Consider the following 72,089-nt stretch of genomic DNA (forward strand, 5'->3'; position numbering starts at 1 on the left):
GGTTTTGGCACCCTGTTCATGAGATGTCGTGGCCGTCGGAGGAGCGCTGGAGCCTGGCGGAAGGACAGCTGTCGGGGTTGTCGAGTCCTTGCTGACGTCTCCTTGCTTCCGTAAGCGGCCGAGAGCCGTCGTCGTCATGGAGCACGCGGGGCGCCATCATTACTTGTTTACCGGGGCGAGCCAGATGGGACGCCGGTCTTGTTCCCCGTAGCCTGAGCTAGCTAGGGGTAGGGTAATGATGGCCCCCCTGTGACGTGGTCGGACCGAGCCCTGGGTCGGGTGAGGCGGAGGCTCCTCCGAGGTCGAGGTCGAGTCTGTCTTCCGTGGTCGAGGTCGAGTCCGAGCCCTGGGGTCGGGCGAGGCGGAGTTCGTTGTCTTCCGGGGCCGAGGCCGAGTCCGAGCCCTGGGGTCGGGCGAGGCGGAGTTCGTCGTCTTCCGGGGCCGAGTCCGAGCCCTGGGGTCGGACGAGGCGGAGTTCGTCGTCTTCCGGAGCCGAGGCCGAGTCCGAGCCCTGGGGTCGGGCGAGGCGGAGTTCGTCGTCTTCCGGGGCCGAGGCCGAGTCCGAGCCCTGGGGTCGGGCGAGGCGGAGTTCATCGTCTTCCGGGGCCGAGGCCGAGTCCGAGCCCTGGGGTCGGGCGAGGCGGAGCTTCCTATGGCGCCCGAGGCCGGACTTGGCTGCTGTCAGCCTCACTCTGTCGAGTGGCACAGCAGTCGGAGCGGCGCATGCGGCGCTGTCCTCTCGTCAGGCCGGTCAGTGGAGCGGCGAAGTGACTGTGGTCACTTCGGCTCTGTCGACTGGAGGGCGCGCGTCAGGATAAGGTGTCAGGCCGTCCTCGCATTAAATGCTTCTGCGGTGCGGTCGGTCGGTGTGGCGATCTGGCCAAGGTTGCTTCTTGGCGAAGACTAGGCCTCGGGCGAGCCGAAGATGTGTCAGTTGCTTGAGGGGGCCCTCGGGCGAGACGTGAATCCTCCGGGGTCGGCTGCCCTTGCCCGAGGCTGGGCTCGGACGAGGCGAGATCGTGTCCCTTGAGTGGACCGAACCTTGACTTAATCGCACCCATCAGTCCTTTGCAGCTTTGTGCTGATGGGGGTTACCAGCTGAGATTAGGAGTCTTTGGGGTACCCCTAATTATGGTCCCCGACAATACTGTATGGATATAAAGACCGACCAAAATAATGTAGTTGATCATGAATAGGCCAAACATCCCACACATGACATGTACACAATAGTTCAGTCATATGCATAAATATGTTCAAAATATGCCAACTATTATGTAGTTTTATTATTTTTTTCACTTCTATAATATTTTTAAACATACTTCTAGGCACAGTCATGCTATCAATTATGACTAAGCATATTTAATCGTAAATAAATAAATAAATAAATAAGTCTATTTAAAAAATATTACATGATAAATGCGTCGATCTACCTCACCTATCTTTGTCTCTACTATATTAAGGCATCAGTTTCAACGATCGTCATGCGTCATTTTTTTGCAAAAAAGTCACTTACATCTTTTGTAATAAACTTGTAGTTCTGTCGTCCACACATCTGCACCGTCCGTTCTATCGCCCCACGCCATCCAACCGCGCATGCCCTCTCCCATTATATCGCGCCCGCCCCTACCCACGCGCGGCGTAACCGCCCTAGCTAGCCACAGGTTCTGCGACCGCCACTGCTTTAGCAGAAAATATTTATCTTTACTATTATATAATACAGGAGTTTCGTCGGTTTCTTCGTGCGTCAATGCGCTCCCGCGCGAGCATCCCAGGCCTCCTCGCGCATGTTTGTGTCTGCATCAAAATTCAAGGCATGTAGCAAAAAAATTAAGTGAGAGTAGGGATCGAACCAATACCCTATACCACAACAACACTTGTATAATTGCATTAAAATTAAGATAAATTGATATCGTTAATATATGAACTAATAATTAGAAAATTTAAAATATAATCACACATGATATATAGAAGATGACATATCTGGTGCACATGGAAGCTTAGTGCACATGGTGCACATATTAAATCATCACTATCCATCTTAGATCTAACGTCTTTGGTTGATCATTGTTTTACAAATAACACCTTCCACCACTACACCCCACCACGTCGGAGGGTGTCCTTAGTAAAATATACCAAACAACTAAAGACATTAGATCTAAAATGAGTGGTGCTGATTTAATATGTGTCATGTGCACTAGATATGTTCTCTATATAGAAACCATCGTAGCCATATACCGACAATATGGATAAATTCTCGGACTCATCTACAGTTTTCCATACGGATGTGGGGTTTAAATGGTAAAAATAAGAAAAATTATGCACAATTGTTAGCTCTAAACCCACGTTCACATCCATGTAGCCACTAGAACACATGCTTTTATGTTTTATACTCTATATTAAGTATATTATAGAGATTTTATAGAAAAACAACAAAATAATAAAATAGGGCCAAGTCATGTCGTGCTCGAGATGACCAAAACCTTGTCGGGCCATAGGCCACTCATCAGACCTGGTTTATTTGGACATGTATACTCGTACACCAATGTTGTACCCACGTAGTCAGATAATATTAATTCCATTTGAGTAAGATCTACAATGACAGGATGGGACGGGATAGGACGATCTCTTAAATAAGGTTGTTTGGTTCAGAGTCAGGGTTGGACAGAATTATCCCAATGTTGTCCCTAGTTGTCCTTCAAAATTGGAGGGACGAGAGAGGATGCCAGAGGACGTCCCTGTCTTGACTGTCCCGTAACCAAACACACCCTAAATGTACAGATTAAGTAATATTAATTTCATTTGAGTAAGATCTACTTTAAATGTATAGATATCGTCACAACGTACGAGCACTTAGCTAGTTGGGTCATATGTTCTGGTTTTACTAACCCATTTCAAACTTTGATGTCAACCCCTAGGATCATTTATCTTAACTAGGTTCGTGCCCGTGCGTTGCCACGGAAGTAAAAAATTAGTACGAAACATAGATACAGAACAACAAATATTATCATAATAAGTCAGTGCCCGTGCGTTGCAACGAGGGCATATAATATCTTGATAACTTATATAATTCATACTGTTACATTGGCTCACATAGTTCTATATAATTCATACTGTTAAGCCGATCACATCTGGAATACTCTACCGATGAACAAAACATTTTACACCTACCATGTTCAAGCCATATAATTCATACTGTTACATTAGCTCACGATCAGTCGCTCAGATCAAGTTTTGTGTTTCAGAAATAATACGCCTATAGGAACCAAAACTTTTTTTCTCTACTTGGTTTCTTGGTATTTTCTCCGGCTTCAACTTTTCGTGTGGCTTGCTTGAACCATCTTCTAGGCTCTATCAGTATATTGAAGTGCTACAACAGTGTGGGTCTAGGGCTAATGCCTCATCCTCTTCTTGCTGTTCTTCACGTGCTTCTTTCAGTTTCCGCTTTTGCCATGCGACTTTCTTGAACCGCCATCATCTTCCTTGTCTCCTCCCAACAGCATGTTCATCCCAAGGCCAAAACCGTCAGTTAAGCCTCCTAGCCTGTTGTCGGGATCAGATATCATATGGTGGTGTACGTTGGATATTAAGACAAGCTGAAAATCCCAATGGGCAAACCAAGTGCTATCAAAGGCGATTGTGTATTTACACAGTCAATAAGCAACAAAAGATAAACTATCTGAACATACCCATGAAGTTGTCTCCTTATGCGCTTCTCGATCTGCTTATCATGTTTGGTTACAAGAGCCCGAGTGAACAACTCCGCTTCCTGCTTCTCTTGCTCTTCTCTCTGTCGCATGTACCTCCCAAATTCCTTGCTTTCATCGCCCACTGTTTCCTTCTACTGTAAGTTCCAGAAAGATCATTTAGCATGAAAATAAACAGCACATAACTTGCTTACTCTATATCCAAGACATCCTACTAATAAATTCATAGCAAAAGTTGAGCAAACATCTTTAGGTCTGTTCGCATCATCATCGATTATCTCTTTAATATAAGGGTTTTCTATTGCCACTGGGCAAACATCATTTGACAGATTATAAGAGATCATGAAGAAATATTTGATTTCATAACAACAAAAGAACATGTCATCTCAGAGCAGAGAGGTTAGTACCAGGAAATATTTGAAGTTCGTACATGTATATTTGTCATTTGCTTTATAAAATTCCTATAACCGAGCCTGCACACTTTGTACAGAGATAACATTTAATTTGGAAACTTCAACATTGGAAGCATATATTTCAGTAATACTCCACGAAAGAGAAACAAAAATCGAATACAGTTGTCCCCCATGTATTCTTGGTTTCGATATTGGACAATCTCATATAAACGCATTGTCATGAATTTTCCTTTTTGTCAACACCTACGTAGAGACTTGGCCTATGAAGACTCTTGAAGGGTGCATTTACAGCTTCTAGCCTTCAGCTCGCCCTTGTCCTAGTCCCAGCTTCACGACCGACCTCCACATATAGGCTCGACAAAGCTCACTTCACTCACGTCCCGCCACCGCGGCCTTGACCCTCCTCACCACCTCCTTCCTGCACCGGTCGAGACAAAGAATCAGATCACAGTTCATACCAATGGAAGATTGATTTACATATTGTACAACAGATGAAACGCCTGATGGTCGTACCGCAGCAGCTGCCTGTCGAAGGAGGAGGCGGAGAGGAGGTCCCTGTTCTCCTCGGCGCGCCTCATGATATCTTATTGCAATCATCTAGTTATAATTAAAGTAAGAACATAAAACTTCAGAAAATTAGTTAAGCTGGTACCAAAACCCTGCTTCTAAGATCAAGATCATAAAAAAACAAAATGTAAAAGCAAAAGAAGACTTCTAATATCAAACTTGACTGGAAGCTCTAGCTTCTTTATAATCAACTGCAATCAGACAAACATACTTCTAATATCAGACTTCTAATATCAGCTCTAGCTTCTTTATAATCAACTACAATCAGACAAACAGACTTCTAATATCAAATGCAGTCTAGCTTCATTCTCCAGTACCAAAAGTATCATCAACTTATTTGATATAGCATACTTTCTATTTGAAATGCTGGAACTGTTAGCCCATAAATTCAAATCAGTAGTTCCTAAGCATGTATGAGATTCAAATGTCAAAATACATCATAACAAAACAAACTTGCGAACTATGGAGCACTCAAACAAGTACCAAACATGGCTATAAAAAGAACGGTACAATTCTGGGTCAGATTTGTGGATGACTTAGCATATGTACTAGTACAGGTCCAGGAAACCAACACCAACATCACAAAAGGATTTTCTGAGAAGGTGCATGGACATTGATATGAATAATCCTTTTATTCATTGATCTGGCAAAATGGAAGATACGTTTTCAAGCATCATCGCACTAAGTTATTTAGATAAACATGAAGTCAAGCCTATCATAGTATAATAGGTTATTAATTTTCAAAATACGATAAATACTAAATGCATATCGTAACTGAGGGAAACTGATAATTTTTGCGATGTAAAGCTCTATGTATAACAATGTACATCATAAATGCTTTACTAACTGGTATGCATTACCAAATCTAACATAGATCATAAGGAAGCTAGAATCGACTTGTCAAAACATCCAACAAATGAGCCAGCATAATTGGTCCAACTTGACCAACAACCACATGATCCTATAGTTACCGAATACCGACAAAATCTTCCGGTTCAATGGCCTATGTATGAAGGAATAGGCCATTGAAATCTTAGCTTGCTTAGCAGTCCCGTTCTTGCAATCTGTAGGCGTCAAAATCAAACAGAAAGAAAGTGAGCGAAGATGAAATCAAAGGGAACAAAGGGATCAAGAACACGGGAAGACTTGAGATCTGAGGATGAAGTAGTGGCCGGTACATCACATTTACATTTACCTCATTGTAGAGCTAGAAGATCAGTGAGCTCCGCATTGTACAGCTCAAGAAAAGAAACCTTCATGTTGTACTCTGCACTCTGTGCCTCGAGGATGTCAAATATGCGCTTAACAGCACTTGGAATGACACCGACATCAGTCGGGAGGTCATCATTCTACAGGAATGGAGTAGAGTTATGGCGTCAGTTGAAGCAGCAAACTAACTGCATCAGAATTCAGAAACATGTGTAGCATGTGAATATATATAATAAAAACTGCACTAGTGCTTTGCCCCCTCCTCCTTCCATTGTGTATGTTTTGCCAGTTCCAGTCTGGCCATATGCAAATATTGTGCAATTATAACCGTCCAAAACCTCACTGACAAGTGGCACAACAGCATGGTTGAAGACGTCCTGCTGTTGAGACTTTGGACCTAGCACCTGCGTGTTCGGTTGGTTACCAAGTGATGAATCAATCAAGTGAATGCCTGGGGTGTGGCAGTGGCCAACAAGTGGAGTAAAATAGCTACCTTGTCGAATGCAACAGTGCGGTTAATTTCCTTGTTAGCGATGTTCTGGGCAACGGAGACCTCCCGTCTCTGGTCATTGCAAGTGACCACCACGGGAGTGCTGACGCGGAGTGCCTCGTCGCTCAATGGCCTATGTATGAAGGAATATGCCATTGAAATCTTAGCTTGCTTAGCAGTCCCGTTCTTGCAATCTGCAGGCGTCAAAATCGAACAGAAAGAAAGTGAGCGGAGATGAAATCAAAGGGAACAAAGGGATCAAGAACACAGGAAGAGCCAGAGAAGCTGTACCAAACGGGGATGCGAAAAACGCAGTTGCAGGATTGGAAGAACATGTGGAGCCAGTTTTGTGTACAAAAGTAGAGCCACGGTTTATAGCTCCACCCTATAGCTCTGGCTCTGGTGTGTTTGTGTTTGTTTGTGTAATGTATGAGTTACATATATCCACATGTTTATATACAAAAGGCAATAAAGCACCAATGGTACGTGAAAAGCACATTACAAAATGCCAACGCGAAGATACTTATTTCAGACATTAACAGGGCCGAATGCCTATCTGAATTGTAAGGTTATACGTAACAATGGCATCAACGATGGGACACCCATCGTGTCGAGATCATATTGCTCTGAGCTTAAGCTGCGCACCGTGCATAGGATGCAAGGTTATCACGGTATGCGGCGCATGAGCGTAGGATGGCGCGAGCCCGAACTCGAACCACTGGAGGATCATGCAGAGCGCCATCTTGGCCTCCAACAGCGCGAAGTTCTGGCCGATGCAGATGCGCGGGCCCTAGCCGAACGGGAGGAACGCGCCGGGGTCCTTGGAGGCCCTAGACACGCCCTCGGAGAACCTGTCAGGCCTGAACTCGCGCGCCTCCCCAGATGTCCGGGTCGTGGTGGATGAGCAGCACGGGCAGCTCCAGGATCACGCCGGCGGGGTAGGTGACGCCTCCGACCTCCATCTCCTTGTACGTTTGCCGGACGACGGAGGTGGCCGACGGGTACAGCCGGAGCACCTCGTAGAGCACCATGGTCACCTACAGCATATATATACATGACACGCATGCGTTGCCGTTTCACTCATCCATCGGTCATTCTGCACGCACGCGCACGGACGACGACACAAAAGGAACAAGAGTAATCTGAATGAACGGTCGTAAGAAGTAGTCAGCAGTACTCACGACTTTGAGGCGGCTTAGACCGTCGTACTCGGGCTTGCCGTCCCTGCCGAACAGAGCCGTCACCTCCTCCCTCGCGCGGTCCTGCCACTCCGGGTGCATGCTGAGCACCACCATCGTCCACGTAGCAGCACCGACATGGTCTCCATCCCGGCGAAGTAGAACACCTTGCACTCCTCGATCACGTCTTCGATCGTCATCCCCATGTCGTCTCTCATGTTTGTCTCCAACAGTAGACCCACCAGGTCGTCTTTGGTGCCCTCGCCTCGTTCCATCGCCTGGATCCTCTTCCCGATTATCTCTCGCAGGATTGACTCCACCTCCCTGTTGTTCCTGCGCATCTTCCTGTTGTTCACGGTAGGCAAGTACCTGATCAAGGCAAGGCATGGCCCCGTACGTTCCGTGAAACATTTTGTTTTAGGATACTGTTTAATCAGTACTGAACACACTGCTAACTGTTTAATCGTCAGTACTGAGCACACAACAACCAAGGTAGTACTAACTACTAACTCACATGTAGTCGGGGATCATGATCTTCCGAATGTTGGTCATGACAAGCGAAGCTTGCTCGGCCTGTAGCTGGAAGATCCTTCTCCCTTCGCTGTAGCTGCTGCTGAACGCGGTGCGAGAAATGACGTCTCCCGTCAGGTTCTGCAGCTCCGGCCAGACGTCCAGCTCGCATGAGCCGTCGGAGCCAAGGGACTCCGCCGCCCACCTGCTCACCAGCTCCTCGCAGCACGTAGAAAACGCCGGCAGCATGCGCTGCACATTGCCAGATAATTCCAAGGATCAATTAATTATATGCAATTAATTATATGTAGTAGTTAGTAGTACCTTGAGCTTCTCAAGATGGAACGCAGGGTTGAGGATCCTCCGGTGCTTGACCCACTTCTCGCCCTCGTGGCTGGCCACGCCGGAGCCCAGCATCTTGGACAGCACCGGGACCTTGAGCTTCTCGAAGTGGCCGAACTTGTTGGACAGCACGTCCTTGGCCAGGTCCGGGTCGACGATGGTCACCTTGGGGTTGGGGCCGAACCAGGACATGCTCGTCCTCCCGTGCTCCAGGACCAGCTGGTGCAGGAACAACGCGACTCGCGGCGCGGTGGAGGCTGGCAAGCGGCGGGGGCCGCAGGGCGGTGGTTGCCGCGGGTGGAGGCGAGCAAGGAGCGGGAGCGCTGGAGGCCGCCGGGGTGCTGGAGATTAGGGTTTTCATTTGTCGTGGGAGATGGGCCTCGTACAAATTGGCAGATGGGCCTCATATGGCGCATGTGTCTTTGTCTTCATGGTTTGCAAGTTAAAATTAGTACCACATTGCCCACCGGTTGGTGTTTAAATCTGCTTATATGCCTACCTATGCGCGTAGTAGTACTGTTGTGGTCACCGGATGCGTTGTGGGATGTATTTTTTTGGCTGAACCAGGAGCATGCACGGGGAACCTGTCAGAGACCGGGATCATACGCAGAGACGGGTTATGTGGGCCCTACCTGTCAGAGACCGAACCGGCAGAACACAAAAAGGCAGGCTACTATTGCAGCCTGAATAAGTAGTAGAGATTTTGGGATTGGATCAGCTATCCAATGGATCCACCTGATCCATTCCCACCCGAAGGCCCAAATATGCATGGATACGATTTTCATTGCTTCATAGGCCCTGTTTGGACTCGCTTTTTCTGAAACTCGATTATCTGACAATCATGTTTTTTTTTTGAAAAACCGCTGTTTGGAGAATCTGTTGTGAGAGGTGTTTGGGTGGGATTTTCGATTTTTTTTCACCCATAAGCGACTCCGCCATTCTCTCCAGTATGCAGTGAAACTTGTAGACAACCAAAAGATAACGAGATCACCCATATATAATACTTTCTGTCTCAATTTATAATTCGTTTGACTTTTGTATGCTAAATTTGATCGACTCGTCTTATTCAATATTTTTTTCGAAAAAATGAAAAATTCAAAACCATACTTAAAGTATACTATAATGTAGACGATATTATAGTAAAAATTAACAATAATTATGAATTTTTTTTAATAATACGAGTCGGTTAAACTTGAAGTAAAAAGTCAAAGAATTATAAATTGGAACAAAGGGAGTAACTAGTACCAATACTCGTACGTACGTTGCGACGACACACACCCATATCTTATATACCTATAAAAGATAAATATAATATCAAAGTAAATATATGATCCATATATCATATATTAAACTGACAAGAACAAATATGACATTTTGTCTTAGTCAAAAGACCGAGAAAGATATGAGTTGAAAAGAAGCTCAACCTCTTTTTTTTATAGCTTGTTCGATCGCTCGTCCTCTTTTAGCTAGCGGGATAGTATTATGTGGGGTGTTAAATTGCGTGTGACTTACTGTTTTGTTGGACTTGAGTGATTTATTACGACTCATCTGTAGTGTAATGGAGCATTGATAGACGTAAGTGAAACGGGGGAGAGGAACAGAGTTAACGCGCGAAGCATGACGCATGAAACTAGGTGATTCGATATAGTAGAAATAAAGATTAGATCCAGTGTTTAATTACCTTTTGTGGTCAGGTTCTGGCATTCTGTTCAGAGTGGAACTAGTAAACGACGACCTGCATTAGGTCAGAACTTCATGCTTGAAGATCAACACAGGCATCCGCTGACTACACGAACAATTCTTTCCTCTTGCAGTGGTTGACGTTGCAGAGGTGACCTCGAAGTTTTCGAAGCAGGCATGGACCTCCACGCGGTGACCTCGAGAACAGTTGACTACTACTCTTGCAGTAGTGTGCAATAATGCATGACGCAGTGTTAGGTGTAGCCCTCACATAGTATTGCGAAGAAAATGCTTTGTAACGCCCCAGAGTTACGTTTAAACAAAATGCATGCTTTGTAACGTCCCAAAGTCTAAACAGCTTAGATCTGTTCTATACTTTGAGCGGACCATATCTATACTATTGTCTGTCTCACTTGCTTTTTGTCCTTGCTCCACATAACCCCCCCCCCCCCCCCCCCCCCGGAGATATGATAGACTGGTGTGTGTCATGCCATGCACCACCACGCAGGGCCTATACCTGCGGCTCAGAGATACTCTACACGCTGAGTAAACCACACCTACCATTAGCCTAATTATACTTTAATTCCCTCTTGGCGTAAAAGGATTAACCTAAAAATAATGCAATAGACTCTAGAAGTCTTATATATTGGTCTACTCGCTTTCTTTAACAACTAAAGTCAGACTAAACCCTTTGTAATAATGTACATGGTCCAGCATGAACTAAATTTCAATCTAAACCGGATGTGACGTGCTTGTCCCATAAGGCCAGAGTCACAGACTCACAGTGGTAGATTTCATATTTGTGTTTCGCCAAGATGCCACATAATTAAGAAAGAAATGAAATCTTGGTTGAAATAGTCTTTTTACAGTCAGTAGTAAGGGTTTCATTCAGCACGGTTTTATAGGTAACGTACAAGAGACAATGTGTCTATTTAATTGTGTAGACATGAAACTCATTTAATCCTTTTTCTTCATTAATAATTGCTTGCCACATCATCTAAATTGTTGATATGGCACATCATTTAATGTGAATGAACCTCTATCAAATTGCCATTGAAAAATGACCTAATAATACTAGTCGTCCTAGTAGTAGGATTGAGCTACTAACCTTTTTTTTCCTCTTTAGCCTTGTCGGTTGCTCAATAATTTTGTGATGGCACAGGCGATTCGATCGCAATACACAATCAACGACAACTCAGCCTAAAACGTTGTGCTAATCAATGTGAGGCCCCCGCTCCAATACAATTGTCTTGGCGCACACTATGGTTTCAAGGTCAACAATTCGACCCTCCAAGTTTAATATTTTTACTCTTTGAAAATATATGAAATATAGGCAGTACATGATGAACAGGGTCATTAATTTGAGAAACTGCATGCGACAAAATATCACGTTACGTGTTGACGTTAGGGTTTGTTTAGGATACCTCCGCCATTAAAAAATTGAATCTGTATCTAGAATTCACAATAAAATCAACTCTACTAGTAGATCTGAGATCCTTCGTGAATCTATTAGTGAAGTGTTTGGCTACACAACAGCTACAAATCCACGTAACATACATAAGGATATATATTTTGATTGGAATAGACTTGTTTGTCCTTATTAGGACAGTCTCCACGTATTAATCTATGCCATTCGTTCTTCTTTCTCGCTCACTTTCACGCATCGGAGTGGCGTTGCCATGGTAATGCCCCTTGTTGTCAAGGCAAAACCAAATGCATACTATATATATATGTCATTGCCATGGCAATGCCCCTAGTTGTCAAGGCAAAACGAAATGCACAGTATATATATGTCAGGATTCATTCCCATAATAAGTTAATGTCACAAGTGTAATATATATCAAAATAACAATGCATAATAGCGTAAATGAAGATACTAATACATTTATTACATTGCTGGGACTTGATGTTTTAAACAGTTTATCAAAGTACACTTTCATAGGAAGATGGCCGGATTATCACTAGATTAGAATCCATCGATGTAATCACCAAAATTTTCATCTTCACATCCTTCTGATCAACAATATAAAAAGGATGAGTACACTTATGGTTGGTACTCAGTAAGTGGGGTGAAAATGCATAGCTAGCAAAGTAAGACTAAGGTTTAATCTGGTTAGCATTTTAGTTGGTCAATTTTTATTAACAACTCTTGATAAGTAATATACCAACCCTAATTAAGCATAAGTAATATAATAATCATCATAAACTTAAAACCACTTAAGCAAAAAAGAACATATTTTCTTCTCCATTATAAGTTCAATTATCACGTGAGGGTCTAGACCGCTTTTAATCATGAGCACGACTGATATATCAGTTCTACATTCTACAGAGGTGGAAAAACTTTACCCACAAGTTGTCTATCCCCTCTAGCTTGGGTTTGCAAGGCCCATATTCACTTCTAATGTGAATGACTAGGGTTCCACTATGAGATTTTTATAAAATACACTTAATACAAAATAACCAAATGATGTTTTAAGTCACTGTGGTGACAATTTTGGGCGAGGTAACTTAGGGTGTGTTTGGTTGAGGAGTGGATGAGAATGGAGTGGCTACATTCTTATTTTCTAGATATTTGGTTTCCAACGAAAGAGCAGTGGAGCGGCTCCTGGAGTCTCCAGATGGGAATATACCATAAATAGTTGGATGCCCCCACTGTACTCCACCAAAACGATCTGACATGAGCGCTCATGGATGCGAGTGCTCTCCTCCCTCTCTTTCCCTCCACACTCATATGACTCTTCAACCCAACAAAGAACGAAGCGGCACCACCCTATTCTACTCTTCAACCAAACAAAAAATAGTGCAACTTTATTCTACTTACCAGACACAGAATGCAATGGCTCCATTCTCAAAAACTAGAATGGAGCATCTCCATTCTAGTTGACTTCCCAACCAAACACGCCCTTAGCCAAGACTACCACCCCATAACATGAGCTACCCCATCACTATCCCCTCTTGCCCATCTTTAAGGAAAGGTTGCAAAGCACTAAACATATTAAGCTAATTGCCAAAGTCAGAACCATATAACACTTGTGGTTACACTGTTTTCTTGGGTGGTTTCCCATGTTCCAATTAACATGTACGATCTTGTTATAATTAACAACACAACAAAATCTTAGGAACTATATCATATTTAAAAGAGAACCAGCATAAATATAAACTTAAAGCGATAACATAACTACTAGAGTAAAAGTGTAACCCAAGTTTTATCAAGGAATTTGGTTGGTAGAATCTAGGAGTGTGAAATAAGTAACCCCATCAAAACTATGCATAATATAAATGTAAACTTAGTTATTATGTAATGATTAGGTTTGAAGATAATATACAGGGGAGAAGTCCACTTGTCTTGCTCACAAAACTCTTGAGGATCTTCCCCAAATTGGTCCTCATCCTCAATCAAAGAATCAATCTCTAAAATAATACACAAACAAGAAGAAACATACAGTATTCAATGACATATAACAATCACCATAATAAGAAAACATAATGAAAAGAACATTCATTCTCAAAAACATTCAAAGGCAAAGGTTATAATAAAAAGATACACTTTTTGCAAAAGGTTTGGTCCATATTTTTATAAAACAAGACATAAGCATGAAAATATCTAAATTATAACTATATATACATTAGGTGCATCATTTTAATCCTTTTTAGAAAACAATGTTGAATGTCTAAGACTATGTGTTAAAAGATTATAAAACACGTTATAAAACATTTATTTGTGAAAAGCTAATATATAGGCCTAAATAGATTTTATGCAAAAGATAATGAATATATTAATTTGTTAAAAACACATGGCCTATATTTTTATTAAGAAAGCTATATTCAAAACAATATAAAACATTTTTAATTATAAAGGCATGACCACTAATTTTGTCACTTTTAGCAATTTTTTAGAAAAGTTCTATGGCATTATTTAATATTATAAGGCATACAACATAAATAACTATGAAAAACTTGAATATAAAAACTAAATCACATTTTATGAGAAAGGATAATTAAATAAATATTTATGTTCTATTTTTGGTTAAGAACTCGTGGTCTACGTTTTCTTTTAATTCCTTATTTAGAAAAACTATATTTAAAACAATTATAATAACCATAATTAGAATTAATATACGAGAATATGAAAACTATTGCAAAACCATATTAAAATGTTTAACACAATATTATGAAGATAACAAAACAAGAATTGCTTTATTTAGACTTCAAATATTCATTTTATAACAAAACCTTGGTTATAGGGACCTAATTACAATTATCTATAGATTTAGGGGGGTAACACAAAAGAAGGCATGGTTTTTAGTGCTAAGGTTGGTGGGTTATTGTCGGGTACCTAGGAACGGGGTATCCAAAAGTAAACCCATCACCATGTTCCGACCCATTAGCCGACCAACTCCCTACCGAGCGAGCCTGCGAGGCAGAGCGGCCGACCAATTCCCCGCCAAACAACTATACGAGGCGGAGCGACCGACCAACTCCCCGTGGGGAAACCCTGCAAGGCAGGGTGGATGACCAACTCCCCGCCGAGCAACCCTGTGAGGCAGGGCGGCCAACCAACTCAGAATCAGCTAATCGTGCGAGGCAGAGAACCCGGCCTGACGATGTTGACCCGCGATGGCTACGACAAGACGTGACATCACCAACCCACGTCCGGACATACGTGTAGTATACCAAAGGAAGGTCAGGAGGTCGCTATCGAGCACGACCGAACGCCTCCATGTACGGCCTCAGATGTGCCCCCCACTGCCCCGTGGGGCCAGTAAACCTCAGTCGTAAGGGGATCTCTGCCCTGAAGTCCGAACAGTGGCCCGCATATCAGGGAAGACAGGACAATACACCATGCCAAGCGTATGCCAACGTATGAGGGCTAGTGAGGTGGGATTCATGACGATCGGCAGAGCTGTGTCGCACACGACCGAGACATGAGGCTGATGCACAAGACCCACCGTGTACTTCTACGAAGACATCAGCGAAGGACTCGCTATAGGGACACATATGGCAGTTAAATAGGACAATACACCATACCTGGAGTACGGCTACGCACAACCCTACCGACGATGTTGAGAGCACCTAGAGGGGGGGGGGTGAATAGGTGATCCTGTAAAAACTTCAAACTTAAGCCACAAAAACTTGTTAAGTGTTAGCACGATTATTGCCAAGTGGCTAAGGTGAAGTCTCAACAATCTCAACAAAACACAGTACCACAAGAGAATCAAGCACAGAGTGACACAGTGGTTTTATCCCGTGGTTCGGCCAAGACCAACGCTTGCCTACTCCACGTTGTGGCGTCCCAACGGACGAGGGTTGCAATCAACCCCTCTCAAGCGGTCCAAAGACCCACTTGAATACCACGGTGTTTTGTTTTCCTTTCACTATCCCGTTTGCAAGGAATCTCCACAAATTGGAGTCTCTTGCCCTTACAAGTATATGATCACAAATGAAACACAGAGTAAGGGAGGGAAGCAACACACACAAATCCACAGCAAAAGCGCACACACACGGCCAAGAATCGAGCTCACAAGACTATCTCAGAGTTCTCACTTAGAACAGAGCTCGAATCACTTAGAAACACAAACGAATGCGCAGAGACTTAGTGTGGATGATCAAGAATGCTCAAAGGTTGCTTATGTATCTCCTCCATGCGCCTAGGGGCTCCTTTTATAGCCCCAAGGCAGCTAGGAGCCGTTGATAGCAAATCCGGAAGGCCATCCTTGCCTTCTGTCGTCGGGGGCACCGGACAGTCCGGTGCACACCGGACACTGTCCGGTGCCCGATTTGTTTCCTTAAACGGCGAAGACGACCGTTGCAGACCGTTGGCAGATCTGGCGCTGTTGGCGCACCGGACATGTCCGGTGCACACCGGACAGTCCGGTGCCGTCTTCCGACCGTTGGCTCGGCCACGTGTCCCGCGCGGATTGCGCGGCCGACCGTTGGCCCTGCCGACCGTTGGCTCACCGGACAGTCCGGTGCACACCGGACAGTCCGGTGAATTTTAGCCGAAGTCGCCGGAGAAAAACCCGAGAGCGGCTGGTTTGCGCTGCGCTGATCTGGCGCACCGGACACTGTCCGGTGCACACCGGACAGTCCGGTGCCCCAGCCCGAAGCAGCCTTTGGCTGTACACAGCCACTCTCCACTTCTTTTCTTTTCTTCTTTCTCCTGTTTCTAACACTTAGACAAGATGTTAGTACACAAAACTAATGTACTAAGGCTTAGAAACATACCTTTACTTGTGATTTACACTTTGTTCATCCATGAGCATATTTTCACATTTAGGCCCTTGTGTTTGCACTCAATCACCAAAATACTTAGAAATGGCCCAAGGGCACATTTCCCTTTCAATCTCCCCCTTTTTGGTGATTTATGCCAACACAACATAAAGCAAGTGGAACAAGTGCAAAATCACTTCAAATAAAAACTCAAATTGGTTTTGATTCAATTTTGGCATATATGGATCATCCTTTGCCACCACTTGGTTTGTTTTTGCAGATCAAACTCAAATCTCTATCTCTAAGTCAAACACACATGTTGAAGTTTAAAGAGAGTCATTCCAAAAGAGATTGATCAAAGATTTCAAAAACTTCCCCTATTTCCCATACTCAATACTTCTCCCCACAAGAAGCCAACTTTTGACAATAGAGACAATAAGAGACAATAAAAGCTTTTGACAAAAACAAAAACTCTATCATACTCTTTTCAAAATCTCTCAAGTGGTAGCTGATCCATTTATCGCTTTGGCCTTTATTTTCTCCCCCTTTGGCATCAAGCACCAAAACGGGATCAATCTTGGCCTTTTTAACCCCATTGCCTCACCAAAGTCTTCAATTAAGAGCAAATGGCAATAAGATTTCATGAGATGAACTTGGAATTAGTTACCCTCTCATCGGAGTGCAGTGGAAGTCTTTCATGGTCCAAGTCCACCTTTTCCCTTTCAATCCTCCTTCGAGACTAAATTATCAAACTCAAGCACATGGTTAGTCTCAAAGGGTCAAGTTGTAACACATCTCCCCCTACACATGTGCATCACTTTGCAACGGACTTGTGAGGTCCAGGGAGTGTTTGTACAACTTGAGCACCATAATAAGCAACATAATGCAAAAAGGAACATGATCAAAAGCATAACTACATGTATGCTACAATTCAATCCAGGTTCCGCGAATCTAAGACATTTAGCTCACTACGCAACCTGCAAAAGGTCTTCTCATCTAGAGGCTTAGTGAAGATATCGGCTAGCTGGTTCTCGGTGCTAACATGAAACACTTCGATATCTCCCTTTTGCTGGTGGTCTCTCAAAAAGTGATGCCGGATGTCTATGTGCTTTGTGCGGCTGTGTTCAACAGGATTCTCCGCCATGCGGATAGCACTCTCATTATCACATAGGAGTGGGACTTTGCTCAGATTGTAGCCAAAGTCCCTGAGGGTTTGCCTCATCCAAAGTAGTTGTGCGCAACACTGTCCTGCGGCAACATACTCGGCCTCAGCGGTGGATAGGGCAACGGAAGTTTGTTTCTTAGAGTTCCATGACACCAGGGACCTGCCTAAGAATTGGCACGTCCCCGATGTACTCTTCCTATCGACCTTACATCCAGCATAGTCGGAGTCTGAGTATCCAACTAAGTCAAAGGTAGACCCCTTTGGATACCAGAGCCCGAAGCAAGGCGTAGCAACCAAATATCTAAGAATTCGCTTCACCGCCACTAAGTGACACTCCTTAGGATCGGATTGAAATCTAGCACACATGCATACGCTAAGCATAATATCCGGTCTACTAGCACATAAGTAAAGCAAAGAACCTATCATTGACCGGTATGCTTTTTGATCAACGGACTTACCTCCTTTGTTGAGGTCGGTGTGTCCGTCGGTCCCCATCGGAGTCTTTGCGGGCTTGGCGTCCTTCATCCCAAACCGCTTTAGCAGATCTTGCGTGTACTTCGTTTGGGAGATGAAGGTGCCGTCCTTGAGTTGCTTCACTTGGAACCCAAGGAAGTAGTTCAACTCGCCCATCATCGACATCTCGAATTTCTGCGTCATCACCCTGCTAAACTCTTCACAAGACTTTTGGTTAGTAGAACCAAATATTATGTCATCGACATAAATTTGGCACACAAACAAATCACCATTACAAGTCTTAGTAAAAAGAGTTGGATCGGCTTTCCCAACCTTGAAAGCATTAGCAATTAAGAAATCTCTAAGGCATTCATACCATGCTCTTGGGGCTTGCTTAAGTCCATAGAGCGCCTTAGAGAGCTTACACACATGGTCGGGGTACCGTTCATCCTCGAAGCCAGGGGGTTGCTCCACGTACACCTCCTCCTTGATTGGCCCGTTGAGGAAGGCGCTCTTCACATCCATTTGAAACAACCTGAAAGAATGGTGAGCGGCATATGCTAGCAAGATACGAATTGATTCTAGCCTAGCCACAGGAGCAAAAGTCTCCTCGAAATCCAAACCTGCGACTTGGGCATAACCTTTTGCCACAAGTCGAGCCTTGTTCCTCGTCACCACCCCGTGCTCGTCCTGTTTGTTGCGGAACACCCACTTGGTTCCCACAACATTTTGCTTCGGACGAGGCACCAGTGTCCAAACTTCATTGCGCTTGAAGTTGTTTAACTCCTCTTGCATGGCCAACACCCAGTCCGGATCTAGCAAGGCCTCTTCTACCCTGAAAGGCTCAATAGAAGAGACAAAGGAGTAATGCTCACAAAAATTAACTAATCGAGATCGAGTAGTTACTCCCTTGCTGATGTCACCCAGAATTTGGTCGACGGGATGATCCCTTTGAATCATCGCTCGAACTTGAGTTGGAGGTGCCGGTTGTGCTTCTTCCTCTATCACTTGATCATCTTGTGCTCCCCCTTGATCAAGCGCCTCCACTTGAGGTACCTGTTCGTCATCTTTGGTTGGGGGTTGCACCATAGTTGAGGAAGAAGGTTGATCTCGTTCATCTTGTTCCTGTGGCCGCACTTCTCCAATCGCCATGGTTCGTATAGCGGCCGTCGGAACATCTTCTTCATCTACATCATCACAATCAACAACTTGCTCTCTTGGAGAGCCATTAGTCTCATCAAATACAACGTCGCTAGAGACTTCAACCAAACCCGATGATTTGTTGAAGACTCTATACGCCTTTGTATTTGAGTCATAACCTAACAAAAACCCTTCTACAGCTTTGGGAGCAAACTTAGAATTTCTACCCTTCTTCACTAGAATGTAGCATTTACTCCCAAATACACGAAAGTAAGATACATTGGGCTTGTTACCGGTTAGAAGCTCATACGACGTCTTCTTGAGGAGGCGATGAAGGTAGACCCTGTTGATGGCATGGCAAGCAGTGTTCACGGCTTCCGTCCAAAAGCACTCGGGGGTCTTGAATTCTCCTAGCATCGTCCTCGCCATGTCAATGAGCGTCCTGTTCTTCCTCTCTACCACACCATTTTGCTGTGGTGTGTAGGGAGCGGAGAACTCGTGCTTGATCCCTTCCTCTTCAAGGAACTCCTCCACTTGAAGGTTCTTGAACTCGGACCCGTTGTCGCTTCTTATCTTTTTCACTTTGAGCTCAAACTCATTTTGAGCTCTCCTGAGGAAGCGTTTGAGGGTCCCTTGGGTTTCAGACTTATCCTGCAAAAAGAACACCCAAGTGAAGCGGGAAAAATCATCAACAATAACTAAACCATACTTACTTCCCCCTATGCTTAGATAGGCGACGGGTCCGAAGAGGTCCATATGCAGCAGCTCTAGGGGTCTTGAAGTGGTCATCACATTCTTGCTGTGATGTGCTCCTCCCACCTGTTTCCCTGCTTGACAAGCTGCACAAGGTCTATCTTTTTCGAAATGAACATTGGTTAGACCTATCACATGTTCTCCCTTTAGAAGCTTGTGGAGGTTCTTCATCCCCACATGTGCTAAGCGGCGATGCCACAGCCAGCCCATGCAAGTCTTAGCCATTAAGCATGCATCTAGACTGGCCTCTTCTTTTGCAAAATCAACTAAATAAAGTTTGCCGTCTAATACACCCTTAAAAGCTAGTGAACCATCACTTCTTCTAAAGACAGACACATCTACATTTGTAAATAAACAATTATATCCCATTTGACATAATTGACTGACAGATAGCAAATTATATCCAAGACTCTCCACTAAGAATACATTTGATATAGAATGCTCATTAGAAATTGCAATTTTACCTAGCCCTTTTACCTTGCCTTGATTCCCATCACCGAATATGATTGAATCTTGGGAATCCTTATTCTTGACGTAGGAGGTGAACATCTTCTTCTCCCCCGTCATATGGTTTGTGCATCCGCTATCAATAATCCAGCTTGAACCCCCGGATGCATAAACCTGCAAGGCAAATTTAGGCTTGGGTCTTAGGTACCCAACTCATGTTGGGTCCTACAAGGTTAGTGCAAATATCCTTAGGGACCCAAATGCAAGTCCTGTCTCCCTTGCATTTTGCCCCTAACTTCCTAGCAACTATTTTCCTATCCTTTCTACAAATAGCAAAGGAAGTGTTTAAAGCACAATAAATTATAGAAGGTTCATTCACTACTTTCCTAGGAGCATGAATAACATTCTTTCTAGGCACATGAGCAATATTTCTCCTAGGCATATCCCTATCATGCTTATACGAAGAACTAGAGGCAAACATGGTATGAGAATCATAAACATGTGAATCAAAATCATTATAAGCATTTCTAGCATTTCTCCTATCATAATACATAAAAGCATGGTTCTTTTTAGCATTACTTGCCATAGGGGCCTTCCCTTTCTCCTTGACGAAGATGGGAGCCTTATGGCTTGTTAAGTTCTTGGCCTCTCTCTTGAAGCCAAGACCATCCTTAATTGAGGGGTGTCTACCAACCGTATAGGCATCCCTTGCAAATTTTATTTTATCAACTTCATTCTTGCTAGTCTTAAGTTGGGCATTAAGACTAGCCACTTCCTTATTTAATTTGGAAATTAAAACTAGATGTTCACTACAGGCATCAACATCGAAATCCTTACACCTAGTGCAAATCTTAACATGTTCTACACAAGAATTAGATTTATTTGCTACTTCTAACTTAGCATTTAAATCATTGTTAACACCTTGTAAAGTAGAAATGGTTTCATGACAAGTAGATAGTTCATAAGAAAGCATTTCATTTCTTTTTACTTCTAAAGCATATGATTTTTGTGCCTCTACAAATTTATCATGTTCATCATACAATAAATCCTCCTGCTTTTCTAAAAGCCTATCCTTTTCATTCAATGCATCAATCAATTCATTGATTTTATCTATCTTAGATCTATCTAAGCCCTTGAACAAGCATGAATAATCTATGTCATCATCACTAGACTCACTATCACTAGAAGAAGCATAAGTGGAGTCTTGAGTACTCACCTTCTTCTCCCTTGCCATAAGACATGTGAGACGCTCGTTGGGGAAGAGAGCCGATTTGTTGAAGGCAGTGGCGGCGAGTCCTTCGTTGTCGGAGTCGGAGGAGGAGCAATCCGAGTCCCACTCCTTTCCTAGATGCGCCTCGCCCTTTGCCTTCTTGTATTGCTTCTTCTTTTCTCTTTTGTTCCCCTTTTCCTGGTCACTTTCATTATCGGGACAGTTAGCGATAAAATGACCAAGCTTACCGCATTTGAAGCATGAGCGCTTCCCCTTGGTCTTGGTCTTGCTTGGCTGCCCCTTGCGACCATTTAGCGCCGTCTTGAATCTCTTGATGATGAGAGCCATCTCTTCATCGTTGAGTCCGGCCGCCTCAATTTGTGCCACCTTGCTAGGTAGCGCCTCCTTGCTTCGTGTTGCCTTGAGAGCGAGAGGTTGCGGCTCGTTGATCGGACCATTCAAGGCGTCGTCCACATATCTCGCCTCCTTGATCATCATTCGCCCGCTAACAAATTTCCCAAGAACTTCTTCGGGCGACATCTTGGTGTACCTGGGATTTTCACGTATATTGTTCACCAAGTGAGGATCAAGAACGGTAAATGACCTTAGCATTAGGCGGACGACGTCGTGGTCCGTCCATCGCGTGCTCCCGTAGCTTCTTATCTTGTTGATAAGGGTCTTGAGCCGATTGTATGTTTGCGTTGGCTCCTCGCCCCTTATCATTGCGAACCGTCCAAGCTCGCCCTCCACCAACTCCATCTTGGTGAGTAAGATGACGTCGTTCCCCTCATGAGAAATCTTGAGGGTGTCCCAGATTTGCTTGGCGTTATCCAAGCCGCTCACCTTATGGTATTCATTCCTGCACAAGGAAGCTAGAAGAACAGTAGTAGCTTGTGCATTCTTATGAATTTGTTCATTAATGAACATGGGACTATCCGAACTATCAAAATGCATTCCACTCTCTACAATCTCCCATATACTAGGATGGAGAGAGAATAGGTGACTACGCATTTTGTGGCTCCAAAATCCGTAGTCCTCTCCATCAAAGTGTGGGGGCTTGCCGAGTGGAATGGAGAGCAAATGAGAATGTGAACTTTGCGGAATACGAGAGTAATCAAAAGAAAAGTTCGAATTAACCGGTTTTCTTTGTTTGTCGTAGTCGTCGTCCTTTTGGGAAGAAGAAGACTCATCGCTGTCGTAGTAGACGATCTCCTTGATGCGTCTTGTCTTCTTCTTCTTCCCATCTCTTCGCTTGTGGCCCGAGCCCGAGTCATTGGACTTGTCATCCCTTGGCTCGTTGACGAAGGACTCCTTCTCCTTGTCGTTGATCACAATTCCCTTCCCCTTAGGATCCATCTCTTCGGGCGGTTAGTCCCTTTCTTGAAGAGAACGGCTCTGATACCAATTGAGAGCACCTAGAGGGGGGGGTGAATAGGTGATCCTGTAAAAACTTCAAACTTAAGCCACAAAAACTTGTTAAGTGTTAGCACGATTATTGCCAAGTGGCTAAGGTGAAGTCTCAACAATCTCAACAAAACACAGTACCACAAGAGAATCAAGCACAGAGTGACACAGTGGTTTTATCCCGTGGTTCGGCCAAGACCAACGCTTGCCTACTCCACGTTGTGGCGTCCCAACGGACGAGGGTTGCAATCAACCCCTCTCAAGCGGTCCAAAGACCCACTTGAATACCACGGTGTTTTGTTTTCCTTTCACTATCCCGTTTGCAAGGAATCTCCACAAATTGGAGTCTCTTGCCCTTACAAGTATATGATCACAAATGAAACACAGAGTAAGGGAGGGAAGCAACACACACAAATCCACAGCAAAAGCGCACACACACGGCCAAGAATCGAGCTCACAAGACTATCTCAGAGTTCTCACTTAGAACAGAGCTCGAATCACTTAGAAACACAAACGAATGCGCAGAGACTTAGTGTGGATGATCAAGAATGCTCAAAGGTTGCTTATGTATCTCCTCCATGCGCCTAGGGGCTCCTTTTATAGCCCCAAGGCAGCTAGGAGCCGTTGATAGCAAATCCGGAAGGCCATCCTTGCCTTCTGTCGTCGGGGGCACCGGACAGTCCGGTGCACACCGGACACTGTCCGGTGCCCGATTTGTTTCCTTAAACGGCGAAGACGACCGTTGCAGACCGTTGGCAGATCTGGCGCTGTTGGCGCACCGGACATGTCCGGTGCACACCGGACAGTCCGGTGCCGTCTTCCGACCGTTGGCTCGGCCACGTGTCCCGCGCGGATTGCGCGGCCGACCGTTGGCCCTGCCGACCGTTGGCTCACCGGACAGTCCGGTGCACACCGGACAGTCCGGTGAATTTTAGCCGAAGTCGCCGGAGAAAAACCCGAGAGCGGCTGGTTTGCGCTGCGCTGATCTGGCGCACCGGACACTGTCCGGTGCACACCGGACAGTCCGGTGCCCCAGCCCGAAGCAGCCTTTGGCTGTACACAGCCACTCTCCACTTCTTTTCTTTTCTTCTTTCTCCTGTTTCTAACACTTAGACAAGATGTTAGTACACAAAACTAATGTACTAAGGCTTAGAAACATACCTTTACTTGTGATTTACACTTTGTTCATCCATGAGCATATTTTCACATTTAGGCCCTTGTGTTTGCACTCAATCACCAAAATACTTAGAAATGGCCCAAGGGCACATTTCCCTTTCAGATGTCAGGAGTTCTACCTCAACTCGGGGCAACAGAGCGCCCCTTTACGAATAGCAAACAAGTCCCTACTGTAAGGTCTACCGTTGAAACTATAAAAGGGTAGGCCCTCCTCCTTCTCAACCACACACACACACAAGGTGTAACATTGTTCCTAGGCAATACTACGATCAACACTACATTAGACTAGTGCGCAAGTCTGAATCAGTATAACCCATCGTCTCACACCCCTCTCTTTGGAACCATGTGATTTACCATTCAGAGTGAGTCCACGCTAGCTCCCCACCCAACACAAATTCTATTGTCCCCTAGTTTCCAAAACCACGATGGTTATATAATCTAAAAGAGTAGGGGCCTATCTAAAAATATCAGGACTCATGTGTTATTATATTTGAACTAGAAAAACACGCGGGTAAAAACGAATAAGCCATGGGGCTAATTGAAAAGTGGTCGTCTTCTACATCTAGCTTGGTTCATAGCGAGCGAGGAGCTCCGGCGAGCAGGGATCAAGGCCTCAGGGGGAGTGCAATGGCACAGAGGTGACTTCGAGGTGGAGAACGATAGAGGAGGACGAGGGGAACATGGGGGTGCTTTCCAATGGTAGCAGGGAGCATCGAGGTGCCCATACGATGTGGATGGCGGTTGGCAGCGCTTGGCACACGTGTGCAACAGCAGAGGGGGCGCAAAGGAGAGGAGTCATGGTGCAGGGCGAGTTCGGCACGAGCTGCAACTAATATAAGGCCGAGCAGGGGAATGCGGTTGACGCAGGAGTGTGGAGAATAAGAGTAGAGGGGGTGACGACGATATTAATGGCGACGATAAGTTGAAGGGAACGATTGTGACGTTAGTGGAGAGGGAGGTTTGTCGCGCCACCTGGGTGGTTGTGCTAACACGAAGGCTGCTTTGGTAACAAGAAAATTAGAGGGGGTTAAGGGGAGGAAATCTCTTGCTATCCTCTCCAATTTTTTTGTCGTCAAATCAATCCTAAGATGCGGTAAATAGTGTTTTCGGTAGTGTACTCATCGCATTGCAAATTGAAAACTCAGCGTGAATGAAATATATATCGGGTATTGCGGCTATGCATGCACTACCGGAATCAGCTCCTTTGCCGTGTGTTCTAAACACACGGCAAAGGCTATTTTACACTCGGCAAAGGCTTTGCCGAGTGTAACACTCGGCAAAGAACGCTCGACGAACTATACATCGGCAACAGCTTCTTTGCCGAGTACTTTTTGTCGGGCACTTTGCCGAGTGCCATCTGGCACTCGGCAAAGAAAAGTCACCGTCACGGCGCCAGGTAACGGTGACGGATCCTTTGCCGAGTGCCTACGGCGACACTCGGCAAAGACTGGTCCAGCGGACCCCACAGTTAGTCCCTGTGCCGAGAGCCCTAGTAGGCACTCGGCAAAGGATGTTTCTTTGCCGAGTGTCTGGTGGCCTGGCACTCGGCAAAGAACCCTCCAGTGGGCCCCTTTGCCAGTATGTTTGCCGAGTGCCTTGGCAAAAGCACTCGGCAAAGATGTCTTTGCCGGTTCCCAGGTTTCCTTCTTTGCCGAGTGCCACTGTCAGCACTCGGCAAAGATGTCTTTACCGGTTCCCAGGTTTCCTTCTTTGCCGAGTGCCATGGTCATAGCACTCGGCAAAGCAACCCTTTGCCGAGTGTTACACTCGGCAAAGTGACCAGGATGTCCCTTTTTTATTTGCTTTTGTTGTTCCATCCAAACAAACAAAAGATATATATCATTCACATCACATTATATATCAAGCACATCACAGAATGAACACATTTATCATCAACACCATATATATCACAAAGTCTCACAAAACAGATCACAAGTCTCACTAAAGTCAGGATCATCACAAAACAGATAAAGTCTGCATCATCACTAACATCACCAAGTATCTCACAAGATAAAGTGTAACTAACATCACCAACACTCATAAAGGTAAGTCTGGATCATCACAAAACAAATCATCAACGAGGTGGGCATCTGGACTGGTTCGGCGAAGGGCTGGACGAAGCATGAGGGTTGTTCGACGCCGCCGATTGACCCTGCACAGAGAAGAGATTGTATGTGTGAGAACATATGAATATATATCATGCAGTACTAAAATTTTGATACTCACAGGAGTAGTGAACTCTGTAGGGTCAGCTGCAGGGAACAACGGAGGTGGTGGAGCATGACCCTGTGCGGCGCCAAGGCTCTGCATGTACGCGAACATCTCTGCCATCCTCTTCTCTAGCTCCTCACGTTGCCTCCTCTCATCATCTAGCTGAGTCTGTAATATTTCGCCCTAATGTTACAATAATGCAAAGAGAAGATATATAAAAATCAATGAACGATGAATAGATAAGGAATAACCTGGAGTTGCTGGATACGATGCTGTGAGGTGTCCTGCCGAGGTCGTATGGCTGGGCTCGCGCTCGTGCTCCTTGCTCGCACCTGAGAGAGAGTGGGAGTGGAGGACGAGTCGATTGCCCCGTCGGCAATCCAGTACCGCCCATGCCTCTTGCCTCCTCCGACCCTCATGAGGACATCTCCGTCGATGTCCTCGGTCCTCGGATCGTAATCTGGCCCATGGACCTCCTTGGCCATGGCGGTGTACTCACTGAGTCGGCTGTGGATGGCGGGGTTGGTGTACGCCTCGGGCCCGTCATCCGGGTTGTAGGTGACGTCGGACGTCGCCTTCCCCTTGTGGGCCATGGCATATGCCGAGAACGTGGAGCAAGGCGCGCCACCATGTGCCGCCGACTGCGAGAAAACCAACGAGATGGTTAGAAATCATGTCTAATCGAAAGTTATATACCTAAATAAAAAAGAGCGCGTACCCATGCTTCCGCGTATTTGCCCAGGTTGCGGCTGCCTTGATGGTGGGAGGGACCTTGCATCAGCAAACGCCATTCCCGGCTAGCGTTGTGCGCCTCATCCCACTCAGCCGAGCACCACCTCTGCACCATCTGCTCCCAGCACTCAGGATGCGCGGCGCACCAATGAGGAATCATCTAAAAAATATAAGTACACAGCATATCAGAAGAAAAAAATAAGCATATTTAGTACCAATAATAAAGTTTTGTATTTACCTGCAAGTACTGGTCCGGAGTCAACGACATGGTTCGGGCGTCCTTCTTGTTCACCTTCTCCCCAAGGACGGAGCCGTGGTAAGTGATGATGGCCTGGATGCGCGCCTCGTAGTGCATGTCCACGACGAGCTTCTTACAGCATGTCGTAGACACCACATCCGCCCTGGCCTCGTATCCAGCATCGCACCTGAAGAAATCCTACATACAAAGACGATGTATCCATACATTATTTCAAGAATATGCAACAAATGCGACTTATTAAACAATATAGTGCGAGGAAGACTTACCCACAGCTCTTGCTTCACCCGCTCCGCCTTGTTGTTGAATTGTCTGCCGTCCCGATCTACTGCATCGGGGGCGACGGCGTAGTGGTCGAAGGTGTATGCTGGGCTCGTCACTCCGGCGTACTCGACAAGTCTAGGGAAGTGTTCCCGGCATAGAAGGCCCAGGATGCCATTGGGGTTGCGGCCGTGACCCCCTGCAGTCTCCAAAACCATCCAAGACCTGTCCAAGTGATTAAGATGAAGTATTAGTTTCTATTATTAATTTGAACATATAATATGAAAAGGCAGCAACAATATCTAAAGTTACCTACCTCTCTCCATCGGGTCGTATCAGCGGACGTCTGTCACGAAGTATGGGTCGCTTAGGGAGGCTCGCGGGACCTCGCAGGTAGATACTCCTCGAACCTGAGGAGCCAGAACCTGAGACGTCCTGCTGAGCGGCGTCGTCGTCGTCGTCCTGCTGCGCCGCATCGTCGTCGTCCTGCTGTGCCGCATCGACAGCGGCTTGCTGCTCCACCTGCTGCTGTACGGCGTCGTCCTGCTGCGCCTGCTCCTCCATCCTACGGGTGCTCCTCCTCCCCCTCCCCCTCCCCCTCCTCGTCCTCGTCCCACCGCCCACCATCTTTGTCCAACAATCTGCAATTAAGAGTAAACAATTAAGCACAGATAAAAAATATGTATTTAGAAACATATGCAAAATAAATGAAATATAGCATTACATCGATTAAAAATAATCTTCATATGTGTCCGGGTTAGCCGGATCATAAGTGTCATCATCACTATCAACCATTTCATAGTCGACATCATCTCAAGGCGCAATTTCTTCATTAGCATTGCCTTCAAGTATTTCTAAGTCATTCTCATTTTGCACCTCATCATCCTCGTCATCAACAACCATTTCAATATCTACTTCCATTCCGATCGCTTCGGTTAAGTCTATCTCAAATTGCCCTTCGAGCCCATCTTCTTGGAAGAACTCTCCGTCATATGTGTCCGGGTCTAAGTTATAATCTTCATCGTTTGGAACAGGTAATTTAGCGTGCGGTGATACCTTATACACAACATCCCAACCCTTAAGATGTTGTTTCGTTTGGCACGCATATGGAAGATAATACACTTGTGTGGCCTGTTGGGCCACAATATAGACATCGTCTCCTGGTAAGGTGGAATCCTGTCGAATTTCGACTAGCCCAAGATTAGAATGTGTCCGTCTTGTAACTTCAGGGTTACGTGATCTACGACCATGATGCGGATGTAGAGGTTATACCTAGGGTGGCGGTGGAGTCAGGCTAGTGGGGCTGTGGCGGGTCGGTGCAGTGGCGACGCGAGGCAGACCCGCAGCGGCTAGGAAGACCTCTGCAAAAAAATAAACAAGTATGTCAACAAAAAAATTCGACAGCACCTCCCCTGCACGAGGAGGTTTCCAAAACCTGCAAATAAAAGTAACAGCACGATGGCTGACATTCACACATATATCAACGGCACGATGGCCGACAATCACATTTAATAGAGAAAGAGAGAGACCGAGCCGTGAAATATAAAAAACAAACAAGTAAATTGTTCTGGAAGGCACATGGGACTGGCTAACCACCGAGACGTGAAAGGGGATCCAGCACTTTGTGCAAAACAATATGATACTCAGATAATGTGACGTGCGTGTGCGCGAGAGGGGCACCTGCCCCCGCATAAACTACGGGATTATTACGTCGCTGTTAGGGGGAGGTGGAGCGTTGGCATCAGCGACGTACCGCGCGCACACCGGATGTGAGACGCCATTCACGCTTACGCCTCCTCCTCCTCCCCTGTTTCTGTTTGCTTGCTAACCTAATGGCACAGCAGAATTGACGCCCCATCAGCTAGCCTAGCCCCCGGTTGATCGATGGAGTTAGGAGTGTTGTTTGTTTCATCGTCTATCTACTATCCTCTGAGTGACGGCGACGTCGCCATGCATGCTCTCGGTCCCCCCAAGTTAATTTCTTGTGTAAGCCACTAGGCAACAATGCCGCAGCGTCACGTTTATGGATGGGAAATACGTTACGGTATGTATAAAATGCATGAGGGCGCGACGGCGGGCGTCACCGTGTACGTAGCGGCGCGACGGCGGGCGACGGCGGGTGGCGCAAGAACGGCGGGCGCGACGGCGGGCTCGAAGGCGGGCGCGACGGCGGGCGCGACGGCGGGCTCCGGCGGGCGACGGCGGCGCTCCGGCGGGCGACGGCGGGCTCGAAGGCGGGCGCGAGGGCGGGCTCCGGCGGGCGACGGCGGCGCTCCGGCGGGCGACGGCGGGCTCGAAGGCGGGCGCGAGGGCGGGCTCCGGCGGGCGACGGCGGCGCTCCGGCGGGCGACGGCGAGGTGGCGCAAGAGAGAAAGTGAGAGTGAGAGAGAGACAGGGAGTGCGGGCGATGTAACGGTATTAAAACGTTCTTTGCCGAGTGCCCGCGATCCGGCACTCGGCAAAGATTTTTTAAAAATTAAAAAATAAACTTTGCCGAGTGCTGGATCTCGGGCACTCGGCAAAGTCGTCTTTGCCGAGTGCTGGATCTTAGGCACTCGGCAAAGTAGCCTTTGCCGAGTGCTAGCTGTAGAGCACTCGGCAAAGATGTGTTGTACACACTTTGCCGAGTACCCAAGGACAGGCACTCGGCAAAGTATATTTTTATTTTTTTTATTTTTTGCAACCAAACTTTTTGTGGTGTGTTCCTACACTATGTAGACATACATGTATCATTTGTGGACAATTTTAACAGAGTTTTCAATCGTTAGTAGATACATGTAGGTCTACATAGTGTACAAAATTGAAAACTCTGTTAAAATTGTCCACAAATGATACATGTAGGTCTAGATAGTGTAGGAACACACCACAAAAATTTCGAGAGACAAAATAAAAAAAAATAAAAATATACTTTGCCGAGTGTCCAGGGATGACACTCGGCAAAGTACGCTTTGCCGAGTGCCTACTTTGTGACACTCGGTACAGAACCTCTTTGCCGAGAGCCAACGGCTGACACTCGGCAAAGACTAACGGCCGTCAGCTTTGGGACGGCCGCTGACGACCGTTTGTCGAGAGCCCCCTTTGCCGAGTGTTTGACACTCGGCAAAGTTTTCTTTGCCGAGTGCCGTTCGGTGCCGAGTGTTCAGCTCTCGGCAAAGCACGGTTTGCCGAGTGCCTGACTTTACCGAGTGCGGCACTCGGCAAAGCCTTCTTTGCCGAGTGCCCGACAAAAGGCACTCGGCAAAGAAGCCAACACTCGGCAAAGCTTCGGATTCCGGTAGTGATGATGGTTGGTTGGGTGTACAAGCTGCCAGTATTATACATACCATCATGCAATAGGCATTCAGCTAGCTGCGCTGCTGTATACTACCAGATCACGTTGTCTCTGACATGTCGCTCGCTGCAAGCTAGCATCCCTAGCTAGTGACGTTTCGTCCGTCGACATACTATGTATCTGTCGGTATGCGTGTGTCTGACGCAGGATGCATATATACGTAGTACGTACGCCCGCTCCTGATATCGCCTGACGGAAAACGCGCGCGCGCGCTGCATGCTGTGACGCCGGCCGATCTATATCTATCAGCAACCTGTGATCCAGGTTGCGTCGTATCTGTCGGCGACGACGGGATTAGGACAGGATGCATATGAGGTAGACGAGGCCGACGAATGTCACGAGCGAGTCGGCGCTCGAGACATGGTACTGTTCCAGCGGATCGCCCAGCTCGCAACAAACGACGACACGCCTCGTGCCAGGTAGGTGAAAAGTCCATTAGCGGTTCTTATTAATAAATATATAGACAATATGTTAATATTTATATTATACATAATTAGTAACATCGGATAGATCTTTGCACATATTTTTTTTGTAACAACGTTATTTAAAAATATAAATAATATTAATACTTTTATTACATATTAATCTAGTTAAATCTAAGAAAGTTTGAGCGACATGAATATTGTGGTGACAACTATTTTCATGACAGGCGGAGGCGGGGTATTACCTAAAAGACTGTTCTGACGACCCCACTTTAAATTTAGGTATATTGTCTTTGTTTCATGCTCGTGGAGGTTTGTTAAGTCGGACGCACGTTGCTCCGCCGTGAAATATTTGACTTAAAATGATATTAAAACGATTTACTTCAGTTTAAGAAACCCGATGGAGTGTATGGTAATACTTACTCTGTTCAAATTTATAATTCGTTCAACTTTTTTATTCCAAGTTTGACCAGTTTGACTTGTTCAAAAAAATTCATAATTATTTTATTATACTATCGTTTACTTTATAATATATTTTAAATATGCATTTGGTTTTTTATTTTTTTTAAAATATTAAATAAAACGAGTCAGTTTAACTATGCGTAAAAAAGTCAAACGAATTATACTTTAAGTATTTATTTTTATCGACCGCTGTGTGAATCGAATCTATGGAACCAGCCAAGTATCTAGCCAGGTGACCACTTTGGAGCAGCGTGCAACGATGGTTACATCGCTCCTGTTTGTCGCGGGTCAATTGCTTCATTCCCAATGAAATTTGGATAGCCAATCAGTGAGTGCCGCGTCACGTGGCACGGAGCGCCAGCTGTGGCCGTATCATGTTTTTTCTTCTTCTTCTCTGGCATGTGTATGTACATCACGGTCACTCGGTCAGTTGTTTCTGTGCGACATTCCGAAGTGGGGTTTGGATGAAAAAATCATGCGCAACGACAACACTTTCGTCGACAACTCGACATCAACAGATGATGACTTTATTTTTCCTTAGAAGATGAACACATTCTAGAGGGCTTGTTTGGCTTGATTTCTAGGCTATCAAACGCTTAATTCTAGGTCCACTTCTATAAAATCCGTTTCTGTAAAAATCGCTCAAATCAAAATGAATGCTGCCAAGTCGTCGCGGCAGGAGAGATCCCGCTTTCTAAACCCTAAACCTTATGAAACCCCATAAATTCGGATTAACAAAAAAGCACTTCAGAAAAATTGTACCAAACAGATATGTGTGACAGTTATTTAGACATGTGATGTATTTGGAGAAACAATCAAAGATCGACACAGTAGTCAACAATAAGAACAAAGTAACTAAAAAAGAAGCGTGGTGATAGATATTTGTGAACCTCGACATCCAGAGTTGCTTTTTCCTCATACTGGTGGCCCTACTACACTTGACTAGTGCAGGGCGAATCTGCCCTGCAGGGAGAGTGTGAGACTGTCTCTAGCAGTTACCATATATTATCTGTGGGAGATAAACATCCCATGAGTCCTTATAAGCACAAATACACTCTATGGGTTGCCTGATCGGGCCTCGACAGTTCGCCTAGCAGGGCGTACCATTAGGCTGCTTCTAGTCAGAAAGAGATCGACCGAAAAGGACGATGACCGGAATAGGGAGTGATCCCGGAAAATACGGCATAAGGGTGCTATTTATACGCTCCTGTCGTAGAAGGATCATTGATGCTTCACGCACACGGTTCACACGTACCTGAAGAGCTAGATACTCGGAAGGTAACTCGGAAGGAAGCAAACAAACTCTTGATGAATAGGAGCCCCTACGGCGTAAGAGATAGAGTCAGATAGAGTTAGATAGACTTCACGACTTGTAAAGAGATATCCCTCCAGTCACCTATATAAGGTTGACGGGGTACCCATACAAAACTCTTTCATCATCCCTCTCATCGCAACCACGCCACCATTAGATTGATAGGAGATCTCATCAATCGCCACCCCCAACTCATCTGTAATATGTGCACTACCAGCAAACTCAATACTCAACACCAACAGGACGTAGGGTATTACGTATTCAGGTGGCCCAAACATGTATAACTCTCCTGTGTCCCGACGTGCTTCCGCACGTACCATCGAGTCGTGATCAACGTCGCCGTCCTTCCCAAAAACATTGTTGGAATACCCCGTAGTGAGCAGTCGGGAAATAAAGACCGACATTATCATCTATCTCAAACTCCATTCTACAAATAGTGTAATTTCCAGTGTAAATCCTCCTATTACACAGTCTTGTAGATAGTCCGAGGGCTCTTTTGGAACATAGAAACATTTCATGAATCCTGAGTTTTTAACTAATTCCTGTGAAATTATTATACCACTTCTATAAAATTCATGCGTTACAAATAGGGATGTCAACGGATGGGTAGTGCTTACATATACCCGCAACCGCAAGATAAAATCATACACGTAAAAAAACATGTACCCACTCACGAGTATGAAATCGTACCCATACACATACCCACATGGGTGAAAAAACCCCTCGGGTAACCCATATCCGATAAGATACGCGCTAAACACATGTTAAATAGCATAATCTAATAACTATATAACATATTTAAAATTACAAATAATCAAATGTGGGTACACAAAAGAAGAAAAATAATGAATAATATAGAAACATCCAAGGTGGTCATATTTTTAGCTAATATATATTTATATGTACTTAATTGAGTAGATTATATATATGATTGAGATGGGTATAAATTATTTATGGGTACCCGAGTATGGGTCCTGCACTCGTCTACCTGATGAGAACAATCACTAGTAGAAAAAGGCTCAACACCTGCGAGACGATATATTTTACAGACGGATCCGGTTATCCACCGACTGTGCTATTTCTAGTGGCGGTTCCTTAAGAAAACCACCACTAGAAATCGTATTTCTACTGGCGATTCCTTAAGAAAACCGCCAGTAGAAATCCATGATTTGTAGTGGGGGTTTTCTTAAGGAACCGCCAGTAGAAATACGATTTGTAGTGGCGGTTTTCTTAAGGAACCGCCACTAGAAATCATTTTTATCCTTAATTTTTCGAGTTTTTCAAACGACCTCGTATGATAAAACCACCAAAATAAAAGTTGTAGATCTCTAAAAGTTATGAAACTTTGTAGTTGACAACTTTTTTATTTGAACTCATTTCGGCTCTCAAAAATTGAATCTAAGTATGTCAAATTTAAAATTCAAATTTTGCAAACTACCTCGGATGAAAAAAGTGTCAAAATAAAAGTTGTAGAACTTCAAAAGTTATTTATCTTTGTAGTTGACAACTTTTTTATTTGAATTCGTTTAGGGTCTCAAATAAGCAATTTACACTCAAATGGTTGTAATATGTGGAGAAAACAACTACAAACTAGACACAAAGCATGTCATAGACGGAGTGGTAGTGGAGGGTACGCGCGAGGGCCGAATTTTTTGCATTTTAACCCTTCCTCGAAAACAATATCACGTTTGGACCCTAGAAAATTTTAATGTCATTTTTGGACCCTTTGCTCGGCGCCACAGCCTATGGCGCCGAGGTAACACAGATCGGCGCCATAGGCTATGGCGCCGAGGTAGGTGCTACGCTGGCCCAAACGGACGACGTGGCGCCGACGTGGTGCCGAGCTCGGCGCCATAGATCTTGGCGCCGAGCTTGGTTTTGTACACAAAGGTTGTCTAGCTCAGTGGTAGAGCCTAAGACTCTTAACCTTGTGGTTGTGGGTTCGAGCCCTACGGTGGGTGTTTTTTTGTCTTTGTCACTAATTTATTTTTTTGTTGTTTATATTTTCGTTTATGTCGCTCATTTGTCCGTCCAGATTTATTTCTCATCTAGATTTTTTATTTTTGTGACTGATTTGTTTATTCATCTAGATATTTTTTGTTTTTGTTTATTTTTTGTTTTTGTTTAACGCAATGGCTATATATATATATATATATATATATATATATATATATATATATATATATATATATATATATATATATATATATATATATATATATATATATATATATATATATATATATATATATATATATATATATATATCACACCGCCAAATGAAAGCAAATCAAAGGAGTTCAGCTAATTTTTTTGTTTTTTTGTCTTTGTCACTAATTTATTTTTTTGTTGTCTATATTTTCGTTTATGTCGCTCATTTGTCCGCCCAGATTTATTTCTCATCTAGATTTTTTATTTTTGTGACTGATTTGTTTATTCATCTAGATATTTTTTGTTTTTGTTTATTTTTTGTTTTTGTTTAACGCAATGGCTATATATATATATATATCACACCGCCAAATTAAAGGAAATCAAAGGAGTTCAGCTAATTTTTTTATTTTCTTGTAAAATCATCTGAACACAATAGGGACCATCGCTAAATCCGGTTCTTGCTGACTGATCCGGTTCTGTTTCGTTGCTTAGCGTGCAGGCAGGAGTCCTTGTTTGAGCGGCCCTCCTGATGGAGCATTCCAGGCGAGGGGTGGAGTTCGGGATGGCCTCCTTCCAGAGATGTCATCCGCTGTCATGTCAAATGGTTGGTGATCATGGAAAACCTTTGTTTCATGTTTTTAGTCATATATTATATAATAATATAACATAAACAGGAAGCGTGTCAGATTAGAACTGCTTATGTCTCTGCCGGCCGTAACTGTATCTGTAGCAAAATAAGAGATATACTAAATAAACTGTTGTTCTGAACTTGTGATCATGCTGGCGCATCATTCTCTTTTAGATTTGCTTTCATTTGGCGGTGTGATATATATATATATAGCCATTGCGTCACAGAGTTTGAATAAACAAAAACAAAAATAAAAAATAAACAAAAACAAAAAATATCTAGATGAATAAACAAATCAGTCACAAAAATAAAAAATCTAGATGAGAAATAAATCTGGGCGGACAAATGAGCGACATAAACGAAAAATATAGACAACAAAAAAATAAATTAGTGACAAAGACAAAAAAACACTCACCGCAGGGCTCGAACCCACAACCACAAGGTTAAGAATCTTACGCTCTACCAACTGAGCTAGACGACCTTTGTGTACAGAATTGAGCTCGGCGTCAAGATCTATGGCGCCGAGCTCGGTACCACGTCAGCGCCACGTCGTCCGTTTGGGCCAGCGTAGCACCTATCTCGGCGCCATAGCCTATGGCACCGAGCTGTGTTACCTCGGCGCCATAGGTTATGGCGCCGAGCAAAGGGTCCAAAAATGACATTAAAATTTTCTAGGGTCCAAACGTGATATTGTTTTCGAGGAAGAGTTAAAATGCAAAAAATTCGGGCGCGAGGGTGAGGTCGACGGTTCGATTACTAACAACCGCGTAGCGCGCGAAAAATGCCGCGACTTGCGACTTCGCCTCCGGCGGGTAGGGTGGGCCTAATAAAAATAATTTTTTTACTATTTTTAAAATCTGTTTTATGTTTCCTGGAAACGATTTGCACTGGCGGTCTTCAGTTACCCGCCTGTAAAAATGCTGATTTTTACTGGCCCTAGCACTGGCGGTTACGATAAACGCCACTAAAAATAGGTTTACGATCGCCAGTATAGATCTTCTCTGTACTAGTGAATATTTTATCCATTAAAAACCTATATATGTCTTTATATTAGGTAAAACTTACCGGATTTACGGGTTTCGAGTAACATTGACCATTGGCATCTCTAGTTCCAAATGATCCTGAGCAGCCGGCCGACGGGTATCGTTGACGGGTGCCAGGACGCGGATGCCTTTGCATGGTTGCAGTTACAGTTACTCGCCTTATTGGGCCGCTTCGTGCCTTGAGGGCCTGGAAATTGGCAGAAGCCTGCCCAAATTCTCGTTGACTTGCCCAACTTTCAATGCAGCAGGACTCGTACGGTCAGACTAGCTGTTGTAATTTCTCCATGCTAAAATTAATATTTTTTATTTTCCGAAAAATCAACATTTTCTAAATTTAACTAATTAGATTAAAAAGAATACTTGTACCACCAAATAAATTTATTATAAAAGTTTATTCCACGATTATAGGATAAAACCAAAGCTTTACACTTTTACTCTAAAAATTTACTAATACCTGCAATGCATAATAACTATTATTATATTGAGACCAAATACCAGTTACAGCATCTGAATGGGTTACATCCGTAAAACAAGGAGCACCTCGGGTTCAACAGAAAAGAAACAAAACATTGCTACCAGCCTACCACCACGCTGCACGCCTCAAATAAAAAAACCAACAGAACGTAGATTGATCCATTTCTCGGCCTTGATCGCATCTTAATTTTCAGGAACCTTTTTTAAAGAATGTCATAGCAGGTGTTTAAGTGAGTAAAAAAAATTTACACGGCACACTATAAAAGATTCCTCACAGTGCAGCAGGGGCGGAGCCATAAATAAAATATAAGGGGGCCAAATAAACTATATTCATCTATTTTCTAGCTTTTGTAGTAGAGGCCAAGTCAAGTGGTCATCGTCTTCTCTGTACTTTTTGTTGTGGCAGAGGTCAAGCCAAGTGATCAGCGGCAACCGATACTCGCCCAACCAAGCAACAAGACGAATCACAAAAGAATGAGGTCTAAAGATCAGTCGATTTGAAGTATCGGAGTCTCTAGGCTTCCAATAGCTAGAGAAATCCTAGGTTAGACATGTCATCTGGTTGAGCCGGACCAGGTCTGAACGTCTATAATAACACCCCAAACGCCATAGGGATTAGAGTTTCTGGTCCTAACATCGGCTGCAACCACGTGAGGTGCGAGCGGCGGCCGAACGTCGACGACGACTTCCTACGGCGCAAGACGCGAGCGGCGGTCCCAGGTGACATTCGCGAGCGGCGGCCCAGGCGATTCGATGAGTGGCGGCCCGAGACGCGAGCGCCGCGGCGGCCGTGACTGCCCTAGGCACAATTGGTGGTTGTCGCGTCTACACGAGGCGCGAGCGATTGCGGCGACCGCGACACCCCGAGGCGCGATTTGTGGCGCTGGCGACGACCTTGTGAGGCGTGAGCGGTGATGGCTGCAGTGACCGTCCGTGGTGGCATCCGAAGGCAACGATATCCTCCGATGCGGAGCAACGGAGGGCATCCTCCTCCGACGATCAGCTTCGACTCGATGGCCTCTGAGGCGTCCTTTGATCTGGCGGTCTCAAGATCGTCCTCTGGTGACGAACTATCTGATCCATGTTTATACCATCGATGATTATGTTTTATGTCTACTACTTACACTATTTATGCATTCCACTGATGCTTTGTACGATGATGAATACGATTTTTATGTCTTCCATAAAAATGTCCCTAATTCCCGCGGGGGCTGTTAGTTGAACCGATATTAGGTTTTTTAATCAATTATGCTACACGGTGTATGTATTTATGCGACATTGTATATGAAAGGGAAATAGGGTCAAACCTTTTCCTAAATGATTTTGGTGGTTGAATTGCTCAACACAAATAATTGGACTAACTAATTTGCTCTAGATTATACATTCTACAGGTGCCAAAGGTTCAACACAAACCAATAAAAAGAACAAGTCAGGGTTCAAAAGAAAGGAGCAAAAAGGAAACCGAAGTGTTCCCTGGTCTAGCGCACCGGAATATCCGATGCACCACCGGACAGTGTCCGGTGCACCAGGGGTCGTACACTCCAAACTCCTCAGCTTCGGGTTTCCCAGGCGCAGCTCCGCTATAATTCACCGGACTGTTTGGTGTACCACCGGACTGTCCGGTGTGCCAGCGGAGCAACGGCTATCTGCGCGCAACGGTCGACTCTGACGGATGAACAATGCAGCACAGTAACGCGGCAGAAGTCAAAGCAGAAGGTCAGAGGGGCACCAGATTGTCCGGTGTGGCACCGGACTGTTCGGTGCCGCATGAGGACAAAGCCTCCAACGGTCGACCAGCTCCAAAGCCTAACGACAGGGTGACATGGCGACGCACCGGACAATGTCCGGCGGCGCACCGGACTGTCTGGTGCGCCCATCGCCAGCAGCCTTCTCCAACGGCTACAATTTGGTTGGTGGCTATAAATACCACCCAACCGGCCACTTCAAGGTGAGGGAGCCCATGCAACATCCAAGTCATATAGTTGACATATCCAAGCCCTCCCAACCACCTATATTCATTGATCCATCCTATACACAAGATTTAGACCACTACAACCAATACAAGTGCCACAAAAGAGAGATCAAGCAAAAGAGAGCTACTCGTGTGAGTTTAGCACTAGTGCCTTGTGAGATTCATTGAGAGAAAGTGTGTGCTACATCTTGTGTTCATTTGTGCGTGGTGTTTTGACTCCCATTGAACTTCCTCCAAAGTTTTGGAGGCTTGTAAAGCTAGCAAGAGACACCTGAGTGTGGTGATCCTTGCGGGGTCTTAAGTGATCCTTGAGAAGAAGAAGAGCTCGCCGGTCTTGGTGATCGGTGGAGAGAGGGAAAGGGTTGAAAGAGAGCCGTCCTTACTAGACTCCTCAACGGGGACTAGGCCTTCGAGGGCCGAACCTCGGTAAAACAAATCACCTGTGTCTCTTGTGTTTATTGCTTGTGATTTGTTTGTTCTCTCCCTTTCTAAGTTCTCTTGCGCTACTCTTTGCTATTATTTAGTGTTGCTTCAAGTTAAATTCACATTTAGAGAAGCAACTCCTTGCAAGAAAGAACTTGTGTTTCTCCTCTTCTTATCTAAGCCCTCTTGCATTATTCTCCACTAACATTTCTAAGTAGTATTGCTATTGATTAAACTCTGCACTCTTTGAAAACAATACTCGTTGCAAGCAAAGGACTTAGTTTTTATACTCCGATAATTGTGCATCTTGTTCTAACCACTAATCAAGGGATCTAGTTGGGGTGTAAAGTTATAATTTTTAGGTTTCGCCTATCCACCCCCCTCTAGGCGACTTTCAATTGGTATCAGAGCTAGGCACTTCGTATTGAGTCTAACAACTCGAAGTGATGGCTCGTAGAAGATCCCAAAAGAACAAGAAGACACCTCCGAAGAAAAACAATGAGGTTACTCTTGAGATATTACTTTCCGATTGTTCTAATTATGATTCATGGTCTACTAGGGTAATAAATGCTTTTAGAACCGTAGATCCACAATTATAACAAATTATAGACAAGAGTATCATACCCTCTAGTTATAATAGAAAAAATATTTCTGAGGAAGATCAAAGATGTATACACTTAAACTACCTAGCTTATGACATCTTAAGTAATTCTCTTAGCAAAGAAGATTATCGTGCCTTCATAATGAATTATAATGAATCTATTCGTGATGCGCATGATATTTGGACTAGAATTAAAAATAATTTTGATGAGTCCAAACATGATATTTCCTTTTGTGCTTCTACTTCCTTTGGTCCTTGTGAAACTAACCATTTGAAGGAAGAAGAAAATGAACAATGGAGACCAAACGATGAATCCACCTCTCCAAAAGGTTTGTCTTCCAATTTTGATTCCCACATATGTTGTGTGGCTAATAAAAATGATAGTGGAAGCACAAATGAGGATGAGGAGGATGAAAGAAGCTTCATGCAACTCTACGCTCATCTAAGCCTAGAAGATAAGGAGGTCATGCTCAAACTTCTAAAAAGAGCAAGAGAGCAAAGCGAAGCTCGTCAAATGCTAGAAGATATTCTCTCTATAAAAATGCTAAGCTTTGACGAGTTGACTAAAGAACATGAGGAGATAAAGTGCTCTCATGTTGATTTGGTCCAAAGGTATGAAACTATTTCAATTGAGCAAGATAACTCTTTACATTGTATCACTCAATTAGTAAATAGGAATGTGTTGCTTAAGGACCAAGTAGAAAAGCTAAAAGTTGAAAATCTAGCTTTTCAAGAAAAATATGATATCCTTCTATGTTCTCATGAAAATCTTATGGATGATCATATCATGTTAAATATTGCTCATGAGGTTGTGATAGAAAACTTAAAATCCCAACAACCTCACTCATGCACATGTATTCAAATTAAAACTATTTTACCATGTGCTAATGCTTGTTGTCCGTCGACAAGCAAATCCTCCTTTGAGCTAGAATTTCTAGGAACAAAAGATGATACATGTCAAGAGCTCAAAGAAGAAAATAAGAGGCTAAAGATGAGTGTCGGCGTTTCGAGACCGGGGGGTCCCTAAGCCGACGAGTGAGTGTGCCGCGTGCCCCAGCCCAGATGGGTCGAGCGCGTGGGCGAGCACGAAGGGGGGAAAGGCGAGGTGGCCGGAGACGGGCGTGAGAGAGGTGGAGATCCCGCGGCCTTCGTGTTCGTCCCGCGCCCAGGTCGGGTGCGCTTGCAGTAGGGGGGTTACAAGCGTCCACGCGGGTGAGGGAAGCGAGCGGCCCCAAGAGAGCGCCTGTCCCGTCCTCGGTCCCGCGCGGCCAACCTTCTCTAAGAAGGCCCTGGTCCTTCCTTTTATAGGCGTAAGGAGAGGATCCAGGTGTACAATGGGGGTGTAGCAGAGTGCTACGTGTCTAGCGGAGGGAGAGCTAGCGCCCTAAGTACATGCCAATGTGGCAGCCGGAGAGATCTTGGCACCCTGCTGGTGTGATGTCGTGGCTGTCGGAGGAGCAACGGAGCTTGGCGGAGGGACAACTGTCGGGGCGGTCGAGTCTTTGCTGACGTCCCCCTGCTTCCGTAAGGGAGCTGAGAGCCGCCGTCGTCACAGGGCACGCGGGGCGCCATCATTGCCTATCTGGCGGAGCTGGCCAGATGGGACACCGGTCTTGTTCTCCGCGGCCCGAGTCGGCTCGGGGTAGGGTGATGATGGCGCTCCCTGTTGACGTGGCGGGCCTGCGCCCGAGGCCGGGCGACGTGGGGGCTCCTCCGAAGCTGGGGTCAAATCTGTCTTCCGTTGCCGAGGCCGAGCCCAAGCCCCCGGGGTCGGGCGAGGCGGAGGTCGTTCGGCAGAGGCCAGGGCGAAATCCGAGCCCTGGGGTCGGGCGAAGCGGAGTTCGTCGTCTTCAGGGTCTTAGCCCGAGTCCGAGCCCTGGGGTCGGGCGGAGCGGAGTTCACCGTCTTCCGGGTCATAGCCCGAGTCCGAGCCCTGGGGTCGGGCGGAGCGGAGTTCGCCGTCTTCCGGGTCTTAGCCCGAGTCTGAGCCCTGGGGTCGGGCGGAGCGGAGTTCGCCGTCTTCCGGGTCTTAGCCCGAGTCCGAGCCCTGGGGTCGGGCGGAGCGGAGTTCGCCGTCTTCCGGGTCTTAGCCCGAGTCCGAGCCCTGGGGTCGGGCGGTGCGGAGTTCGCCGTCTTCTGGGTCTTAGCCCGAGTCCGAGCCCTGGGGTCGGGCGGTGCGGAGTTCGCCGTCTTCCGGGTCTTAGCCCGAGTCCGAGCCCTGGGGTCGGGCGGAGCGGAGCTTCCTATGGCGCCTTTGGCAAGACCTGACTGCCTGTCAGACTCACTCTGTCGAGTGGCACTGCAGTCGGAGTGGCGCAGGCGGCGCTGTCCTTCTGTCAGACCGGTCAGTGGAGCAGTGAAGTGACGGCGGTCACCTCGGCTCTGCCGGGGGGCGCGCGTCAGGATAAAGGTGTCAGGCCACCTTTGCGTTAAATGCTCCTGCAACTCGGTCAGTCGGTGCGGCGATTTAGTCAGGGTTGCTTCTTAGCGAAGCCAAGGCCTCGGGCGAGCCGGAGATGTGCCCGCCGTTAAAAAGGGGGGCCTCGGGCGAGACGGAAGTCCCTCGAGGTCGGCTGCCCTTGTCCGAGGCTAGGCTCGGGCGAAGCGTGATCGAGTCACTCGTATGGACTGATCCCTGACTTAATCGCACCCATCAGGCCTCTGCAGCTTTATGCTGATGGGGGTTACCAGCTGAGAATTAGGCGTCTTGAGGGTACCCCTAATTATGGTCCCCGACAGTAGCCCCCGAGCCTCGAAGGGAGTGTTAGCACTCGCTTGGAGGCTTTCGTCGCACTTTTTTGCAAGGGGACCAGCTTTTCTCGGTTGCATTTTGTTCCGGTGGGTGCGCGCGAGCGCACCCGCCGGGTGTAGCCCCCGAGGCCTCGAAGGAGTGGTTTCACTCCTTCGAGGTCTTAATGCCTTGCGTAACGCTTCGGCTGGTCTGGTTGTTCCCTCATGCGAACTGGCCGTAGCCCGGGTGCACGGTCGGGGCCCAAGTTCTCGGGATGGTATGTTGACGCTGTCAACGGTTCGGCCGGAGCCGGGTTTGCGAGAGCAGCCCCCGAGCCTCCGCACAGGGCGAGAGGGCGATCAGGGACAGACTCGGCTTTTTACATACGCCCCTACGTCGCCTTTCTGCAAGGAGGAGGGGGGGAGTGCGCCATGTTACCCTCGATGGGCACCGAACATGGTGTCTCCGGTGAGCTGCAAGCGGGTAATCCGAGTGGACGTCTGTGCCTCGTTCGTTGGGGGTCGGCTAGGGGCCCAGAGGCACGCCCAAAAGTACCTGCGGGTGATCTGCCGGACCCGGTCCCCTGGCGACGGGGTCCGAGGGCTCGATGCCTCCCTCCGATGGGATTCCGTTACAAGATCGCTCCCGCTGGTCTCGGAAATGTCCTAGGGTACCTCGGGAGCGCAGCCCGAGCCTCGGTTATGTATCGAACGTACCCCTGGTCATCCCTCGCTCGGCGTCTGAGGCGAATGTGAACCCTTCGGGGGCCAGCCTTCGAACCCCTGATCAGTAATGGGCGCGGAGCCCGAGTAGCCTGAGGCGGCCATGGAGCCCTTCGGGGGGCCGGCCTTCGAACCCCTGACCAGTAGTGGGTGTCGGGCCCACGCGATCTGAGGCGACTGTTGAACCCTTCGGAGGGCCAGCCTTCGAACCTCTGATCAGTAGGGGGGCTCGGAGCCCGATTCCTTCACAGGGAAGGATCCTTTTCGGGGTATCCCCCTTTCCCGGTCCCTGTTGCAAGAGATAGAGAAAGAGGAAAAAAGGAAAAGGATGCGAAATCGAACGACGTGGTGTACCTTTTTTTGGCGCGGTTATTGCGGCGAAGGCGAAGCGTCGCTCGCTTCTCCTGCCAGGAACGCCGCCTGTTCCGCCGCGGAGTTAATGCGACGGGGCGAGTGGTTGGCGGGGCGGCCGCTGCGCGTGCGCGAGCCGTTCGAGGGACGGCTATTTCGCTTTGCACTTTTTGAATCCCGCGTCCGGTCCGGGCGGAGCGCAGGAAACGGTCTCGCCCTGGTCTTTATATACCCGGAAGAGAGCCTGGTGACGGATCTTCGCTCCGCTTCTTGCCTCTTTCTTTAGGTTTTCGCAACCCGAGAGGCTTTGACCAGAGAAGAGAAAACCGCCCTTCCTGCCCCTTGCGCCGCCATCCCTTCCGTCTTGGCGATGGCTGATCGGGTGACCATCATCTCCCCGCGCGATCCGTGGCCCTTTTCCACGGTGACGGCGAGCGATCTGGAGGAGCTGGTCGGCGAAGGTTTGCTTCGCCCCCTCACCGACGGGCAGCGACCTGAGTGGATTCCTCCCACGGGCGGAGTCGCTCCATCCCCACCGCCGGGGTACGTCGTGAGCTTCGTCTCCTTCCACGAGCGGGGATTCGGCGTGCCGACGGGCCGCTTTATGCGGGCAATCCTGTTCCACTATGGGGTGGAGTTGCACAACCTCACCCCCAACTCCATCTCGCAGGCCGCTATCTTCGTAGCGGTGTGCGAAGGGTATTTGGGGATCGCCCCCCATTGGGATTTGTGGACCCATCTCTTCCTCGCCGAGCCTTTCGCCTTGGCGACGGGGGAAGGGTCCGTGCAGCGGTGCGGGCCGGCGGCTGCACTCTCTTGCTGAGGCAGTCGCGGGCGTCGCAGTACATTCCTGCCATCCTCGCATCCTCGAACAAGGGGTGGCAGCGCCGGTGGTTCTACCTCCGGAATGACGGCGAGTTGCTCCCGCCGTTCTCCCAGCGAGTAGTCACTGCCGCCACCGACGCCTGGCGTCACGGGACCCCGCACGAGAGACAGAAAAATCTCAAACCCCTTCTCGAGGCCCTGAAGGCGTTGCGGGAGGGGGGACTCACCGCTGCAGGAGTGGTTGCCGCCATCCACCGTCGGAGGGTGCTTCCCTTGGCGGAGCGGCGGCTGCCGCTTTGGGAGATGACCCCGGAGGCCGACTGGGTGGGCTCGCGAATGTCCCCTGATCCTCTTCCCTTCGACGCCCTTCAATGGCGGGTGTCGGCCGCGATGGGGAAGCCGGACTCCCACGCCTACTCCCAGCTTCGGATGCGCCCCGACCAGGGGTGTGTAACTTTGGTGAGCGTTCGCTCCTTCCTTCTTCATACATCGGGTTGCTCCGGGTTCTTATGATCGGGTTTCTTTCTCCCCTTCTTTTAGGAGGTGGGGTGGCACAAGCCCTCCCTGCCACGGGTCCCGGAGGACGCGGTGGACCGTGCAGCGCGGCGGGTCGCCGCGGAGGAGAAGAAGAAGAAGGACGCGGAGAAGGCCCGGGCCCGCGAGCGGAGGCGGGCTCGAGACGCCTTGGAGAAGCGCCATCGCCAGCAGGAGAGGGAAGGACTCCCGAGGGAGCCGTCGCCGGAGACGCCCGACGACGACGACGACGATGATGATGAGGAGGAGGACGACATGGCCGCCCGTCTCGGCCTCAGCCCCGGCTTGGGGTGTGGCCAATAGCCGTCGAGCCAGCCCCCGAGCGGGCCGACACCATCAGTCCCCGGAGTTGGGGTGTCGGGGTCTCGGCCCGAGGCACGGGGGCGACCCGAGAGGTCACCTGACCCCTCGGCCGGAGGAGCTGAGGTGGCTCCGGAGGGCCAGGTCAGGGCGTCTGCTCCCCAGGGGCCGTCGCTCGTACCGGCAGCGCATGGGGGTGACCCTCAGGTCATCGCGACTGTGCCCGGGCAATCTGCTCCCCGGGCGCCCAAAGCAAGGGTGGCGCCGAAGTTGCTAGCGAGGCGGATCTCGGCGACTGTTTCGGGAGCCGGGATCCAAGAAACCTCCCCCCAGGCGCGGTGGATAATGGCCCGGAGTGGGTGAGTATCTCGGAATGTCTTCATCTTGGCTTCCCATCCATATGTCTTGGCCGTGATTTTCCTTTTCTCTCCCTCTTTTTTTATATCCAGCAAGCGAAGCCATGGCCAGACCGACCTGGCACCCCGGAAGGCCCTTAAGACGGCGCCGGACTGTGCGGCCAGCGCCGCCCTGGGCCTTGTCGTTCAGCCGACCCTTTCGCGGGGTATTTCACCGCAGGGGGCTCGGGCGTCGCCTGTCTCTGAGGAGCGGGCTCCCGAGGCTGGCTCTTCTGCCGAGGCGGCCATCGTGGTTGGGGAGGCGGCTGACGCCGACGTGGTCCCGAGCCCGCCTGTCGTGCCGGCCATGCTGGCGCCCGCCACCGCCGAAGTTGCCGCTGTCCCTGTCGGGGAGCGACCGGTTGCCGCCAGCGTCGGGATGGCTGATGCGTCGGCGCCTAGTGCCTCAGAAGAGGTGGGCGCGGATGCGCGATCCGTCCAGCCAGGTGGCAGCCTCATTGCTGTGCGGCGGAGCCCCGAGGCCGGCGCCCGTTGCTCCGATTCTGGACCCGCGAGGCCTCGGACCCTGTCTTCGTTCTCGACGATGAACAGGAGGACCAGTCCTGGGACGAGCTCCGCGAGCGTGCTGAAGCAACGGTGGGGTCGCTCCGGTCGTCGCTGGAGGTTTTCTGCAGAGACGTCCCCAAAATCCTCCAGGTAGCGGTTTCAGGCATACCTTTTTCCTTCTGTGAGCGAGACATTCGCCGTGACGCCCTGTTTCCTTCCCCCAGGATCTGACGGACCGGAGCGCTGCCAAGTCGTCGTTCATCCGCCGCGAGGTCGATGTCTGGGGCTCGCTGCGATCCCTGAGGACCTCGCTCGCCGGGGCCACTGCGCGCCTCTCTCAGCAGGATGCCAAGGTAGCGGACCTCCAGTTGCTCTGTGCTGACCTGAGAGCCGAGGCGGCAGCAGCGCGTGCGGAGGCGCAACGGCAGCGATCGGAGTTCGTCCAGGTCGTCAAGGAGCGGGACCAATCTCGGGGCCGGGCTGCCGAGGCCGAAAGCCGAGCTGAGACCCTCGCGGCCGACCTAGCCGCGGCCCAGGTCGCGGCCTCGGAGCAGCGTGCCCGAGCCGGAGGTACGCCTTGGCCCTCTCCGGTTCTTGTTCTTGTCTGTTTCCTCTGCTTGTGCTTGAGGTCTTTCTCCTGGTTGTTCGCAGAGCTCGAGTCCGCCCTTGACGAGTCCGCCAAGGCGCTCGCTGAGGCGCTTGCCGGAGCTGCCGAGCAGAGGGAAGCTGACCTCGCGGCCATGTCCGAGGCCATCTCGGACGTTTATCGTATCCTCGGCTCCGGCGACGTTCCTTCAGGAAGCTCCCCTCAAAGCCGCCTTCAAGCCTTGGGTGATCACACGCGCGGCAGAGTCCGCGAGGCGCTACACCACGGCGTCAGGCGGGCCTTCGCCGTGCTTGCTTCCCACTACGTTGTGGACCTGGAACGGGTTAGTGAAGGGTACTGTCTTCCTGACGAAGACGAAGCTGCCCTGGCGGAAGTCCAGCGGCTCGACGCGGTCGCCGCGGGTCCGAGCGCGGCGCTGGCGACCACCTTTGAGGCGGAGATCCTTCCCCCTGCGCCGTCACCGGAGGCCGAGATGGACCTTACCGACGGCGGGGACGGAGCTGAGGGCGCGGCTCCTTCCCAAGGCGGCGCCTAGTTCTTGTTGGAACAATTTCTTGTTGGATGTGCGTCTCACCGCGGCCGCTGAGGCCTGAACACTTTGTCTTTCTTGCATGAAGTCGTACTCTCCTTTCTTTCCATTTGCGTGTCCGTCCTAGCTCGTCAATAATAGGGTGGCTTCCCGAGTTGGGTCATTCTTCGTGGCAGGTGATGAGTGAGGTATCCCTAACCCGGAGGCACAGGAGTTCCTCGGCTCAGTCGGCCTCGCCTATTTACATGTACCCACGTTCGCTCCTCGGGACCCTGCTTCTGACATAGCCGGGAGAACGCAAAAGGCCCCTTTTTTGATTGAAAATTTTTGATGCGGAGAAGTGCACCCAATCTCGACGCAGAGGGGTTCCCCCTTTTTAGCCCCCGAGGGAGGGTCGGGCTCTGCCGAGGCGAGGCCGACCCTTCCTTGATGACCGAGGCGCAGAGGCTGCCCGACGGGTCGGGCTCCGGCCCGAATATCCAGCGAGTGCTCGGCGACATCCCTCGGTATGCCGGGCATGTCCGAGGGACTCCACGCAAAGACGTCGGTGTTTGCGCGGAGAAAGTCGACGAGCACTGCTTCCTATTTGGGGTCGAGCCCGGAACCGATCCGGATCTGCTTGGAGGTGTCGCCACTGGGGTCGAGAGGGACGACCTTGACCGTCTCCGCTGGCTCGAAGTTGCCGGCATGACGCTTCACATCTGGCACCTCTTTGGAGAGGTTCTCCAGGTCGGCGATGAGGGCCTCGGACTCGGCGAGGGCCTCAGTGTACTCCACGCACTCCACGTCGCATTCGAACGCGTGTTTGTACGTGGGGCCGTCGGTGATGACCCCGTTGGGGCCCGACATCTTGAGCTTCAGGTAGGTGTAGTTGGGGACGGCCATGAACTTCGCGTAGCATGGCCTCCCCAGTACCGCGTGGTAGGTTCCTCGGAACCCGACCACCTCGAACGTCAAGGTCTCCCTTCGGAAGTTGGAGGGCGTTCCGAAGTAGACGGGGAGGTCGAGTCGTCCGAGGGGCTGGACGCGCTTCCCAGGGATGATCCCGTGGAAGGGCGCAGCGCCTGCCCGGACGGAGGACAGATCGACGCGCAGGAGCCTCAGGGTCTCGGCGTAGATGATGTTGAGGCAGCTGCCCCCATCCATCAGGACCTTGGTGAGCCTAACGTCGCCGATGATGGGGTCGACGACGAGCGGGTATTTCCCCGGGCTCGGCACGTGGTCGGGGTGGTCGGCCTGGTCGAAGGTGATGGGCTTGTCGGACCAGTCTAGGTAGAATGGCGCCGCCACCTTCACCGAGCAGACCTCCCGGCGCTCTTGCTTGCGATGCCGAGCCGAGGCATTCGTTGCATGCCCATCGTAGATCATGAAGCAGTCGCGGACCTCGGGGACTCTCCTGCTTGGTGATCTTCGTTCTTGTCGTCGTTGCGGGCCCTGCCACCCTCTGCGGGTGGCCCGGCCCTGTGGAAGTGGCGCCGAAGCATGACGCACTCCTCGAGGGTATGCTTAACGGGCCCCTGATGATAGGGGCACGGCTCCTTGAGCATCTTGTCGAAGAGGTTAGCACCTCCGGGGGGCTTCCGAGGGTTCTTGTATTCGGCGGCGGCGACAAGGTCCGCGTCGGCGGCGTCGCGTTTCGATTGCGACTTCTTCTTGCCCTTCTTCTTGGCGCCGCGCGGAGTAAACGCCTCAGGAGCCTCTTCCGATGGGCGGCCCTGGGGCTGCTTGTCCTTTCGGAAGATAGCCTCAACCGCCTCCTGGCCAGAGGCGAACTTGGTGGCGATGTCCATCAGCTCGCTCGCCCTGGTGGGGGTTTTGCGACCCAACTTACTCACCAGGTCGCGGCAGGTGGTGCCGGCAAGGAACGCGCCGATGACATCCGAGTCGGTTATGTTGGGCAGCTCGGTGCGCTACTTCGAGAATCGCCGGATGTAGTCCCGGAGAGACTCTCCCGGCTGTTGCCGGCAGCTTCGAAGGTCCCAGTAATTCCCGGGGCGCACGTATGCGCCCTGGAAATTGCCGGCGAAGGCTTGGACCAAGTCGTCCCAGTTGGAGATCTGCCCCGGAGGCAGGTGCTCCAACCAGGCGCGAGCGGTGTCGGAGAGGAACAGGGGGAGGTTACGGATGATGAGGTTGTCGTCGTCCGTTCCACCCAGTTGGCAGGCCAGGCGGTAGTCCGCGAGCCACAGTTCCGGTCTCGTTTCCCCCGAGTACTTCGTGATAGTAGTCGGGGGTCGGAACCAGGTCGGGAATGGCGCCCGTCGGATGGCCCGACTGAAGGCCTGCAGACCGGGTGGTTCGGGCGAGGGACTCCGATCCTCCCCGCTGTCATAGCGTCCCCCACGCCTGGGGTGGTAGCCACGGCGCACCCTATCGTCGAGGTGGGCCCGACGGTCGCGACGATGGTGCTCGTTGCCGAGGTGGCCCGGGGCCGCAGGCGCGGTGTTGCGCGTGCGCCCGGTGTAGACCGAGGCTTCCCGCATGAACCGGGAAGTCGCGGCATGAGGTTCCGAGGGGTATCCCTGCCTTCGGGAGGCAGTGCTCTCGGCTCGTCGGGCCGCAGCGCCTTCCAGGAGATTCTTGAGCTCTCCCTGGATTCGCCGACCCTCGGTAGTTGATGGCTCCGACATCGCGCGGAGGAGCATCGCTGCGGCTGCCAGGTTCTGACCAACCCCGCTGGATGCGGGCGGCGGCCTGACCCTGACATCGTTGGCGACGCGGTGCTGGAGACCTTGGGGCAGGTGACGTATTTCTCCGGCCGGGGGTTGGCCCGCCCATACCTGCCCGACGTCCTGACGGATCGGCTCAAGCGCTCCTGCTCCCTCGTCGAGCCTGGCCTGCGCCCCACGGACTTGCTCGAGCTGTGGGTCGTGACCCCCCGCCAGAACGGGGACCACAGCTAGCTCCCGCGGGATGTCGGCGCGAGGCACCGGCCTAGGAAGATCACCGTCCTCCGGCATGCCAAGATGGTTGCCTTCAGAGGGATCCCCTAGCTCGACGTGGAAACATTCGCGGCTTGGGCCGCAGTCCTCGTCGTCAAGGCTGCGGCTACCGTCGGAACAGTCGGAGAGGCAGTAGTCACATGCGGTCATGAAGTCCCGCATGGCACCGGGGTCGCCAAATCCAGAGAAATCCCAACAGATGCTGGGATCGTCATCTTCCTCGGACCCAGAGGGCCCGTAGGTCGAGACGTCCGTCAATCGGTCCCAAGGCGACCGCATACGAAACCCCAGTGGGGTTGCACTCGCCTCAATGAGAGCGCCCGCCAAAGCAAGGTTGCTAGGCGGGTTGAGGCCGAGTCGAAATGACGTAAGATGGGAGTTAGTCAGTACCTTTTGGTCGACGAGGAGCGACGTAGTCACATCGGGGACTGGTTGCACCGTCGTCTCAGGTACGAAGGCGACGTCCTGCAAGCTTTCCGCGAGCGCGCTGGCGTCGTCTTCTTGCTCGAGATCAGCGTGTCGCAGGGGGATGGCGCTCGCCTTCGTCTCGAACGCGAGGTCGACGCCCGGCGTGCCTTCCGTCGGGGCGCTGGGGATGTCGATTCGCTCGACGGCCGACGAAGCGCGGCCTCCCGCTTGGCCTTGGTTGCCCCGCCTCCTCCTCCGTTGGCGGGGGAGAGGACGGGGCGAGCTCGAATGTTGTTCTTCCACCGCGCGGGGAAGATGTCGTCGGTTCCGCCGCCGGCGGGCGGGATGTCGGCCGCCATTGTCGTTGTCGCGCGACGGTGGAAGGAGTATCATGTCGTAGCTGCCGTCGAAGGACATGAACTCAAGACTCCCGAAACGGAGCACCGTTCCGGGCCGGTGAGGTTGCTGGAGACTGCCCATCTGGAGCTTGACGGGAAGCTGTTCGTCAGCACGCAGCAGGCCCCTACCTGGCGTGCCAACTGTCGGTGTTTCGAGACTGGGGGTCCCTAAGCCGACGAGTGAGTGTGCCGCGTGCCCCAGCCCAGATGGGTCGAGCGCGTGGGCGAGCGCGAAGGGGGAAAGGCGAGGTGGCCGGAGACGGGCGTGAGAGAGGTGGAGATCCCGCGGCCTTCGTGTTCGTCCCGCGCCCAGGTCGGGTGCGCTTGCAGTAGGGGGGTTACAAGCGTCCACGCGGGTGAGGGAAGCGAGCGGCCCCAAGAGAGCGCCTGTCCCGTCCTCGGTCCCGCGCGACCAACCTTCTCTAAGAAGGCCCTGGTCCTTCCTTTTATAGGCGTAAGGAGAGGATCCAGGTGTACAATGGGGGTGTAGCAGAGTGCTACGTGTCTAGCGGAGGGAGAGCTAGCGCCCTAAGTACATGCCAATGTGGCAGCCGGAGAGATCTTGGCACCCTGCTGGTGTGATGTCGTGGCTGTCGGAGGAGCAACGGAGCGTGGCGGAGGGACAGCTGTCGGGGCGGTCGAGTCTTTGCTGACGTCCCCCTGCTTCCGTAAGGGAGCTGAGAGCCGCCGTCGTCACAGGGCACGCGGGGCGCCATCATTGCCTATCTAGTGGAGCTGGCCAGATGGGACACCGGTCTTGTTCTCCGCGGCCCGAGTCGGCTCGGGGTAGGGTGATGATGGCGCTCCCTGTTGACGTGGCGGGCCCGCGCCCGAGGCCGGGCGACGTGGGGGCTCCTCCGAAGCTGGGGTCGAATATGTCTTCCGTTGCCGAGGCCGAGCCCGAGCCCCCGGGGTCGGGCGAGGCAGAGGTCGTTCGGCAGAGGCCAGGGCGGAGTCCGAGCCCTGGGGTCGGGCGAAGCGGAGTTCGTCGTCTTCAGGGTCTTAGCCCGAGTCCGAGCCCTGGGGTCGGACGGAGCGGAGTTCGCCGTCTTCCGGGTCTTAGCCCGAGTCCGAGCCCTGGGGTCGGGCGGAGCGGAGTTCGCCGTCTTCCGGGTCTTAGCCCGAGTCCGAGCCCTGGGGTCGGGCGGAGCGGAGTTCGCCGTCTTCCGGGTCTTAGCCCGAGTCCGAGCCCTGGGGTCGGGCGGTGCGGAGTTCGCCGTCTTCCGGGTCTTAGCCCGAGTCCGAGCCCTAGGGTCGGGCGGTGCGGAGTTCGCCGTCTTCCGGGTCTTAGCCCGAGTCCGAGCCCTGAGGTCGGGCGGAGCGGAGCTTCCTATGGCGCCTTTGGCAAGACCTGACTGCCTGTCAGACTCACTCTGTCGAGTGGCACTGCAGTCGGAGTGGCGCAGGCGGCGCTGTCCTTCTGTCAGACCGGTCAGTGGAGCAGTGAAGTGACGGCGGTCACCTCGGCTCTGCCGGGGGGCGCGCGTCAGGATAAAGGTGTTAGGCCACCTTTGCGTTAAATGCTCCTGCAACTCGGTCAGTCGGTGCGGCGATTTAGTCAGGGTTGCTTCTTAGCGAAGCCAAGGCCTCGGGCGAGCCGGAGATGTGCCCGCCGTTAAAAAGGGGGGCCTCGGGCGAGACGGAAGTCCCTCGAGGTCGGCTGCCCTTGTCCGAGGCTAGGCTCGGGCGAAGCGTGATCGAGTCACTCGTATGGACTGATCCCTGACTTAATCGCACCCATCAGGCCTCTGCAGCTTTATGCTGATGGGGGTTACCAGCTGAGAATTAGGCGTCTTGAGGGTACCCCTAATTATGGTCCCCGACAATGAGCTTGACACAACTAAAAGGGAAGTGCACTGCTCAACCTTCTCAAGATAACCATGATCACATGGTGAAGAAGCTTGAGACGGGAACAACCGTGGCATGCACCAAATCCCTTGAAGAAAAATGTTAAGGACTTGAGGATTGCCAAGAGGATGGAACAAAAGAAGAAAATCAATACCTCTGCTAAAAGCCTCAACCGTGCCTCCATACAAGGTAACATCCAAGGTAATGATCAAGCCACACTTCACACTAAGAGAAGTAAGAAGTGTAGTGAATGCTTTAAAAAGGGACACTCGATTAGGTCTTGTCCCTATATTAAAAATGGCTTGATTATTAACAAGGATGGTAAACTTTGTTTTAAATGCTCAAAGAAGTGACACTTAATTAGGCCGTGTCCCCATTTAAAACAAAAGGCATAGTGTTAGAAAAGAAAATATTCACTAACCATGTAGCAAGCAAGAAACAAGGAAAGAAGAAATCTTCAAGACTTGAAGATTGCCTTTGCTACATATGCCGAAAGAAGGGACATCAATGCAAGGATTGTCCCATTGGTAACTATCCCACTTCTAGCTTGTCAATTATTTCACATGTAACTAGGCAACCCAAAGTTGCAACTTGTGTTAGAAAGGTAATGAGTTTACCAAGTACTAACACAAAGGACTTTTGGGCTCCTAGACCTTTGTTGACTAACCTTGATGGACCCATCAAGCGATGGGTACCAAAATATGTTTGACAAGCTTTGCAGGAGAAGGAGATGATATGAAGCTTTGGGATGCTTGAGAGAGTCAATTCAATTATTATTAACTCAAGCTATCAATCTTCAATGATCTATATATCCAAGATTGACCCAAAGTTATTTTGAATTATTATGTCTAAAACTCATATCATCTCAGGGAAGATATTGATGTTGTAGGAAATAAAGAATTATCTTGTGCCGAAAAATCAAGGCCTACAACATGGAGGGAAACCAAAGGATGGTAACATTTATGCTTTTAAGTACAAGCACCTTAAATTATCAATTCTTATGTGCCTTGTGTAGTCACATAGAAAAAGGAAGCACTCCAAATGTTTTCAAAATTATGTCACCATTCTTTGAAGAAATTCCTCTCATATGGTAGATTGCATATTCATCATTTCTATACTATGGCAATCTACATGCTTTAAATTATTGAAAGTACCTCATGGCATGTTTTTCACCAATTATCCTATTATAGCCATGTTCTAGATATAGAGAGATATTCCAAGCTCTTAAAAGAATAAGGTGTCATGTAAGGAATTCAAATCCTTAGGACACTTATAATGGGAATCTCTCTTTATAACTGGAATAGTGAGACTAGTGTTTCTACTCAATTGATCTAAATAGTCTCACATATAGAGAATGAGTTTCTCTATGGAAATGCGTAATCCAACATGTCAAAGAAAATCAATCCAATGATTTATGTTGTATTTCTTCTTGCTTAAATTGGATATGATTCTTCTATATTCATCGCTCTCCATGTTATGAATTAGATTTGTTCCCATAATCTTACAGAATTAACTATGCTTGTTTTATAAGTTAAAACTGAGCATACATCATGGAATAATCTAGTTCATATTATAAAGTTTCCATGCCTTAGTAATCCACTTTTCATTCCTTATCAAAATGATTACAAAATGGGAAACTAGTGCTTGTGTTACTAATGACATATCTCTTGAGCTTACTTATGGAAATCTACAAGAGAGTAAGTGCATGTCTAAAGCCACAAGCCTCAAGGGTTGCTCTTCACCCAAAGGAACAAAGGTAAAAGCAAAGGTATGGGAACTCATCTTCTTAATCAAATATAGTTCCCATCAATGGTTATTTACTCTAAATTATCATATTATACTTATGTGAAGAATAGATTCTTTATTGGGCTTAAATCAGCTAGATGTGCATTCAATCTCGTTCTCATAAATGCACTTGTTCAATAGAATCTAATTCATGCCTTTGCTATATTTATTCTCATATTGATATGATTCTAAGTTATGATTATAATATGAAGAAGTAAACTTCCAATGATTGATCAAAATGTTTAAATGGTGCATATTCCTTTTTCCTAATGATGTGCACTAATATTAAGGATTTTACTTCATGTCTATGTAACTTATGGATGATGAATTGTTTATATTTCTTAACTAAAGAAATCATCCTTCATCATATACTCCCTTGTGCTATTAACATCTCTCTTGAGTATTTTCAATAAGTTTGGAAGGAAAAAGAGACAACTACAAAGGGAAGATTCTCAAATGAAAGAGGAAGACATCAAGAACAACAACACCTACTTGGACAGTAAGATCTTCAAAACAATCAATGGTGTGGTTGTAAGCATTCTAAATCATTTATTATGAGAATACTAGGCATAAGGTGTTTATTGCAAATTTTATAATCCTTGATCAAGATGTATAATGCTTCTCCCTATTTGTCTTTAAAAGTGAGTGCATCTAACCAATTCATTCAAATTCTTGATGCATATCTTTAGGGGGAGCCTATTTCTATATCTTGATTATATTGAGACTAACACTTTATCTTAGTAATCTCATATAGTCTCAAGTATGAGAATAAGTTTCTCATGAAGTATGCTACTACAAATCAATCCAACTTGGTAAAAATAAGGGAAATTTGGATCCATACCATTAAAAGATCACCACTTTGGACCATACCATTACTATCTCACTTACATGTGGGTCCACATGAGTCAATGACATGTGGGGTCCATGGTATATATATAAAGTTTAGATCTTTTAATGGTATAGATCCAATTGTTCCTAAAAATAATATCACTTTTATGAAGGATTGTTGCTTTCATTGCTAAAGTAGCATATTTACTAGATTCTCCTATTTTAAGCTTATTTAATGCATATGTTATTCTTTTGATCGCATCTATTATTTGTTTGATCATTGAATAACTTCAATTAACACTTATGTTTCTTAGTGCCTCATATACTTCCAATCAATATCTCTCTTTATATGCACTAAGTTGAAAGGAGAATTCATGATACATTTATGCAATTTGTGATCCACTTGATATATGATAACAATAACTTAGAAAAGAATCACTAGTTGTAGAACTCTCTCTTGTGCAAAATATTTCCATACATTGTCTTGAATATAGGTCTTAAGCAACTAAGACTAAGGGCAAAGCACAATGAAGAGAGCGTCTCTATGTGAAGGTACAAAAGGGTAAAACTACTTCATCTCATTTACAAATGTACCTAAATCTCCTTCTCTATACATTTCTTGCATATCTTGTATAAAAGGAAGAAGAAAGCATGTCTATGCATATCCCTGCTTCATACCTAGTTTAACCCTAAAAAATTTTCATTCTACATTTATGCATTTCTGTTAAAACTAGGTGAAGTGATTTTATTGTCAAAGAGCTTAAAGCTTAACCTTGTAACGAGGATAAGCTACCTTTGTTTCAAAGGTGGAGGGTCCTTAATGATAGTCGCCTAGAGGGGGGGTGAATAGGGCGAAACTGAAATTTACAAATATAAACACAACTACAAGCCGGGTTAGCGTTAGAAATATAAACGAGTCCGCGAGAGAGGGCGCAAAACAAATCGCGAGCAAATAATGAAGTGTGACACACGGATTTGTTTTACCGAGGTTCGGTTCTCTCAAACCTACTCCCCGTTGAGGAGGCCACAAAGGCCGGGTCTCTTTCAACCCTTCCCTCTCTCAAACGGTCCCTCGGACCGAGTGAGCTTTCTCTTCTCAATTACTTGGAACACAAAGTTCCCACAAGGACCACCACAAGTTTGGTGTCTCTTGCCTCAATTACAAGTGAGTTTGATTGCGATGAAAGAATCAAGAAAGCACGATTGCAAAAGCCAAGCGACAAGAGCGACAAATAACACACGGATCACTTTCTCTCTCAAGCCACTAATCACTGATGATCTCTTTTCTCAATTGTGAAACTTGGAGAGATGGAGGCTTTGAATGTGTCTTGGAATGGATTGCTAGCTCTTGTATTGAATGTTGAAGGTTGGAATGCTTGGATAGAATGAATGGAGGTGGTTGGGGTGGTATTTATAGCCACCAACCACTTCCTAGCCGTTGGGCCATTCTGCTGAGCGCGGACGGTCCGCCCTCCTGGTGCGGACGGTCCGCCCCTGTAGATCAACGGCTGAAAATGCAACGGTCAGCAGTAACGGCTATATCAACGGCTATATTGCATTTAATGCGACGTCAGATGTCAGACAGAGCCAGTCGCGGACGGTCCGGTCGTGCACCCCGGACGGTCCGCGAGGCCCCCTATAATTCATTTCTCCGAACCCGTCACCTTCGGTTTTTTCGGTTTCTTACCGACCGGACGGTCCGCGCCTGAGGCCGGACGGTCCGCGTGAGGGCTCGGACGGTCTTCTCTTTTCCTCCGGACAGTCTGTAGTGGAAACTTGTGTTTTTGCATTGGTTCTGTCGGAGGGGTATCCCGATGTCGCGGACGGTCCGCCGCAAGAGCCCGGACGGTCCGCGCTTGGCCTGTTTTTCCAAAAAGCTTCTCCTGTCCGGAATAATCTACGGTATTCCGGACAGTCGAATTAGTATAGTTGTAGATGAAACTTTGGCACCTGTAGAACGTATAATCTAGAGCAAACCAGTTAGTTTGTCAATTTGTGTTGGGCAATTCAACCACCAAAATAATTTAGGAACTAGGTGTAAGCCTAATTCCCTTTCAATCTTCCCCTTTTTGGTGATTGATGCCAACACAAACCAAAGCAAATATAGAAGTGCATAATTGAACTAGTTTGCATAATGTAAGTGCAAAGGTTGCTTGGAATTGAGCCAATATAAATACTTACAAGATATGCATGAATTGTTTCTTTCTAATTTAACATTTTGGACCACGCTTGCACCACATGTTTTTTCTTTTGCAAATTCTTTTGTAAATCCATTTCAAAGTTCTTTTGCAAATAGTCAAAGGCAAATGAATAAGATTTTGAGAAGCATTTTCAAGATTTGAAATTTTCTCCCCCTGTTTCAAATGCTTTTCCTTTGACTAAACAAAACTCCCCCTAAATAAGATCCTCCTCTTAGTGTTCAAGAGGGTTTTGATATATCATTTTTGAAATACTACTTTCTCCCCTTTTTGAACACAATAGGATACCAAAAATATTCAACACTAAGTTTTGAAATTGGTGGTGGTGCGGTCCTTTTGCTTTGGGCTCTTACTCTCTCCCCCTTTGGCATGAATCGCCAAAAACGGAATCATTAGAGCCCTCCTGGTAGTGTCTTCCCCTTTGGTCATAAACAAATGAGTTAAGATTATACCAAAGACGAAGTCCTTTTGCTTTCTCCCCCAAGGATGGAGAGTGGTAAGTAGCGACGGCGAAGGTTGAGTTACGGAGTGGAAGCCTTTTTGTCTTCGCCGAAGACTCTAATTTCCTTTCAATATACCTATGACTTGGTTTGAAACAGACTTGAAAACACATTAGTCATAGCATAGGAAGGGGATACAATCAAAGATATATAAATGAGTTATGTGTGCAATCTAAAAGAAATTGCGCGAATCAAGAATATTGAGCTCATGCCTAAGTTTGTTAAAAGATTGTTCATCAAGAGGCTTGGTAAAGATATCGGCTAATTGATCTTTAGTGTTAATGTAAGAAATCTCGATATCTCCCTTTTGTTGGTGATCCCTAAGAAAATGATACCGAATGGCTATGTGCTTGGTGCGGCTATGCTCGACGGGATTGTCGGCCATTTTGATTGCACTCTCATTGTCACATAGCAAAGGGACTTTGGTTAATTTGTAACCGTAGTCCCGCAGGGTTTGCCTCATCCAAAGCAATTGCGCGCAACAATGACCTGCGGCAATGTACTCGGCTTCGGCGGTGGAAAGAGCGACCGAATTTTGCTTCTTTGAAGCCCAAGACACCAAGGATCTTCCCAAGAACTGGCAAGTCCCCGATGTGCTCTTCCTATTAATCTTACACCCTGCCCAATCCGCATCCGAATATCCAATCAAATCGAATGTGGATCCCCTAGGATACCAAAGCCCAAACTTAGGAGTATAAGCCAAATATCTCAAGATTCGTTTCACGGCCGTAAGGTGAGCTTCCTTAGGGCCGGCTTGGAATCTTGCACACATGCATACGGAAAGCATAATATCCGGTCGAGATGCACATAAATAGAGTAAAGAACCTATCATCGACCGGTAGACCTTTTGATCTACGGACTTACCTCCCGTGTCGAGGTCGAGATGCCCATTAGTTCCCATGGGTGTCTTGATGGGTTTGGCATCCTTCATCCCAAACTTGGTTAGAATGTCTTGAGTGTACTTTGTTTGGCTGATGAAGGTGCCTTCTTGGAGTTGCTTTACTTGGAATCCTAAGAAATACTTCAACTCCCCCATCATAGACATCTCGAATTTCTGTGTCATGATCCTACTAAACTCTTCACATGTAGACTCGTTAGTAGACCCAAATATAATATCATCAACATAAATTTGGCATACAAACAAGTCATTTTCAAGAGTTTTAGTAAAGAGTGTAGGATCGGCCTTTCCAACTTTGAAGCCATTAGCAATAAGGAAATCTCTAAGGCATTCATACCATGCTCTTGGGGCTTGCTTGAGCCCATAAAGCGCCTTAGAGAGCTTATAGACATGGTTAGGGTACTCACTATCTTCAAAGCCGGGAGGTTGCTCAACATAGACTTCTTCCTTGATTGGTCCATTTAGGAAGGCACTTTTCACGTCCATTTGATAAAGCTTAAAGTCATGGTAAGTAGCATAGGCCAATAATATGCGAATTGACTCAAGCCTAGCTACGGGTGCATAGGTTTCACCGAAATCCAAACCTTCGACTTGGGAGTATCCCTTGGCCACAAGTCGAGCTTTGTTCCTTGTCACCACACCATGCTCGTCTTGCTTGTTGCGGAAGACCCATTTGGTTCCTACAACATTTTGATTAGGACGTGGAACTAAATGCCATACCTCATTCCTCGTGAAGTTGTTGAGCTCCTCTTGCATCGCCACCACCCAATCCGAATCTTGAAGTGCTTCCTCTACCCTGTGTGGCTCAATAGAGGAAACAAACGAGTAATGTTCACAGAAATGAGCAACACGAGATCGAGTAGTTACCCCCTTATGAATGTCGCCGAGGATGGTGTCGACGGGGTGATCTCGTTGGATTGCTTGGTGGACTCTTGGATGTGGCGGCCTTTGCTCTTCATCCTCCTTGTCTTGATCATTTGCATCTCCCCCTTGATCATTGCCGTCATCTTGAGGTGGCTCATTTGTTTGATCTTCTACTTCTTCAACTTGAGCTTCATCCTTATTTTGAGTTGGTGGAGATGCTAGCGTGGAGGAGGATGGTTGATCTTGTGCATGTGGAGGCTCTTCGGATTCCTTAGGACACACATCCCCAATGGACATGTTCCTTAGTGCTATGCATGGAGCCTGTTCTTCACCTATCTCATCAAGATCAACTTGCTCTACTTGAGAGCCGTTAGTTTCGTCAAACACAACGTCACATGAGACTTCAACTAGTCCAGTGGACTTGTTAAAGACCCTATATGCCCTTGTGTTTGAGTCATAACCAAGTAAAAAGCCTTCTACAGTTTTAGGAGCAAATTTAGATTTTCTACCTCTTTTAACAAGAATAAAGCATTTGCTACCAAAAACTCTAAAGTATGAAATGTTGGGCTTTTTACCGGTTAGGAGTTCGTAGGATGTCTTCTTGAGGATTCGGTGAAGATATAACCGGTTGATGGCGTAGCAGGCGGTGTTGACCGCTTCGGCCCAAAACCGGTCCGGTGTCTTGTACTCATCAAGCATGGTTCTTGCCATGTCCAATAGAGTTCGATTCTTCCTCTCCACTACACCATTTTGTTGAGGTGTGTAGGGAGAAGAGAACTCATGCTTGATGCCCTCCTCCTCAAGGAAGCCTTCAATTTGAGAGTTCTTGAACTCCGTCCCGTTGTCGCTTCTTATTTTCTTGATCCTTAATCCGAACTCATTTTGAGCCCGTCTCAAGAATCCCTTTAAGGTCTCTTGGGTTTGAGATTTTTCCTGTAAAAAGAATACCCAAGTGAAGCGAGAATAATCATCCACTATTACAAGACAATACTTACTCCCGCCGATGCTTATGTAAGCAATCGGGCCAAATAGATCCATGTGGAGTAGCTCAAGCGGCCTGTCGGTCGTCATGATGTTCTTGTGTGGATGATGGACTCCAACTTGCTTCCCTGCCTGGCATGCGCTACAAATCCTGTCTTTCTCAAAATGAACATTTGTTAATCCTAAAATGTGTTCTCCCTTTAGAAGCTTATGAAGATTCTTCATCCCAACATGGGCTAGTCGGCGGTGCCAAAGCCAACCCAAGTTAGTCTTAGCAATTAAGCATGTGTCGAGTTCAGCTCTATCAAAATCTACCAAGTATAGCTGACCCTCTAACACACCCTTAAATGCTATTGAATCATCACTTCTTCTAAAGACAGTGACACCTACATCAGTAAAAAGACAGTTGTAGCCCATTTGACATAATTGAGAAACAGAAAGCAAGTTGTAATCTAAAGAATCTACAAGAAAAACATTTGAAATAGAATGGTCAGGAGATATAGCAATTTTACCCAATCCTTTGACCAAACCTTGATTTCCATCCCCGAATGTGATAGCTCGTTGGGGATCTTGATTTTTCTCATATGAGGAGAACATCCTTTTCTCCCCTGTCATATGGTTTGTGCACCCGCTGTCGAGTATCCAACTTGAGCCCCCGGATGCATAAACCTACAAAACAAGTTTAGTTCTTGACTTTAGGTACCCAAATGGTTTTGGGTCCTTTGGCATTAGACACAAGAACTTTGGGTACCCAAACACAAGTCTTGGAGCCCTTGTGTTTGCCCCCAACAAATTTGGCAACAACCTTGCCGGATTTGCTAGTAAGCACATAAGATGCATCAAAAGTTTTAAATGAAATGGCATGATCATTTGATGCATTAGGAATTTTCTTCTTAGGCAACTTAGCATGGGTTGGTTGCCTAGAACTAGATGTCTCACCCTTATACATAAAAGCATGATTAGGGCCAGAGTGAGACTTCCTAGAATGAATCTTCCTAATTTTGCTCTCAGGATAGCCGGCAGGGTATAAAATGTAACCCTCGTTATCCTGAGGCATGGGAGCTTTGCCCTTAACAAAGTTGGACAATCTCTTAGGAGGGGCACTAACTTTGACATTGTCTCCCCTTTGGAAGCCAATGCCATCCTTAATGCCCGGGCGTCTCCCATTATAAAGCATGCTACGAGCAAATTTAAATTTCTCATTTTCTAAGTTGTGCTCGGCAATTTTAGCATCTAGTTTTGCTATATGATCATTTTGTTGTTTAATTAAAGCCATATGATCATGAATAGCATCAATATCAACATTTCTACATCTAGTACAAATAGATACATGCTCAACAATAGATGTAGAGGGTTTGCAAGATTTTAATTCTACAACCTTAGCATGCAACATATCATTTTTAGTTCTAAGGTCAGAAATTGTAACATTGCAAACATCTAGTTCTTTAGCCTTAGTAATCAACTTTTCATTTTCTACTCTAAGGCTAGCAAGAGATACATTCAATTCATCAATCTTAGCAAGCAAATCAACATTATCATTTCTAAGATTGGGAATTGAAACATTACAAACATGTGAATCAACCTTAGCATTTAAAATAGCATTTTCATTCCTAAGGTTGTCAATCATCTCACGGCAAGTGCTTAGCTCACTAGATAATTTTTCACATTTTTCTACTTCTAGAGCATAAGCCTTTTTAACCTTAACATGTTTTTTGTTTTCTTTAATTAGACAATCCTCTTGGGAATCCAAAAGGTCATCCTTTTCATGAATAGCACTAACCAATTCATTTAATTTTTCTTTTTGAGCTATGTTAAGGTTGGCAAAAAGGGAACGCAAATTATCTTCCTCATCACTAGCATTGTCATCACTAGAGGATTCATATTTAGTGGAGGATTTAGATTTAACCTTCTTTTTGTCGTCCTTTGCCATGAGGCACTTGTGGCCGACGTTGGGGAAGAGGAGTCCCTTGGTGACGGCGATGTTGGCGGCGTCCTCGTCGTCGGAGGAGTCGCTTGAGCTCTCGTCGGAGTCCCACTCGCGACAAACATGGGCATCGCCGCCCTTCTTCTTGTAATACCTCTTCTTTTCCTTTCGTCTCCCCTTCTTGTCGTCACCTCGGTCACTGTCACTAGATATAGGACATTTAGCAATAAAATGACCGGGCTTACCACACTTGTAGCAAACCTTCTTGGAGCGGGACTTGTAGTCTTTCCCCCTCCTTTGTTTGAGGATTTGGCGGAAGCTCTTGATGACGAGCGCCATTTCCTCATTGTCGAGCTTGGAGGCGTCGATTGGTTGTCGACTTGGTGTAGCCTCCTCCTTCTTCTCCTCCGTTGCCTTGAATGCAACGGGTTGGGCTTCGGATGAGTCGCCAAGCTCGTTGATTTTCCTCGAGCCTTCTATCATGCACTCAAAACTTACAAAATGCCCGATAACTTCCTCGGGGGTCATTTTAGTATATCTAGGATTACCACGAATCAATTGAACTTGAGTGGGATTAAGAAAAATGAGAGATCTTAAAATAACATTTACCACTTCGTGATCGTCCCACTTCTTGCTCCCGAGGTTGCGCACTTGGTTCACCAAAGTCTTGAGCCGGTTGTACATGTGTTGTGGCTCCTCTCCTTTGTGAAGCCGAAACCGACCGAGCTCCCCCTCGATCGTTTCCCGCTTGGTGATCTTGGTGAGCTCGTCTCCCTCGTGCGCGGTTTTGAGTACATCCCAAATCTCCTTGGTGCTCTTCAACCCTTGTACTTTGTTATACTCCTCTTTACTTAGAGAGGCGAGGAGTATTGTTGTTGCTTGAGAGTTGAAGTGCTCGATTTGGGCCACCTCATCCTCATCATAGTCCTCATCCCCTACGGATGGTACCTGCGCGCCAAACTCAACAACATCCCATATGCTTTTGTGGAGCGAGGTTAGATGAAATCGCATTAAATCGCTCCACCTAGCGTAATCTTCACCATCAAAAGTTGGTGGTTTGCCTAATGGGACGGAAAGTAAAGGTGTATGTTTGGAAATGCGAGGGTAGCGTAGGGGGATCTTACTATACTTCTTGCGCTCTTGGCGCTTAGAAGTGACGGAGGGCGCATCGGAGTCGGAGGTCGATGTTGATGAAGTGTCGGTCTCGTAGTAGACCACCTTCCTCATCCTCTTGTGCTTGTCGCCTTTCCGATGCGGCTTGTGGGAAGAAGATTTTTCCTTCTTCTCTTTGTGGTGAGAAGAAGATTTCTTCTCCTTCCCTTTGTTGGAGGAGCTCTTCTTCTTCTCCCTCCTTTTGGTGCGGGACTCTTCCGATGAAGTGCTCCCATGGCTTGTAGTAGGCTTTTCGCCGGTCTCCATCTCCTTCTTGGCGTGATCTCCCGACATTACTTCGAGCGGTTAGGCTCTAATGAAGCACCGGGCTCTGATACCAATTGATAGTCGCCTAGAGGGGGGGTGAATAGGGCGAAACTGAAATTTACAAATATAAACACAACTACAAGCCGGGTTAGCGTTAGAAATATAAACGAGTCCGCGAGAGAGGGCACAAAACAAATCGCGAGCAAATAATGAAGTGTGACACACGGATTTGTTTTACCGAGGTTCGGTTCTCTCAAACCTACTCCCCGTTGAGGAGGCCACAAAGGCCGGGTCTCTTTCAACCCTTCCCTCTCTCAAACGGCCCCTCGGACCGAGTGAGCTTTCTCTTCTCAATTACTTGGAACACAAAGTTCCCACAAGGACCACCACAAGTTTGGTGTCTCTTGCCTCAATTACAAGTGAGTTTGATTGCGATGAAAGAATCAAGAAAGCACGATTGCAAAAGCCAAGCGACAAGAGCGACAAATAACACACGGATCACTTTCTCTCTCAAGCCACTAATCACTGATGATCTCTTTTCTCAATTGTGAAACTTGGAGAGATGGAGGCTTTGAATGTGTCTTGGAATGGACTGCTAGCTCTTGTATTGAATGTTGAAGGTTGGAATGCTTGGATAGAATGAATGGAGGTGGTTGGGGTGGTATTTATAGCCACCAACCACTTCCTAGCCGTTGGGCCATTCTGCTGAGCGCGGACGGTCCGCCCTCCTGGTGCGGACGGTCCGCCCCTGTAGATCAACGGCTGAAAATGCAACGGTCAGCAGTAACGGCTATATCAACGGCTATATTGCATTTAATGCGACGTCAGATGTCAGACAGAGCCAGTCGCGGACGGTCCGGTCGTGCACCCCGGACGGTCCGCGAGGCCCCCTATAATTCATTTCTCCGAACCCGTCACCTTCGGGTTTTTCGGTTTCTTACCGACCGGACGGTCCGCGCCTGAGGCCGGACGGTCCGCGTGAGGGCTCGGACGGTCTTCTCTTTTCCTCCGGACAGTCTGTAGTGGAAACTTGTGTTTTTGCATTGGTTCTGTCGGAGGGGTATCCCGATGTCGCGGACGGTCCGCCGCAAGAGCCCGGACGGTCCGCGCTTGGCCTGTTTTTCCAAAAAGCTTCTCCTGTCCGGACACAGTTTCTATGATATATATATATGTTCTCACTAACCTAATTAAGTGCTCTTGGCACTGTATTCGTCTCAAGGCACATATTTAGGGGGAGCAATCTATATTATATAGATCTGTCTGAGCTTAATTGACATATCCTTTTAACCACGTCTCTTTCCTTTGGTACACTTGCATATTTCCTATCTCTCTTGTGCCAAGGCTAAGACTAATATGTTTTCATGAGTATCTTGTGTATTAGTCTTAGATTGAAAGGGAAATGGAGTATTCGACAAAGACATCGCTTCCACTCTACACCATCGATATTATCTATCCTTTTACCGGTATTCGCCATATCTCAAAATTGGTATAATCTTTCACTCATATTTACTTGTACCAATGGGGGAGAAAATAATAAGGGCTCTAAAGACTCTGTTTTGGCGATTCATGCCAAAGGGGGAGAGAGTATTAGCCCAAAGCAAAAGGACCACACCACCGACCGCACCACCACGCCAATTTCATTTTTTTTCAAAACAAAGTTGTTTTCAATTGGTATCTTTGAAATTAGTGTTCCTCTAAGAAATTCCATCTCAATTGATATTTATATTTTAAGGGGGAGTTTTTCAAAAAATGGTATCTAAATATTTGATCTGCTTTCAATTTGAAAAAACCTCTTGAAAACTAAGAGGAGAATTTCATTAAGGGGGAGTTTTGTTTAGTCAAAGGAAAAGCATTTGAAACAGGGGGAGAAAATTTCAAATCTTAAAATGCTTCTCGAAATCTTATTCACATACCTTTGACTATTTGCAAAAAGACTTTGAAAAAGAATTTCCAAAAACATTTGCAAAAACAAAATAAGTGGTGCAAAAGTGGTCCAAAATATTAAAAGAAAGAAAGCAATCGATGCATATCTTATGAAAGTATAAATTGGTTTAATTCCAAGCAACCTTTGCATTTACCTTATGCAAACTAGTTCAATTATGCATTTATATATTTGCTTTGGTTTGTGTTGGCATCAATCACCAAAAAGGGGGAGATTGAAAGGGAAATAGGGTCAAACATTTTCCTAAATGATTTTGGTGGTTGAATTGCTCAACACAAATAATTGGACTAACTAGTTTGCTCTAGATTATACATTCTACAGGTGCCAAAGGTTCAACACAAACCAATAAAAAGAACAAGTCAGGGTTCAAAAGAAAGGAGCAAAAAGGAAACCGAAGTGTTCCCTGGTCTGGCGCACCGGACAGTGTCCGGTGCTCCAGGGGCCGTACACTCCAAACTCCTCAACTTCGGGTTTCCCAGGCGCAGCTCTGCTATAATTAACTGGACTGTCCAGTGTACCACCGGACTGTCCGGTGTGCCAGCAGAGCAACGGCTATCTGCACGCAACGGTCGACTCTGAGGGATGAACAGTGCAGCACAGTAACGCGGCAGAAGTCAGAGCAGAAGGTCAGAGGGGCACCGCATTGTCCGGTGCCGCATGAGGACGAATCCTCCAATGGTCGACCAGCTCCAAACCCTAACGACAGGGTGACGCGGCGACACATCGGACACTGTCCGGTGGCGCACCGGACTGTCCGGTGCGCCCATCGCTAGCAGCCTTCTCCAACGGCTACAATTTGGTTGGTGGCTATAAATACCACCCCAACCGGCCACTTCAAGGTGAGGGAGCCCAAGCAACATTCCAAGTCATATAGTTGACATATCCAAGCCCTCCCAACCACCTATATTCATTGATCCATCCTATACACAAGATTTAGACCACTACAACCAACACAAGTGCCACAAAAGAGAGATCAAGCAAAAGAGAGCTACTCGTGTGAGTTTAGCACTAGTGCCTTATGAGATTCATTGAGAGAAAGTGTGTGCTACATCTTGTGTTCATTTGTGCGTGGAGTTTTGACTCCCATTGAACTTCCTCCAAAGTTTTGGAGGCTTGTAAAGCTAGCAAGAGACACCTAAGAGTGTGGTGATCCTTGCGGGGTCTTAAGTGATCCTTGAGAAGAAGAAGAGCTCGCCGGTCTTGGTGATCGGTGGAGAGAGGGAAAGGGTTGAAAGAGACTCGTCCTTAGTGGACTCCTCAACGGGGACTAGGCCTTCGAGGGCCGAACCTCGGTAAAACAAATCACCCGTGTCTCTTGTGTTTATTGCTTGTGATTTGTTTGTGCTCTCCCTTTCTAAGTTCTCTTGCGCTACTCTTTGCTATTATTTAGTGTTGCTTCAAGTTAAATTCACATTTAGAGAAGCAACTCCTTGCAAGAAAGAACTTATGTTTCTCCTCTTCTTATCTAAGCCCTCTTGCATTATTCTTCACTAACATTTCTAAGTAGTATTGCTATTGATTAAACTCCACACTCTTTGAAAACAATACTCGTTGCAAGCAAATGACTTAGTTTTTATACTCCGATAATTGTGCATCTTGTTCTAACCACTAATTAAGGGATCTAGTTGGGGTGTAAAGTTATAATTTTCAGGTTTCGCCTATCCACCCCCCTCTAGGCGACTTTCAGTATAAGAATTTATGATCTGCGTGAATCATGTTATCCTATTTTTTTGCATGCGTGCAATAAAAACGAAAATATCATCCAAAATTTATGCGCATGCAATGGAAACTCCCATGATCTGCCATAATTTTTGGATCGGCATAAAAATAAAAACTGCATGCATTCGCCTCCCATGATTCTTCGATCTACCATAAAAATAGTATCGTGAATACAACGCACCATAGTTATCAACCTCTGTCACATGGCTCGATATTTACGCATATAACCGAGGGGTTTCATGCTTAAAATTTATGGTTTTATGCTCGAATCTGGAGATGCGTCTACCAGTGTAACATGTGGCAGTATTTTATGTAGCGTTCCGTATTGCATAAATACCAAGACCGTGTATCAAAATTAGTATCAGTATATATCATAAACTGGTTGAAACGAGCCTAGTTGCATGGCTGTTAGAGCAATCCTATTTTTATGGAGGAAATACAACATCTAAAATAAGATTTTATTATTACCATGCATGCCAATCAATTTTCTTTCATTGCACATTCTTATCATCCAAAATTGATACGCATTTAGTAGGAAATATATTTTTACACAATGTACCGAATTGCATAAATAGCTACACCGTTTAGCATAATTAGTATCAACAAATATCATAAAATGGTTCTAACAAGCCTAGTTGCGTGGTTGTTGGAGCGATCCTATATTTATGGAGCCCTCCAATTTTGGCGCGCATGCAATGGAAACAAAAATTTTATCCAAAATTTGCGTACATGCAATGAAAGTTCCCACGACCTGCCATAATTATCGGACCTACCATAAAAATATGATCTGCATGCATGCACCTGCGCATAAGCATGTGGTCTAGCGGTAGGGCGGAGTTTTTATGCTATCTGTGTGAACTATTCACATTATTTCTGTGGACTATTTACGCTATTTGCGCAAAAAAAAAACAGAACCACAATTTATGGCTTGTGTCCCACGCGAGAGGTTGGTTGTTGGGCCAGGAGTTTGACAGACGCACGTGGGGGAGGTTGACCTGGTACATGGGCGGGAAACACACCGAACAACCTGGAGTTGGGTGTAGGTGGGCGTGTTGGTGCGGTCTAGCCAGATCGGGGATGGTCGACCAGGGCTTCCTCTAACATTTGGAAGCCTATGGCTCCAATAGACCCTATATTGGGAGCCCAGGGCTTCCAATAGTTATAGGAAGCCTCAGCCGCCCTGGTCCGTGCCCAACGACTCAGGTGCATTGAGTTGGGCGCGTCGCGCAGCCATGCACCAGGTCAAACCTCCCCACACGCGTCAGTCAAACCTCCGGTCAAACACTGAATCCCTTCGTGGGATGCAAGCCATATATCACGGTTCTATTTTTTTTGCACAAATAGCGTAAATAGTTAATAGAAATAGTGTAAATAGTTCATAGCGGATAGCATAGAAACCCCACCCGGATACTGGACCATGTCCAAACGCGCAGGCGCATGCATGCATATCCTATTTTTAAGGTAGATCCAATAAATATGACAGATCATGATAGTTTCTATTGCATGTGCATAAATTTTGGATGACATTTTCGTTTGCACTGCATGCATGCAAAAATTGGGTGGCTCTATAAATACATGATCGCTCCAACAACCATACAGATAGGCTCGTTAGAATCAGTTTATGATATATACTAATACTAATTATGCTACACGATGTAGGTATTTATGTAATGCGATACAGTGCGTAAAAATTTATTTTCTGCTGCATGCGCACAAATTTAGGAGGCGGTAATGTGCGATGAAAGTAAATGGATTAGTATGCATGAAAACAAAAAATCTTATTTAAATGCTTTATTTCCTCCACGAATATAGGATCGCTCCAATAACCATGCAGTTAGGCTCATTAGAACCAGTTTATGATATATACTGATAATGATTATGCTACACGGTGTAGTTATTTATGCAATAGGGTACATGCGTAAAAATCTGGCATTCGGTTCACTGGTGGACGCATCCCATGTTCGAGCATACAAACCTTCAGTTTTGAGCATAAACACATGTAGTTATGAGTGTAAATACTGATCCAACATGCATGCGGTTCCTGTTTTTATACCGATACAAAAATTATGTCAACCACTAGAAACATGCATGATGTTCCTATTTTTATGCAGATCTAAAAATTATGGCAAGTCATGGGAGTTTTCATTGCATGCACATGAATTTTGAATGACATTTTCGTTCCCACACGATACACACCAAAATTGAATGGATGATATCGCGCAAAGCATAAATCGTTATAGAAAGTTGCATAAATACCTACTACGTACATCATAATTAATGAAAAAAAATCTTATTATAGAGTCAACCAACCACAACATGCATAAACAACGAATTGGAGGAGGTTGTCGCCGGAGGACGCCGCTGAGACCACCAGATCGAAGGAGTTGGTCACTGAAGGACGCCCGAACCGTCGTACAGATCTCCACCCTTGCAGCCCGCACCTCGTGTGGCCACCGCTGTAGGAGACGGTGGTGCCTTGCACAATCGCAAGATGGGACATCACTGCCATGCGCGCGTGCGAAGACGTCGGCGCACGAGCCTCTGCCCCAGGCCGGCGCTCGCTCCTGCGGGGCCACCATCATCACTACGCACGCCTTCGGTGTCGTTGCCACCGCTCGCGCTTCGGGAAACCGTCGTCGACGAGGAGGGGCACGCGTGTAGCTCGCTTGCACCACCTGGGCTCCCGTCGCTGCTGCGCGCGACTCCAGGGCCACTGTTGCCGCTCGTGCCTCGAGGAACCGCCGTCGTCGCTCGTGCGTCAGGATGGTGGCATAAATTGAACCCTAACAGTCTGGGACTCATGTTATAGACGACGAGACCTGGTTGGGTTGGACCGCGTAGCCTAGTGTCTTGTCTGGGCTTCCTTTATTTATTGGAAGCCTAGGGCTTTAGATATATAAAAACCTTGGGAGGAGCCATAGCCCCTGACGGCATCCCTTGGCTCCGCCACTGAGTGCATGTGCTAGCTTTAACATTTAGGGAATGTTTGGTTTGAGAAATGAGATAGTCCATCATCTTGTCACTCCTCACATTTTTGTTTGGTTTATGGAATGGAATGAGTTGATCCATCACCAGTTCATTCCTTATAAGTTAATAATTAGTAATAACATGAGGAATGGGCTTATTTCACCATTTCACCTTGATGCAGTTGTTGGGATAGCTTTCTTCTATCTCTGTGGGAGAAGCTAAGAAAATCAATGGTTTCCAACCAAGGGTGGAGCAACAAACGACTCCAACTCAAAAATAAATGGATTTACACCATCAGCGAGGTGGTCTTGTTCTCTTGAAAAATGGACCTCCTAATGAAAAATATTGATGACGGAGCCGTTTTAGGATGGATCATATGAGGTGATCTAGCACCATGCGACCGCACAAGCCATTGAAGCCAATCCTTGGAGCGAAGTGTGGAGATTATCGTTGGGGCAACAACCCGAAATAAGGGAAGATGTGTGAATACAAGGTTGATATGTTTCCTTGTGGTTTAGATTTTGATGAGTGATTATCAACATGAGTAGCATATTGGGTTGAGTCATGTGAAGTAACTGGAGCGTGAGTGTGTTTGTGCAATATATCTCTTGGCTTGTGGTACACAGTGTGGTGTGCG

At 47.3% G+C, this 72,089-nt stretch overlaps 1 non-coding gene and 2 pseudogenes across 3 annotated transcripts; all 3 read right to left on the reverse strand.

Moving 5' to 3' along the window:
- Nucleotides 1-4,210: 4,210 nt before the first annotated feature.
- On the reverse strand, nucleotides 4,211-6,854 carry LOC110006324 (uncharacterized; annotated as a pseudogene). The gene is made up of 5 exons (NR_146338.1): nucleotides 6,675-6,854; nucleotides 6,387-6,577; nucleotides 5,880-6,297; nucleotides 4,631-5,748; nucleotides 4,211-4,535 (listed from the first exon to the last, which is right to left on the reverse strand). The product of NR_146338.1 is annotated as an uncharacterized protein (transcript).
- On the reverse strand, nucleotides 6,804-8,772 carry LOC100274358 (uncharacterized; annotated as a pseudogene). Its single transcript, NR_146337.1, has 4 exons — nucleotides 8,396-8,772; nucleotides 8,076-8,323; nucleotides 7,565-7,930; nucleotides 6,804-7,420 (listed from the first exon to the last, which is right to left on the reverse strand). The product of NR_146337.1 is annotated as an uncharacterized protein (transcript).
- Nucleotides 8,773-9,629: 857 nt separating this feature from the next.
- Nucleotides 9,630-9,817, reverse strand: LOC111589701 (U2 spliceosomal RNA). Its single transcript, XR_004850942.1, has one exon. It is a non-coding gene; the product is annotated as a U2 spliceosomal RNA (small nuclear RNA).
- Nucleotides 9,818-72,089: the final 62,272 nt, after the last annotated feature.

The sequence above is a fragment of the Zea mays genome, chromosome 6 (genome assembly GCF_902167145.1).
Source record: "Zea mays cultivar B73 chromosome 6, Zm-B73-REFERENCE-NAM-5.0, whole genome shotgun sequence".
Taxonomy (NCBI): Eukaryota; Viridiplantae; Streptophyta; class Magnoliopsida; order Poales; family Poaceae; genus Zea; species Zea mays.